At 43.3% G+C, this 66,888-nt stretch overlaps 1 protein-coding gene and 4 non-coding genes across 5 annotated transcripts; all 5 read right to left on the reverse strand.

Moving 5' to 3' along the window:
* Positions 1 to 41,474: 41,474 nt before the first annotated feature.
* Positions 41,475 to 44,656, reverse strand: LOC133900859 (acidic leucine-rich nuclear phosphoprotein 32-related protein-like). Its single transcript, XM_062342123.1, has 2 exons — positions 44,166 to 44,656; positions 41,475 to 42,062 (listed from the first exon to the last, which is right to left on the reverse strand). Exons 1-2 carry the CDS (start codon positions 44,556 to 44,558, stop codon positions 41,799 to 41,801), a joined length of 657 nt encoding a protein of 218 aa, XP_062198107.1. The 5' UTR covers positions 44,559 to 44,656; the 3' UTR covers positions 41,475 to 41,798.
* LOC133910367 (small nucleolar RNA Z122) lies at positions 42,186 to 42,269 on the reverse strand. Its single transcript, XR_009908535.1, has one exon. It is a non-coding gene; the product is annotated as a small nucleolar RNA Z122 (small nucleolar RNA).
* LOC133910366 (small nucleolar RNA Z122) lies at positions 42,527 to 42,620 on the reverse strand. The gene has a single exon (XR_009908534.1). It is a non-coding gene; the product is annotated as a small nucleolar RNA Z122 (small nucleolar RNA).
* Positions 42,762 to 42,859, reverse strand: LOC133910372 (small nucleolar RNA Z119). Its single transcript, XR_009908539.1, has one exon. It is a non-coding gene; the product is annotated as a small nucleolar RNA Z119 (small nucleolar RNA).
* On the reverse strand, positions 43,007 to 43,102 carry LOC133910373 (small nucleolar RNA Z119). Its single transcript, XR_009908540.1, has one exon. It is a non-coding gene; the product is annotated as a small nucleolar RNA Z119 (small nucleolar RNA).
* Positions 44,657 to 66,888: the final 22,232 nt, after the last annotated feature.

Raw genomic sequence — 66,888 nt, forward strand, 5'->3', positions numbered from 1 at the left:
AATGACTGGAACCCTACCACCACGTCTCCACTGTAAACATATGAAAGTATCCGTAACTTCTAAGAGAGATGAATTAGGACACTTAAAATTATTTCGGTTCTAAAAATAACATAAGATAAACCTATAACAATTTCTATCTAAATGTGCTCTAGATTTATCTAGTGTGTTTACTCTACCGATCAAAGCGCTTGCAATCTATCTAAGAAGGTAAATTGCAAGTAAGTAAACGCGAAAACGTAAATAAGATAGAGAGAGCAAACTCGGCATAAGATTTTTTTTTTCCCGTGGTATCGATGGCATGAATACCACCCCTAGTCCACGTTGGAGCTCCACAAAAGATATGCTCTCGATCGGCACCCGATCACGGCCTTTGGACAACCAAGTCACAAAGCCTCCACCCAGATAAGTCACCAAGCCACCAAGGCAAGGTCTCACCACTAGCCTCTCTTCCGGTTCCTCGCCACCGTGATCACTTCAGAGCTTGAGCCACAAAGGCAAGAGTCTCCGCGTCCCCACATAATCGCCTTGCCACCGCTCCACACCAAATCGGATGGTCAACAAGCTTGCAGGCGAGTCACCAAGACTCCAAGGTGCCTAAGAAGCCCCTTGTTGGTGGACCCCACAAGGGCTATACGGTGAGGTGTCAATCGGTGGAAGGCCCGATGCTGCATTTAAGAGGGAGTGCGGCCTGTCACTTCCAACCACTCCCCCCCCCCCCCGCCATGCCTGTCGTACTGAGTACGCCAGCCCCTGCCACGCTTGGCAAGGCGTGGGGACATTTAATGCGACGGGTCCCATCGCACGTCACCCTGCGGGGCCCATGAAGGGAACGGCTTGGAGATATCATCGCTAGGCTCAAGGCATATTGCCTGCCCCCCTGCTGTGTCAGACTAGCTCTGATCGAGCGGGCATGCAGGGTCGTTTGGCGGCTGCCCGATGGGCCCCCCACTACACCGGCTAAAAGTTAGCATAATGAGCGACAAGACCGGCCGAGGACGGATTTTCAACCCCCTGTAACATCAAGCTGCAACCCCATGATGGTTGCTTTCCATTTATAGCTTATGGGAACTCGTGCCCTCCTTTCTGGGCACGCTAAGCCTCCCCAGCAGTATAAGAGGGGGGTGCACCCCGGAGAAGACGACCGAAGCTAACAAGTCTTAGAAGTTGGAGACACCTGAACAAGACAAGCCCACGGCGCACAAGTCTAAAGCCCGACAAGTAGAAGCTCAGAGAGATCGGCACTTGAAGACCAAAGCTCTAGACTTAGACAGAAAATCTTGTAACACAAGAGATCCACAGAGCATTAATAGCATACACACAGGAGTAGAGTATTACGCTCCGTGCGGCCCGAACCTGTCTAAAACCCCTCGAGCATTTACTCCCACTAGCAGTCGATCATCCGTCCTGCCTACATCTCATATACTCGCATTAAATTCACGTGCGAGGTAGATTCAGAATAATCCCCCCGACCGAATCTCAAAGGGGGTCCCCCAGGATCCCCGCTCGAAGAGTTTGTCCTCCGACAATCGCCATCAGCAGTAACGAGAGAGTAACAAGGACGGCGAAGAGCAGATGCCAGCATAAGAATTGCAGACAGAGCCTCACTACTACAGGAGAGGACATTGGTGGCTCGCTCTGCTTTGCAAGTGAACAAGAGCGTAGAGCTCTGTGTGTTTCTAGTGTCCACCACCACTAAGCTCAGTCACGAGCATGGGAGGGGGAGATGTGGCTATTAGACCATAATTCTCATCTAATTGACATGATGCTAGCCCTAGGATCAAACACAAAACATTACAGTGGAAGCATGATTGATTATCGAATTCGGTGACACCATCTTGAGTTGATAGTGAGGAGATGATGTGTTGGCGTAGTTGATGCCATGCAGACCATCAGTGACGTTGGCGTCGACGTGATGCAGGGCTTGGTGAAGATGTGGTCGGAGTGGGTGCTTTAAGGGTGGCGGTCTTCACCCCGTTGACAACACCCTTAAGGATCGATTAGGATTTAGGGAGGCGGCTGGATCTCACGTTACTCAAAAAATCATCTCCAAAACCGAACTCCCTTTCTTCTTATATAGTGTCGCACAGCGTGGGACCACAACCAAGTTGATTGCACCCCCGATCAGGGTGCATGGGGAAGTGGGGCTCCCCTATTTTCTCGGTTCTGTTAGGGTGCACGTTAGGAGCCGAGATCAATTCCAACATTCCCCCCTTGATCATAAGGCTAACATCATAAGCTCACTCTCAATGAAACAGCACACCAAGGCAAAGCAATATAGTAGCTAATGAAATACCACTGAAACCTAAATACCTATAGTATACCAATTCATCTTGAAATTGAAATTCGTTATATTTAATGGGAGTTGATTTGGTTTATGGTCCTCTTATCTAGAATTATAGGCTTTCCAATAACCCTATGTCGGTAACATAATAAAAAAAAATGGGGTGGTAAGCCTTTAGTGAGCAATGCTACAAGCATTAATTCAGTATTAATATTCTTGACACTGATGGTTTAATTCTGAATTCCTTCTTTCACAACATAATACTTAATGTCGATGTGTTTGATAGTACCACGTGACTTAGAAAAATTGCATAAGTGGTTTTAAAATGCTATTTTCCACTCTTAATCTAGGTATAGAGTTCTTTAGCCATACAGGTTGTCGGTAGCCTCATAACATGCTACAAACTCAGTTTGCATTGGTGACGATGTCATAAGTGTCTGTTTGGAGTTTTTCCATGAGATAGCTCCTCTGGCGAGGGTGAAGATATAACATGTCATTATTTTCTTAGTATACACACACCTCACAAACAGATTCTTAAATATGAACGTGTATTACTTAGTGCCTTGCGAATAGCGAAGGACTTTCTAAATAGTTTTCTAGTGATCCAGTCCTAGATTTGACTGATGTCTGCCAAGTATCCTAGTTATAAAAACTAAATAAAGGTGTGTACATAATGATTCTAACAACTGAAGCATATGGAACCGACTTCATCTGATCAGCTTCATAATAGTTCCTCAGACATTGCATATTAAAATGTCTCAAACTTATTGCCCTTAACAACATAAGCATGCGAGGTAGAGCACTTATGCATATTGTATTTATTTATTACTCTATCAATGTATGCCTTTGGATCTATCTCGGTGAATATCATTACAAAGAACGTAAGAAACCTTCTTATGACTAAGATGATGGTTTTTTTCCTTCTAAAATTTACTTAAATGCAGTTGTCAATTTCCTTATGATTTGAACCAAAACAAAAAGAATCATTTGTTGAGCTTTATTATTGTCAATGCTTTCTCTTTGAGCATTGCTTTGGACCTCAACGGTGTTTTTCCTTAGTCACGCTTTATTTTGTAGACCCATTTACAACCTACTATTTTGGCTCTGTCGGGAGTTTCTACTAAGTCACATTCACCATTATTGCTCAAACTTTAGGCAAACGTTCTTTATACGATTTGGGATCTTCTAGGGCTGCTGAGGCTCATTGTTAGGTGCTTCATTAGAAATTTTAAAAACCTCAATAGCTCCCCCTCATTTATGCAATGGTCAAAGTCAGAGGAGTCTAAAGGGTGGAGAAACAATTCCTTAATGAGACGCTCTATTCTCCCCCTCGAAACGTGGCCAAAAAGACAACACCACGGTTTCGAATAAGTTCCGTTATTCATATCAAAAACATTCAGAGATATCAAGAACTCATTCAGAGGAGGCAAGACTAATAATTTCTTAATTTAAGCTTAATGATACAATTATTATCTCTGAAATTACATTAATAATCATAATCGTCCAATGGAAAAACTAAAGAAAGATTCCTCCTCATGGAAGGAACCTGAAAACATTATTAAGTTGAAGAATGAAGCCAATATCTAATACTAATGGAAGTGACCTACGTCAACTTCATCTTTCTTCTGATGGTAACTCTAAGACTTTGCTCTCCCTCTTTTATGGTTCTCACTGTATGGAATGCCTGTAATGAGTTGGCAACATGCACAATGGCACCTAAGTCAATGAAATAAGGGATAAATTAACATAAGGAGATTCATTAATGAATGTTATTATATTATTTCCTTTTCTTGCAAGTCACTTCAGGAAACCAGGACAGTCTTTCTGGTAATGTCTATTCTTGTTACAGAAGTGGCAGCCATCATCCTCGATTTCTTCAATGTCAGGGGCAAAAGGAACAGGTGCCTGGGGCGCCCTCTGTGCTGCCTGGTCGTGCTTAGCAATGAAAAACAACTTCTTCTTATATTTATAATCCGCTTGAAATTTCCTTTTGTTCATGTGGCTCCTTACTTGATTAATAGAATCTTTGTTTTTAGCCCTCAGCCTCTCTTCCTCTTGGACACACATCACAATCAAGTCGCTCATGGTCCATTTCTCCTTCTGAGTATTGTAGTTAATCTTGAAGGGAAAAAAACTCAGGAGGGAAAGAGATCATAATGAAGTGGACAAGAAAACCATCAAAAATTTCCATATCCATGTCCTTGAGTTTGACAGCCATGTCAGTCATCATCATAATATGCTCTCTTATGTTGCCAAACCCATTATACTTAGTGTTGAGGAGCTTCTAAATGAGTGTATTGGCATAAACCTTATATGTGCCTTTGAATTGCTCCTCCACGGATGCTAAGTACGTCTTAACTTTCTCTAAGTTAGGGATTGCTCCCCTTATAGCATCTGAGATCGAATTCCTCATTATCATAAGTGACATGCGATTGGACTGCTCCCACTTCTCAGAAAGTGCGTCATTTTTTTTAGTTCATTAGAATTCTCCACGCCAACGACGGGAATAGTGAAAGCATCAACCCTGAGTGCATAGTCAAGGTCCAAAACTCCAAGGACAATCGTCACTTTAACTTTCCAAGTGGGGAAGTTGTTCCCCGTAAGTTGATCTATGCTGTCAATTGTGGCGGCAACAGAGGAAGCATTGTCTTTAAGAGCTGAAGAAAAGATTAGGCCTAATTAGAACATTATCATGAAGAAATATTTGCATGAAGATAACCCTATGTTGGTCTGATTAAAATCATCATAAGTGGAACATAATTACAATCATCGTTGGTCAGAAAGTAAGTATAGACCTTCATAAAATTAATCATAAATTCAGCGCATGATCGCAAACAACATTGGTCAGTACGCAACCACTGCCAAAACAACATTGCTTCCAATTCATCCAGAGAAATATTCGTAAATTTTATACATTAAACATCAATTAATTGGGCTATGTTCATTAAAGATTCCAGTGCTTAAAAGAGAAACATCAGAAAATCAATAGAAATCCTAGAAATTATAATAGCCCAAAACATTAAAGCCGGCCCAGACCAAAGACCCAGCCAACTTCAACTCACGTGTGACCCACGTGCTTTCATGATGGCCCAAACGGCCGACATGGGCCTAGAAGACAGCTAGCACGAAAACTTAGCATGTGTAGCGTGCACAAGCGTGGGCCCGACCGAAGCGTAGCCCAATCACCTCCCTGCGCTGGCCTGATTCATCAGCCAGGCCAATCTACCATACGGGCCCGACCGACACGCGCGAAGTCTCGTAGCCATCCAAAGAAGATCGACGGTCTGTCGGCGATTTTGCTCGAACAAAACCCGTCGACACCGGCTAACCTAACCCTAACCCTCACTCTCTCCGCTCCTTGCAACGGCCCGAAAGAGAGAGACGATAGTGGTGGCGGTGGCGGAGCATGAGAGATCTCTGGTGACAGCAAGCCGCCAGCAACGGAGACAGAATGGGAGGAGAGAGAGAAGGAAGAAGAAGGGGCGGTGTTATGGGCCTACTCGTCGGAGTGCGTGCACGATCGAGGTCGCGTGTGCCTTCGTCGATTGGAGCTATGGTATCGCCCACATGGATGGCGCACGCGGAGAGAAGGAGTGCCAGGCGGCGGAGCTCCGATGTGCAGACACAAGACGAAGATGTTGGCGGCTTAGGAAGATCCGCGTGCACCTGAGGAGGAGAATCCGCCGGAGGAGGAGGTTCCGACAACGACATGAGCACACAAAACACGTAAGACCCCCTTCTCCTTCTTGTCTAGGACTTTGAATTGGGAATTAGGGATTTTCTTTAAAATTTGTATTAGGGTTCTTTGGATTCCCCAAATTCCCCTCATTCTAAGCTGTTGTCTGAGACCAAAGGGGCCCAGGCGAGACAAAAAGTCCAACCCCGAGCCCGACTTAACCCAATCTGAGTCCCAATTCGGCACATAAACACACAAACACGCATACATGTGTACAAACGAACTATAACATGATCAATTGGCTCTAACCCGAGGCTAATTAGGGCTAATAATCACTTAATCATGCATAATTAACATTAACCCAAGACATAAACAACCTAAATTCATGACCATGATCATTAATTCGAGCCTAATTCACATTAATTAAACCTAAACTTGATCATACATGACTAATTGATCATTAATATGCTTAAACCGATTAAAGTTAAGACTAATTGACCACTAATTGGTGTCAACCGATCATAATACAACATCATTAAACTTAATTTGGTTTGATTAAGGCTAGTTATGGCTCTAATGCTAAATGTTAGACCTTAATTCTCATCTAATTGACATGATGCTAGCCCTAGGATCAAACACGAAACATTAGAGCGGAAGCATGGTTAATTACCCGAATTCGATAATGCCATCTTGAGTTGACAGTGAGGAGGTGATGTGTTAGCATAGTTGATGTCGTGCAGACCGTCAGTGAAGTTGTCGCCGGCGTGATGCATGGCTTGGTGAAGATGTGGCCAGTGTGGGTGCTGCAAGGGCGGCAATCTTCACCCCATTGACAACGCCCTTAAAGATCGGTTAAGGTTTAGGGAGGTGATTGGATCTCACGTTACGTAAAAAATCATCTCCAGAGCTAGACTCTTTTTCTTCTTATATAGCGTCGCACGGCTTAGGACCGCAATCAAGCTAAGGTTGGTTAAACCCCCGATCAACGTACGTAGGGAAGTGGGGTTCCCCATTTTCTCGATTCTGCTAAGGTGCACTTTGGGAGCCAAGATCAATTCCAACCGTGGCTGCATGGTTTGAGCCATTTATAGCAAGCAAGCAAGGTGCACTTCACTTGTTTGCTTGTCATCTAGGTTGCTTTCCAAATATGCATGTGGGATAGATGGAAATCAGTGTTCAAATGGTGTTTTGACTGGTCAGATGTTCGCTTTAGTGCTAGTTGTGATTTTGTGAATTGTTAGCTACGCGTGTCGCTTGCTCATTTCACTTACTGCAGCCTCTCGAGCCTCCATGATAGTTCTTAGAACTTGAGAGTAAATGTCCCATAACATCAGGTGTTTGACAGAACATTAAAAAAAGAAACTTTAGCCTTTATCTAGAACAAAAAAAAAAGAAACTAACAGCGAGTTTGACACTAATAGCACAAAATGCAAGTGTGGGAATGAGCAATAAAAGGTTGTGACTCAGCTTCTGAAAACTGTCCAATGTTTACGGGTAATTTTTTTCATTGATCCTGCCAAAAGCGCCAAAATCGTGCCAAAGCTACCTTGGCGAAACATACTCCAATGTCTCATTGTATATATCTTAGAACGCACTAGAAAGGACCTTTGGTCGCTTTTTCCAGCTATGGCGCTTTTATGTGAATGCACATTGGCTCATGATAATTGGTCCATAAACTAAGCTAAAAATAATATTTTCTCACAATTTTCAGATACGATTTTTTCTTTTCTTTTATGCATTTCGAGCAATGCGTAGTCAATCTTGTGGGCGCCGTGGATGTGCTTTTTATAGCTGCACGGTTGCATGGTGAAGGATAATATAAAATCTGCTGAGCCAACTAACGGTTGGTACGGGAAATGGTTGCGCACGCAAGCAAATGGTTGCGGTCTGCAAATGTCATTTTTGTTGGTACAGGGAAAGAGCCACGCCGGTTGAGGCAATTTAGAGGTCCGACTGACGTGAACCTTTGCAGAATCGAGTGCAAAAAATCGAACAAATGTATGGCATTTAACTTTTGCGAAGTAATGTGCCACCGCATTATAAACTTTTTCCTCTCTTCTTCTCACTTGTTCTCCACCACGGCATCACCCTCCACTGAAGGACACACATTGGGACATAGGTGTACAAATGTAAACTCAATTTTTTTTAGAAAGTTGACTATGTAATATGTAATAGATGTTGATATAAATAGTTGTCAAAAATTAATAATTATGTAATGTGTTCTAACTCAACAAACTATTCATACTCTCATCGGCCTTTTTCTCGTTATCGCACTCCACTATTTCAAATTCCAATTAGATCCCGGTAGGTTGAAAACAAATCGGATTTGGACGCATAATGCTCTTACCGTATCCACATATATTTTTTGTCGGATTCAAAGCCGGGAGCGGATATTGCAGATACGAGTTAGAAAACAGATTATTTCAGAGTGAGTCGAACTAGAAATGATCTAAAATAATCAAATATTACTCGTGCACATGGATGTGCAAGCAACAAGTAGTGTGATAGCAATCATGTCTATTAGTATTAAGACTGTGTGAGTTTCGTCTCTATTTTGAAGCCATTTATCATCTTCACTGGGACAAACTTTCGTGAGTATGTAGATTCATACGCATAGCCAAAATCTCACTCAAAGTACTATCACCAGTCACCATTGCTTTTTCAGGAAGTGATGAAAGCCTAAAGAAGTCCAAACAGATCTAGCCTCTAAGCAAGTAGATATAAAACAAGATATGCATATCACAAGGTTGGTTATAATAAAAAGAAACTGAGAGTTATTTCTATTCCTTTCATGAAAGCAAGAGGCATGCATACTAGCACGTAGAAATACTAAATATTTCATCAAATGAGCATAATATAGCATGCAAGAGATAATAGCATAATTCAAAATATTATATTGCATAGATAGATAGAATTCATATTCTATTCTATATACAGTATTGGTCTGGGCCAGATGCAATGGACCTAGTAAAATATGGATAATCCGATCTATAAATCGGATAATCTGTATCCACCATATTTTACAATATCGTACGTTCGTACATATATCCATATTTATACAAAACTATCCATATCTACACTCATATCTGTATGGATTTCTAAAAAGGCTTACCGTACCCCCATTCGTATCTACACGGATCAAATCAGAAATTATTTGTTCTGCTTTCACCCCTAGCTCCCGGTGGCCCAAATGTGCAACACACCTTGATCATCAAACAATTATTTTTAGCTATGTACACCCATAATTAAAATGCTGGATCCGCCTCTCCCTTCTTGCCTTCTCCCTTCTCAGCCAGATGCCAGATGCAGCTCTTCCCTAGCCTCTCAGCTCCCACGGTAAAGACTAAGGGACCCTATCCATATGTTTGTAGCGAATATTTTTCTTAACCCTAATAGTGGCTTACACTGCGAACTGAACCTAGATCAATTGGTTAGGATCCTTATGGTGAAACTGCTTATTCAAGTTTGAGTCCTAAACTCGACATGGGTGCACATATTTTTATAAGCTTAAATCTCGAGAGAAATAGTACATGGACACATGGGTATATTCAGTGGTCGAAGTATGTGCCCACGCTATACAAGGTTATATATCTAATCTTGTTTAAATGTATGCTGAAAATACTCACTTAGGTGTGAGGGGGTAAGTGTAATGTGCATACATGCGTCTGACTTATACTCTCAAAAAATAGTGGCTTACACTCACTTGTCTATGTATGTGATTTTGGAGGCGGTGTGCCATCTTGGAGGCCCACTGCTATGCATGGTCATCGCCTCCTTCGCCGGCCGTTACTAAGATGGCTTTCCTCGAGTCGCCACTGGAACTGCCTAGCAAGCTCGATGGTTGGACTCTGGCACTTTAGACTCTGTTTCTCCTACATGTTGTGCTTAATCCCATGACTTTGTCCTTCTTCACCATTGAACATTGGTCTATCATCGGTCTGTTGTGGATGTGGCTCCCTACTGACCACAAAGCCTACAAGGCTTCAACCGGGCTACGGGATCCCGTGCCATTTGATGGAGACGTCGCTCTCTACGACAATTTCTCATGGTTTATAAGGCGGGCCAACACCAACTAGCGGCGGTTGTTGGCCCTGGAAAGCAAAGAGACACCTCCAATGGACTTCATTGTGGTACTTTCATTAACGGCTTTTATGTAATTTTGTACTGTTCAAACTTCAATAGAGTAGCTGATCCATACGGATTTGTTCGGTGCAGATTCGGACGTGGCTAACGCATGCACGTGCATACTAAATTCAATCTGTTCGCATAACTTTATTAGAAAATTACTTGATTAGGAGTTTTTCTAATCAGGTTACCCTATCCAATTAAGCAACCACTGTAAGAGAGCGCGTCCATGGCCGAGCGCGATCGGCAGGACCAGGTATTGACTAGAAAAATATAAGTGTGCGTAAAAAACTTGCCTCCCCTGTCCATCTCTACATGCATTCATCTTTGATCTACCTTTTGTTGTTCCATTTTTTACCAAAAAAAACAGAGTAGCATGTAATGTTAATAAACTTTACACCTAAACATAAATTTGCCCAAAAATAACTGCAGATTTGAAGTAGAAAATGGCTATACAAAAGGAACATGATATATCATTTCTACAATAATTTCTCTATTGTAGAAATGGCAAATTTTAGCAAGTTTTGACCCCTAGTGCTATTCATCACATATCAACATGGTAATCTGTTTTTCCTAGGAACAGAGTACATGAATTTGGCACAAAATTCGAAATAGTTGCACCACAGTTTTGCTACCAGATAGATTTAGGGCATATTTGTTTTAGCTTTGGATTCTGAAAAAATGCTTTTAAAAGCTGAAGCTACAACAAACAGTTAGATTATACAATCCGCTTTTCAAAATCTTGTCCCCTTTTCTATCACAATCTACAATCTGTGTCTAACCAGCTTTTTGCAGATTGTGATTTAAGAAAAAATAAAAATACCCACACAAGCATCATGTAATTACCCACCAATACCATTATGTTCCCCGAAATATTTTCTTTCGACCTTCTATTCCAATCTCCCGTCGGCTCCCATCTCTTTCCCGATCTCCCATCGCCCCGCCCTCCAGCCCTCCAGCTGGCACCGCACCTCCAGTCGGCGCCCGCCCTCCAGCCGCCCCGCACCTCCAGCCAGCGCTCACCCTCCAGCAGCTGCTCACCTCCAACCGACGCCCGCACCTCCAGCCGCCCTGCACCTCCAGCCGCCCTGCACCTCCAGCCGACGCCCGCCGTCCAGCCGCCACTCGTCCAGCTGGCTGCCCCTCCCAGTTAATCGATCTTTCTGTTATGCCAATTATCTTATGTGCCTGCCCAATTAGTATCTAAAACATTATACATCATGGAGTATTAGGAGTGGTGTAAAGTAGACAGATCAACATATGCCAAGTTCAGCTAAACGGCGATATTTTCGGCCCAACACCTTCGTAATGTAGTTTCTACTTTTGACTACTTGTAAGAAAGTGTTCCCCGAATGCCAAGTTCAGTGCTCTTATGTTTGGGTATGGCTTGTGGTCACCACGTTCTGCTTACTCGGACAAAATATATGTAATAAGCAATCAATAGTCAAATATGTGTTCTTTAGATCATGTCAATGTGTGAAAATGTTGCGATGATAAATCATTCATTCGGGTCACCTTCTTTTTTAGCACTTGACCATGCCTATTTCTACCTAATCTGTATAGACCATCAATTTCGCTCAGAATAGTTGTTATATCATGCTTGCGATATTTAACTGAACTATTTTGGCTATTGAATTTGCATAGAGCTTTATGTGATGTTTGATTCTAGCTTACCTACTGTTATGACAAATAGATGGAGGACTTTGTGCTGGATAAAGCCAATTGGGACGCTTTTCATAATAGAGTGTTTTGTGAAATTTGTGTGGAGGATCTTGGGAATAGGCCCCTTGGAAGTATAACGTCCAAGGGCTATAAGAATCTGCATGAGAAATTCTTCGCTAGGACAGGAAAAAAAACACACTAAATTGCAGCTGAAAAACCGATGGGATGCACTGAAGGGTTTGTACAGCTTTTAGTTAACCATTAATAAAGCTACTGGACTTGGATGGGACAATGCTAAAGAAACGGTTGTGGCAAGCGACAGTTGGTGGAAAGACAATACAAATGTAAACACTTTTTACCTCATATGTTACTTTTCATTTTATTATAGCCAAGCTTAACATAACATTACCTTTTTTTGATTTCTAGGGACATGCAGAATGGAAGAAACTTTGAAACGGTCCCCTGAAAATCTCTCAGAACTAGAAAGGATGTTTGATAACGGTCATGTCGATGATTCTTCCTCTTATGTTCCTGGTGAAGGAGTGGGAGCAAATGTCAATAATGAGGAACAATTGGGTGATGTAGGCGTTGAGGAAAACAACATCAATAGGAAGGGTGCCAATATGTTGAAGCGAAGTGCTTCTGTTAACAATGATAGCCCAAAGAAGTATCGAAAGAACCCTATGGTTAAGATAATGAAAGGCATAATGAAAAATATGTGGTCTTCTAGTGTTGTAACCAACAAGGTGTTGCAAGGTGAAATGAGGTCTGTAACACCCAGTTTTAAACAGACAAAACCGGGCACAACACATGTTTGTCAGGATCTAGTTTCATACATGTGCTTACATCATCAGTGTTATCATCACAGTGCCAAGATTACAACGACAATAAACTATTACAAAAGGACCCGAGGGTCTAGAAGAAAAACACAGCGGAACTAAGAAGAGGTCTTCAGCGCCAGCAGGGACTCCATCTTCCACAGGCGTCGACCGGGGGCACACCAGCCTAGAAAAGTAGCTCTGGGTCGAAGTCATCCTCGTCGAAGGTAGCAGCTTCAGTGCCGGCTTCTGAACAGTGGTAGAATGCAAGGGAGGGGAGCAACAAGTGTGAGTACAAAGATTGTACCCGCAAGTGGAGGGAAACATGATATGTGGTTTAAGTCAAGGAAAAGTTTAGACGCAGGCTAACTGCACTAAGCAACATGAACCTATGATACCAACAACAGGCATCCTATTTACTAAGTGAAGATATAACTATGACAATAGGATTGACTCATCGGATTTCATCTGACTACCAAGACTCACCAGGTAATCCCATTACCCGGATACCCAACCAACCTGACCAAACCCTGATTCCAACTAATCCTGAAGAAGTCCAAGTTTGCTCTTAACCGTGAGCACGGCTGATTAATCAGTTTATACTCTGCAGAGTTTGCACAGCTTTCCCCAGAAGTTGTGATTCTCGTGTTGTTTCACACTTCCGGGGTGTAGAGTCGGGGTTTCACTACAAGACCTTTACAAAGCTCCCACTAACCTGCAGGCACCCACTGAGGTTTCACCGCTAACAGACGATTCCATCGTTCACATAACCGTCCAACGGTGCCCACAGAACCAGAGGGGTGCCTAATTAATTGGCCAAGCCGTACCCATTTAGGCCTCGTGGTTGTGCGAATCTAACTTGATTACATGTTCAAGAGCCGGTCCTTGGGACCCCACACAGGAACAAACACAAGCCTGCCATAGGCGCCACCTCAAACCATCCATCCTGCTAGGATCCCTATACCATATTGCTATAAAAACTACCCTTTACCGATTCTTATTCCATGATTCATTAGTCAAGATTAACATTTTTCCCATCCCTAACTGCACTAGCATATCTACCCATTCTATATTATGAATAAACAACGGCGATAAGGAATATTCAAGAAAAACTAGTAAACCCTATCATGGAGTTTCATATTTAGACAAGCATGCATAATGAAGGATAAAACTACACCAGCAAATCCTAAAACAGGGTAAAGAAATGCTCAAGGGCACTTGCCTTCGACAGGGTGCTGCTCAAAATCTTCAAATACTTGGTCTTGGAGATTGCCGAACTGCTCAGCTCCTAACCGCCAAACTGGAAAGAGCACACACAAAGGAAAACCTAAGAGCAGTACACCAAACAGTACTAAAATTAGACAAAAACCCTAAAAAAGATTCTACACGTCGCTACGAACATTTGGACGCAAAAATCGCCCAAATTGGAGCTACGAGCAAAAAGTAATAAGCATTTGAAGTTATAGGGGCTATTCTGCAAATTTTACTTTATTTTCCAGAGAAAAAACTGAATTGTTTTTATACTGAAAAAGCCATGGAAATGGTCTACGGGTCTCGTGGACCACGGCCATTTGGCCGGTGCACGGGTCCATGGTGGACTGAACTTCATAATCCAAGGGGTATCTAATCTCGACCGTATACAAGGGATCAGAAGGCCGAGATTGAATGGGGCGGTGGCCAGCGGCAAGGGACAGGGTGGACGGTGGCCGGCGGTGGCAAAGACGGCGGCGAGTTCACCGGAGATGCGCAAAATGCGCATCCGACCACGGTTTTCGACGGCCCTTAGCGCAATAGAGAGAGGAGAGGACGGGAAGTCTCACAGCGGGTTCATCGACGGTGGAGGAGGTCCGGAGACGGCCGGCGATGGAGAGGAACGGGCGGTGGCCTTGGAGCTTGGCGGGGATGACGTTCGGCGGCAGGAAAGGCTCCAAGAAGCAGCCGGAGACGTTGACCGAGGCCCTGCGACACCGATTGAGCGAAGAATGAGATCAATTGAGGCTCGGCCATGGAGAAATAGGGTGGTGGCCGAGCTCCTTACCGGCGGCAATGGCGAAGGCGGCAGCCAGGGTCAATTCTGTGTGCAACCAAAGGGGAAAAATGGTGTTTCGGGTGGGGAACGGAGCAAGGAAGGAGAAGGTGAGCTTATATAGCTGAGAGAGGAAGGGGGGCGGTGAGATTCAACAAGATTGGTCGGTGGCCCCTAATGGCAATAAAGCGAATGTTTCCATGCAAAAGAGAGGGGAATCAAGGGGGAAATGGTCGGGGAGGAGGTAATGGAGGGAGGGATCGCGGTGGCGGGCTTTAGTTTGCAAATAAAGGCTCGGGGGTGCGGATTTGAAACGGCCGGTGATTTGAGGCACTCGGGTGCCGTTCGGCCGGAGGAAGAGGAAGGTGAGCCGTGGCTCGGGCGGCTCGGCTAGTGGCTTGGCCGGGCCCGCATGGTAGAGGAAGGTGGGGAGCGGCTCGGGCGGAACCTGGCTCGGCTGAGCGGCCCCACCTAGCAACGAGAAGATGCGGGGAGGGGGCCGGCTGGGCGGGCTGGAAGGTCGGCTGGCCCTGCGTGCCGGCTCGGGAGAAAAGGAGGCCCGTGCGGGAAAGGTGAGAAAGAAGGGAGTTGGGCTGAGAGAAGGGAGAAACGGCCCAAGGCTAATTTTCCAATTTAGAAATCCTTTTCTTTTTTTGATTTTGAACCATTTTTCAAAAAGGGTTTGAACTAGTGATTTCTAGCGAGTTTTGGCAAACTTTTTTCACACATAAAACCTTATTGCAACTACAATGGCATGAATGCAATAGACATTTAACCTAGGCCAATTAAATTTATAAATTAATTTTTCCTATTGAACAAAATTGCAACTACCTAATTAATTTCTAGCAAAATTTTAAATTATTGCAAAAATTGAAATTTAGGGTGTTACAAGGTCTGAGTCAATTAAGGAAGTGATGCGTTTGACTGTCGAGTCTGGAGCAATTGAAGGGAGTGACGAACATTTTATGGCTACAAAGCTTTTTGTCAAAGCTGAAAACCGTGATATGTTCCTCACTTTAACCACCAAAGAAGGAAGGCTCAATTGGCTGAAAAGATGGTGTGAGGAAAAGAAAAAGGAGTAGTTGTTTAATTTGGAACTAGTACTACTATCGTTATGTAGTATTGCTAGGAACAATGGTGCTATTATCGTTTTGTTATTTTGCATGGAACAATGGTGCTATTATCGTTTTGTTGTTTTGCATGGAACAATGGTGCTATTATCGTTGTGTAACCCATCTTTATATTTATTTGTAGATGAGTACAAGTGGTCTGATGATGTGGCAAGTGATGATGATGATGCAATATTTGAGCTTGCTCGTAGTCAACAAGAGTGCCTTGCACAATATGGAGCGTTAGCATGCGTTTTTGGTACGTACTATGGTGATACTTTCTTGAACAAATCTGAAAGGAGGGAATCTGGTGTTTCAGGTCATGTTTGGGTTATGGAAAACTTGAATGATCCAAGAGAATTCTACAATATGTTTAGGATGAGTAGGCCACTTTTTGATAGGCTACATGACTTGTTGGTGACAAATTATGGTTTGAAGTCAACTAGAGTTATGAGTTCTATTGAATGTTTAGGTATGTTTTTATAGATTATTGGGGCTCCACAATCATTCATCCAAGTTAAAAATATATTCAAGAGGTCAACCGAAACAATTAGTAGGAAGTTTGTGGAATCAATCTCCTTGCAGCAGAGATTATCAAACCAAGAGATTCAGAGTTCAGAACGGTGCATTCTAGACTTGAAGATTTGCCTTTTTCGCCTCATTTCAATAACTGCATAGGCACAATAGATGGCACACATGTACCTGTTGTTGTGCCTTCGTCTGAACTGGTTGCACATGTGGGACGTCATGGATATTCCACTCAAAATGTGTTGGCGGTATGTGACTTTGACATGAGGTTCACCTTTGTTGTTGCTGAGTGGCCAGGCTCAGTTCATGATATGAGGGTGTTCAATGATGCACTCCGCAAATATGGTAATAAATTTCCACATCCTCCACAAGGTATAGTTGCACATTAGCTCGTTGTCATCTCATTTACCACATTGTCACAACTGTCGCTAATATTACATATTTTTTCAGGAAAATACTATCTTGTTGACTCTGGCTATCCCAATTGAGTGGGTTTTCTTGCTCCATACAAAGGGGAGAAGTATCATTTACCGGAATTTCTACAAGGCCCACGTCCTAGTGGTAAAAGGGAAATATTTAACCATCTATATTCATCTCTGCGTAATGTGATCGAACGATCATTTGGTGTTTTGAAGATGAAATGGAGAATATTATTGGACTTGCCGAGTTATTCTATGGTTAAGCAAACAAAAATAATTATTGTATACATGGCTCTTCACAACTTCATTCGAGATAGTGCTTTGAGAGATGAACACTTTGACATGTGTGATCAAGATGAAAACTACATTCCAAATGTCGGCCAACAATCTTCTTCTCAAGGAGGTGGAAGCAATGCATTAGGAGATGAAGATGGAGACATGAATGCATTTCGTGATAATACTGCTAATGCTTTGTTTTCTATGAGAGGGTAGATTGACGATCCGTGTCGTAATAATTGCTACTTTAGATAGTTTTTATTACTTTTGTGTTTATTTAGAAGCTCAAAAGGACTCCGCCAACGATATGATCTCAACGTGCATGCATGGCCACTTTAATATACAATGAAAGAAAATATACTATGCTCAAAATATACAATGAAAAAAAATCTTAAATAGACATAACTGTACACTTACAAAAACTAAGGGTATTATGGATATTACGCAACCAAAGCAAACATTTAATCCATCCCAGAATCCAGATGCCAAACAACCCTTAGCTTTTGGACCCTCAGCTTTTAACAATCCACCTTTTTAAAATCTAGAATCTAAAATCTGCTTTTCAAAATCCAAAGCTAAAACAAACAAGCCCTTAGAATAAAAACACATATATTGTACACATAAGAATATAGGTGCACAGATCACATATACAAATAGGACATATTATAGCTAATGAAAATTCTGCACAAGCTTCATCCCACATGAGCAGACTGTATTCTCTTTGAACTGACCATTTAGAGTACCTAGAGTCAAAAACAGGAAAATTAAGTATTTGCAGTTAACTTTGCAATATGCTGATAATTTTGCATTCTTCTATGCAATTTTTTACTATTTTGTGCTTATCAGTCTACAAAGTATAGCTTCGCTGGAATAGTTAAATTGCCTGTGTGAATCACTAGATTTGCCTGACATATAGCAATAATGATTCATTTACATTGTGCAGTACATTCTGCAAATTTGTGCATATCAGAGCACAAAAAATTTGCTTCTTAGAACAAGTTAAGTAGCTTGATTGAATAACTAGATTTGCTCATTAGTGAGAAAATATGTGTTAACGAGCTCATAGAATTTTGATTCTCTATAATAGTCAAGTAGCATTATTGAACATTAGATTTGCTAACCAGTGACCAAAATTTTGCTTAGCAGTTCACAATATGTTGCTTCTATGAAATAGTGAAGTGTTCTGGCTAAATAAATAGATATGACTGACTGTAAACAAATTATTGCTTATTAGTTTACAAATATTTGCTTCTTTGAAATAACTAAGTATACATATAATATTGCACATTACCTCATAAAATTGAAATACAAAATGATATTAGAAAGATGAAATGAGCGCATGCTATCATTGTTGCCTTTTTAGGTGATACTCATGTTCATAATTGCTTTGTGCTCCACGTACGGCTCTTCATTACTCAAAAATGTGCAGGCTCATATGACTCACCTATGTAGTGAATCTTGTGACTCTCCATTCACAAAATCTTCACATATTTAGCATTCTACCGACCATTTCATGACATACAAAAAGAAATTAAATTAAGTTTTGCATTCTGCATATCCATTTAAAAAGCAAATAATTTAAAAGCATATAATCATCATTCGAAAAGCGAATAAAAATATTTTATGTGCAAGTTAGAACATATTTAAAAGCAAATCGTGCAAGTGAGAATATATTTAAAAGTAAATCAGTGATGTTCCTCATGAACAAAAAACAACAAGAATGCATACCAGTGTGAAATTTAGACCAAATGGATGTATCATTGCTTTAACTCAGCCATTATTTGTCACAATTTATCTCTCCATATACAAGATAATAAGCAAATCAGCATAGTACAAAACTGATTTAAATAATGTGGAGATCAAATTACAAATACTCAAAGGAAAAATCGGTGGTGTTCCTTATAAACAAATAAGGAATCTCAGAGTAGCTAGAACAGAATCGGTTTGATTATTGAGTCAAATGGATGCATAAAAAAACGGCTGCACCAAAAATATATCTAGGAAATACTCACTAATAGCAATTTATAGGCTTGGCTTTAGTGTATATACTCTCTTCCTTGATATTTTAGTATTTACACAACTTGATGTGGTGGATGCAATAAACATGAGTTTGAATGCTTGTACAAGTTAAAATTTTGATCATGCAGAGCCATCATTTGCATTGATAACATCACAAAAAATGACTACAAGCAAAAAAAAAATTGCTCTATAGGCAAATGAAATGCTTCTAAGAAGTCAAAGAATTGCTCATACCAAATAAATAAATAAATAAAATACTTCTGAGAAGTAAAAAAAAAAAGACAACTACTAGTGCAAATTGCTTGTAATAAGTAAATAAAATGTTTCTAAGATATACGTGAACTTCTAACCATACTCTAAAGCTTCCTATTGGCAGCAAATTGATTGTACATATATCACAAACAAAAAGCATCAACAAAGTGCAAATATGCATTTTCACATCACAAGTGCATTAATGCTAGCAGCAAGTTATCCTTAAAATTAATAAATGCCTTTCATCATCACAAGAGACATATATGCATTTTCACATCACATGATTGACATGGATGGAGCACCTAAATGAGAAGGTAAAAACATGATTGATAAATGACAAAAAATGACATGATTCCACAAGTAACTCCACAAAAGCATATTTACTGGAAAGGAAAAATATCAATTCATCATAAAAACAAACATAGAAAAGTTCACGGTCATCTACAACCACATCCATCATCAAAAGAAAAATAAAGCGATATCATAACTATTGCAAGTGAATTTGACTATGACGCAAACTTTGTACACTAATAAAGTAACCAAATATGATATAATGTTGCTTGGCATGCTTTTGTAGCTTTCCGTAGTAGTAAGACCATCTCAATATTTATTCATGAGCAAAAACTGAAGCAAAAGAAACCTGAAACACCACCACAATTATACTGGAAAAGCATCCTGAATCATACCATTGCAGATCTATAAAAAATATTTACATGTTTATGTACTAACATTGTGTGTTGCAACCAAAAATATGACAAAAAACATCATCATGCACTAACGATAAGCAATTTGCATACTATTACTTATAACAACCTCAGTATTTAACAACACCAAATAACATCATGATTAAGTGAAACTCTAATAAAAAATGCAACACACATAGATCTAGAAAAATCCTACAAATCATGATAAAAACTAAAGTAAACCGGATAAGAGGAACCATAGACATACAAAAATCATCAAGATATGGCATCTACGCTCACCATCCGCATCATTGTCCAAAATCCTTCTCAGATCTAAACTGGAATAGCACCCAACTAGATGAAGCATACGAACTGCTTAGCACAAGAACATATTCGAGCATGTGCACGTGGAATCGAAACCAAATATAAAGCTGATGAACGCACTTTCGTGAGCAAAGTTCTCCACTTTTGATTCCTTGCATGAAGCTCTCACCTTAATCCAATCACACTGGATGAAAACAACATCCAGAAAAACTCAAAAATCCAAATTGATTTGTGAAAAAGGAACATAATTGTTGGAGCAACGGTTCATCTTGCCCCAGCAAGTACGGTGAGAGTTTCTTCTAAGTAGGAGACTCAAGTTTGGAGACGAAGTTTAAGATGAAGGAACACCATGAATGTATTGATGGTAGGAAAAATGGATCGCTCTGGGAGCAGTATCACAGCGTGACTTGGTGTGTTTCCACCTTTGTGTCTTTTTGCTATCTAGCTCAGTCCTGAGCTCAGGCGACCATAGCCCCTATTTATAGGGTCGTGCATAGCTTGGCGTACAAGTTATCATAATGTGCAACTATCTGGGATTTGACCGATTTATTGAACCTTATCTCGGATAACTACTTTCTACCCTATCTGGGAGATAAATATCCACCGTAGTAATTATCGTGGTGCCTGACCCCTGAAGGGGGTGAGCCGGTAGCCAACTGCGACTCGGTACCGCATTGTTAGGGGTGTCAGGATAGCCTCCATTATGCCGGGGTGTCAGAGCGGTGTCCACTAGCCTAGGCATTTAATGCCAGTCACCTCCTTGCAGGCAAAGTACGACCGGTGCTCCTCTTCTGGTAGATCTTTCCTGAGGCCTAATGAGTCACCCAGTAGCCTCCGGGAAGCCGGCTCGAGCAGCTGGACACGGGGGCCTCGGGAGGCATGGCACCAGGGGGTGAAGTCCTCAGGAGGCCGGACTCTGGAAGATCGGGGCTTCGGGAGGCCGAGGCTTTAGAAGATAGAGGCTTCGAGAGACTGAGCCTTTGGAAGGCTGAGCCTTCGGGAGGCAGGACTCCGGAAGGCCGGGGCTTCGGGAGACCGAGCCTTTAGGAGGCTGAGCCTTCGGGAGACAGGACTTCGGATGGCCGGAGCTTCGGGAGGCCGAGGCTTTGGGAGGCTGGGCTGGTTAAGCCAAGGGGCCATCAGGGGGTACTTAACAATGACTCCCAATGTGTGGTTTTGGTAATTAATGACAATACCTATGGACTAACAATGGTGTTAAGTTTGTTAGTAGGTTGTTCCATAGGTGATGCATGGATGAGAGATATGCATGAGCTCTAGGTAAATGGGGAGATTGAAAATGCATCAAGATGAATGAGCTCTAGGTGATGCTCGGGTAAGTGATGACAATGCCTATGGACTAACAATCATATTGAGAATTGCTATTAGGTTATTCCATAGGAGATGCATAAATGATGAAGCATGGATTCTTTGAGAAATACCATGAGTTCAAAGAATTGCATCAAAAGTCATTGAGATTTTAGTGATGCTCATAAGAAGAAGAAGAAGCTCAATAAGATTAGCAATAAGCTTGAAGGCTAAGTTACTTGTGGAGATCAAGTAACTAAAAGGTATGCTTGTCAATAGAGTTTTATGGACTAACCCGTGTGCTATGTGTTTAAGAATGAGTGGGGTTAGGTTCTATATGAAGATTGACAATATGCATGAAGGCTAATAAGTTACTTGTGGAGATCAAGTAACTTAAGGTATAAGTGTTGTCATTTAGGTTTTATGGACTAACCCATGTGCTTTGTGCTTGAGAGTGAGTTGGGGTTAGGATCCATAAGAAGGCATAAGTTGAATTGAAATCATATATGCCAAGAGTGAAGAACAAGAGTGGACTCCATATTTGATAAAATGAATTCCTTGAAGATGTCAAATACAAAGTGGTTTTCTATGGCAAGACGGTGAAGAGCAAGCAAGACTCGGCTGCGATGGACCATCCATGGTAAAGGGCAAGCAAATGGCTTGGCGCCGAAGGACCAAGGCGGTGGTGAAGATCGAGTAAAGACTTTGCGCCGATGGACCGTACGAGGCCATGGGAAGCTATGGATGATTCACATCAATCATATGAAGAATCAAATGAAGAATATATGGAAGTTGGCAACCCTCAAGGTTTGAAAGAAAGAAGCGGTACTTGAAAGTTTTTAAATGCTCAAAGTGGTTCAAACGAGTTTTATCTTTGAATTTGAGTATAGGTATGCCGCACTATTAAGAGGGATGCAACGTGAGCTAATTGTCTTGTCTCAGTGCTCGAGAGTTCCCAACCAAACCCAAAGTGAGAGTTTGTTGTTAAGAGTCCGGAGCGGAAAGTGTGGAAGTGTCCAAAATGGGTTTTGAAGTGTTCCTAATTTGATCCTATGTGTTTTAGGTCATGAATTTAGTTGGGATGTGTAGCCCTCTGAATAAGCTTTCTATAGAGTCCAAAATCGTCGAAATTGGACTCCGGGATCAAAAGTTATCGCCGTTTTTCGGAGGTCAGCTGTGTTGTACTCGGAGACTCCAGTGAAGACCGGATTCTCCGGTACCTGGAGTAGCCGGAGACTGCGGTGTAGGCCAGAAACTCCGGTAAAGTCCAGAAAAGGGCCTAACGGCTAGTTTTTTTAAGTGGGCTATTTATACCCCACTCACCCCCATCCTTTGGGGCTGCTGCAAGGGCACGTAAAAAACACTTTTTAGAGGCAAAAGAACTCCATCTCACTCCATTCTAGTGTGTGATTTGAGAAGAAAAGTGAGTTGGGTTGAGAGATTGGAAGATTGAGTGCAAGTGAGCTAAAATTCAATCTTGAGCACTTGAGTTCTTGACAAGAAGTTCTCGAAGCGTTTGTTACTCTTGGAGGTGAAGCCTCCTAGCCGGCTAGGTGTCACCGGTGAGCTCCCGTGCTTGTGGTGAGCCGCGGGAAAGTTTGTGAAGGGCTCAATTTCACCTCCGCAAGGGAAGAAATCAAGAGTGGATCGAGGAAAGCGGTTGAAAGATATCCGGCTCGTTGGAGCTTCCTCAACGGAGACGTAGGATTCACGGTGGTGAATCCGAATTTCGGGAAACAAATCTTGTGTCTCCTCTCTTGTTTCTTTACTTTTGAGTTCTTGTTTAAATTTTTATGCATATTGCTTGATCTACTTGTTTGTGTGTATTTGAGTGTAGGTTCTCCGTGGATCTACTTGGAATCATCTCCGGGAACACACGACATCACTTGGTTTGAGCTAGAACTCTCTACCCATCCTTTATATTCAGTTTCGGGCTCAATTCTGTACAGAATCCGGAGAATCCGGACTTTACCGGAGATTCCGGACCTGCACAACCCGGAGACTCCGGTCTTCACCAGAGTGAACAGTAATTTCAGGCATATGAACAGTGTTTTCAGCCTTTTTCAATTTAAGTTTTATTGCATATCTCTTGCTAGAATTGAATAATTTTAGTCACTTAGGATTGTAATTTTCACACTTATTTAGGGTGATTGTGCACTAGTTGAGCCTAGCATATTTAGGTTTTTCACTTGTGAAAAATCCGTTAATTTATATTCCGCTGCATGTTTAGACCAACGGTAAAAAGGGATGAATTTTTGTAAAACACCTATTCACCCCCCCCCCCCTCTAGGCGACATCATTGTCCTTTCAATTGGTATCAGAGCCAAGTCTCTCTTTTCAGACTTTACTGTCTAGAGAGTAAAGATGTCGACTAGTGGATTAGTGCACGTAGAGCCACTCCTTTTAGATGGTTCTAATTATTGTGATTGGAGTACTCGCATGCTTAATATCTTTAGGGCCATGGGTCCTCAAATAGAGCGAGTTGTAGATGTGAGCATTTCTCCTCCTAATGATAAACTCATATCACCCGAAGAGGAAGAGAAATGCATATATCTCAATGCTCAAGCCACTAATATTTTATTTAATGCTATGAGCATAGATGTTGTTGAATCGATCTTGCCACTTGAAGACGCTCATCTCATTTAGACTACTCTTAAAGAAAGATATGACAAGCCCAAATGTGATTAAGAAAAAATTCTTCCGAAGACGTCATTTGTGGAATGCTCTACTTCATCATCACACCATGAAGAGCAGCACATGACTTTCTCTTTTGTCCAAAAGGATGTCACTCCGTCATCCACTTCACCAACATTTAACAACGAGCAAGGTAATGAAATGGTGAGTGTGATAAGTGAGTGTTCAATCCCTCTTTTGGATTTTAACAACACTTGCAATGAGATTTCCATATCTAGTAATGTTGTTAAGCCTTGCATATCATCTAGTGCAAAAATGCCTACTTATTATGATGATATGACTCTTTGCTCTCATGGTGATGCATCTATTTCTACTATTATTTGTGAGACTAACATTTTTAAAGAAATAGAACTCTTTGAGAGACAAAGCGTAGGTGGAGAAGCATCCACCTCTCCAAGATGCTCATCCTCTCACATTGATTCTCCATTATGCCTTATGGCAAAAAGTAAAAGGAAATCGGTAAGTGAGATAAATAATGCTAATGCTAGTTCTAGTGCTAGTGCTAGTAATGAGCTTGGATTTGATCTTTTGAGCAAAAAGAATATGTCTAAAATGATCAAGCTCTTGCGTATAATACAAGGTCATGAGGAAAGCCTAGAGAGGCAAGAGGAATTCCTCATTGAGAAAATTGAGGAACTTAAAGCTTTAAATGTGAAATATGAAGAACTTCAAGAATCCCATAGTTCTTTATTCAATCTTTATGGGGATCTTAAAGTTAAGCATATCTCTTTGCTTGATAAATTAGATGCTATGCCTCTAGTGAATTTAGAAATGTCATGTCCTAATTGTAATGTTTTATCTAAGGACAAATCCACTATTTCTTCTATTGATGATGCTTGTGCTACTAACTCTAATTCTTATGTAGCATCTTTGGAGAAAGAAAATATTGAGCTAAAGGCTCAAGTTGAAAAGCTTACTAGCAAGCATGTGGCTTTGCAAGAAAGTCATGATGAGCTTGTGTGCTCTCATAAAAATCTTGTGGACTCACACGCCATGCTAGAAATAGCTCATGAGGTAATTATCACAACGGTAAAATCCTATAAACCTCATGTGAATATTAGCACACATTCTTTGCATAATGTAAATTTAACATGTGCTAGTTCTAGCAATTCATTTAATGTCAATTCTATATTTAATGATGAATTGCCTACTAATCTTTGTTGCTCTAAAGCTAATATTTTCCCTAGTGTTGCTTCTAATATTGATAGCAAAGGGAAAAGTGAGAAGCACAAAGATTATGGACTTGATGCAAAATCTAACAAGAAGAACAAGTCCAATAATGTCAAGATCAAGGGGCAAAATCAAAAGAAGATTAAGGCTTTCATCACTTGCTTCAAGTGCAAGAAAGAGGGCCACCATATGAGATATTGCCCTTTGAAGAAAGTAGAAAAGAAGATGAGCCAAGTTAAGATGATGGCTCATGTCAAGTGCTCAAGCATGGGACACTATACCTCTATGTGTTCCAACAAGGTTGATGACAAGACCACACTTCCAAAGAAGAAACAAGAAGAAGCAAGAGGAAGTGTTATGGATGCAATGAGAAGAAACATGAAATCGCATCATGCCCCTATATGAAGAATGAAGGTCTTATGTCATCAAGGAAGAGGCTCACCGGCAAGGAAGCAAGCAAGAAGCAAGATGAGAAGACATCTTGCAAGGACAAGCACCGTATTTGCTACACTTGCCGGGCTAAGGGACATATTGGTAAGAATTATCCTATTGGTAACATTTCTAAGCCTAACTCTTCAATTGATAATGATTTATCGCTTAGGAAGGCTAAAAATGGAACTTATGCTACTAAGGTGATTAGTTCATCATTTGCTAGTACAAAGACCATTTGGGTACCTAAGTCTCTTGTGACTAACCTTAAAGGACCCAACATAGTTTGGGTACCACAAAGTTCTTAATTTACTAAATAGGTACTTGGAGATGCAATTGAAGACTTGGCTTACTTGAGAAGAACTATATTGAATATCTCATCTCAAGACTCTTTCAAATTGGGTTTTCTCATGATATTCGGAAAGAAGTGCCAAGAGTGTGGATTATTGTCTTATTTCAATCTTCAATGACATCTCAGTAACAAGTATCTAACTAGCCACTTAGCTTAGCATAGGTGCAAATGTTCACAATTTTTCATGGTCGTGAGCACTTGAATGTGGCTAGGTAAAATTTGAGCAAAAATTATACTTTGTGTAATATGATGCTTTTAACGGCTCTCTAGTAGAGCAAGATCTTGTTAATAATGTAGGTAATGGATATTTTGTGATGGCTATGGAAGATGAACTTAATTTACGTGATCTCATGGTTGTAAGTTCATTCTTAGCACAAGTATTTCCATTGTAAATTCCTTTTGTGCCTTAACTCAAAATATAAGGTAAACTCCTCTAGGTTCTTGAATGAACTAAGTGCATATTACAAGTAATTCAAGTACTTGGATGCACATATATATAGGGAGCTCATCATATATTTTGTGCTTTGAGACTAATAATTCTTCAAGTAAAATTTGTGTTTAGTCTCTTGGTAAAATGGAGGGCATCGGAGACTTGGCTAATTATTTGAAGATTTATCTAATTGATTAAAAAGTCAAGTTTTGTGGAATTATATTTATTATTACCCAATATCACTCTGTGAAGGTAACTCTCTATCACAATGCTTTAAATTCATAATCTTGTTCATTGTGTTAGATTTATTGCTCTACATTTTTTTTTTGGAAGTTTCTAGTTCTTTGCATGTGTAGGTTATGTATCTATGCTTGTTTGGAGCTTATGCTTATGCTAGCATGTGTAGAATTTATTGCAATCTTGTCATGCTCACTCTTTTCATATTCATACATATCTTGATTGCTTGCTATGTGTGCTATGAATTTGTTTCTAGTGCATCTAGCTTTTCCTGCCAACTAGTAAGTGTAAGTAATATAACTAGTATGTATAGGATGCATTGCACATTCATGTGTTGATTGTGGTTTTGGAGCCTTATTTGATCTTATTCGTCTTATTGAATTCTATTTGGCTCTCTTTTGGAGATATTAATGGATTATCACATTATGGGGGAGTATTATGCTTTATGCATCTTAAATACCCATAATTTGTGAACATTTGAGCAATACCATTTAGAATTGATATTATTGTTTATCTAGCATCTATGTGGTATGTCAAGCTCATATAAAGCTCTCATTTTTGCAAGAATCCATTAATTGATCCACTTTTGGTTGAAATTGAAACTTGAGAGTCGTGGTGCTTATCTAGTGATCTTTTCAATCTCAAGATTTTTAATTTGAATCATTTCTCATTCGGATCAAATCAACAATTGTTTTCATTGTCCGGAGTCTCCGGTGTTCACCGGATACTCCGGTGGTTGGTGTTTTTGGCCGGAGTCTCTGAGAGAGTCTCCGGCAGAGAGCATCGGTTAATATTTATTCTTTTAATTTAAATGACCGGAGTCTCTGGTGTTCACCGGATACTCTGGTACCTGGAGAACCCGAAGAGTCCGTCAAGTTTCTGAGCCTTTTCTGTGTGGCGACTGAGTGCTACCCGGAGACTCCGGTGTTCACCGGATACTCCGAGTCAGTTCAACAGAACTGTTTCAACTAGTGTTTTTATTTGTGTTTTCTTGTAATAGTTGACTTTGTGAGGAATGTGTTTGAAGCATGTGTTTAATTTCCAAAATCCTTCTTTCATGCTTCTTGAAACAAAGTTGATCCATGACCTGTTGCAATTACTGACTTGTGATATCTCCATATACCATTGTCTTCTTACAATTGGTAATAATACAAGTGGTAATCCTTGTTGATCATCTTTGTTTCAATTCTTGCTTTCAAGTGACTTCCTTCTATGTGAAAGATTTCATTTAACTCCTATGTTAGAAATATTGGTTTCTTCAAGGAAACTTTCCTTTTTGGAGTCTTTGGAAGCTTGCTATCTCAATGCTTGTATCATTTTCTATATGCTTGCTTGAGATAAATTTTTGGGCATGTTTGGAACTTATTCATGTCTCCATATGCTCAAGTCTTGCTTAGCTCATTTGTTGATCTTTTTATCTTAGATGTAATTTGGACAACCTTTTGATATTTGTTTTTCATTTGGTATTTTCAAGTCTAATATGCTATTTTTGTCCAAATTATATCTTCATCGGATCTTGAGAGTGACGAGCATGCTTGCTTGACTTCAATGTTAATATCTATAACATGTTTGCTTTCTTTGATTCTACATTTAGAGTAAGCCTCTCTCAAGTGTTTTTATTGTATAAAAGGTGCATAGAGCTTTCATTTGATTTCAATTAGTATATACCTTCATTCGGTATATATTTTCAATTGGTATCTATCTATCGGTATAAACTTCAATGGTTATCATTTACATACAAATATGCACATATCTATGAGAGAGCGTGCTCTTTGTGATGAGTTCACTAACCTCTTCGGACCCAATGAGTTTGGGGATCAAATTGTACTTGAATGAGTTTTAGGTACAATGAAGATGCATTGGATGCTTGAATTAATCATAATGAAGGTACTTTCAAGTAGAAGCTCATTTCAATTGAAATTCATAAAGATGATTTTGTCCTTTCAATTGGATTTTTCATGTAGAAGGTCTTTATCTTTCAATTGGTATCTACAAAGAAGACCATCTCCTTCAATTTCAATTGGAATCAACAGAATGATCATATCAAAGTGAGCAATTCAATATCATTCCAAGTAATTTGTTCTTGATTTATGCATTTAATTTCAAAGATTCAATCTTGTGTAGATTGCATCATATCATGAAAATATCTTGCAAAAATGTGTTTTTCTTGCAAGTGCTTAAAACCTCTTTATTGCAAATATGAGCAATTTGAAGTAGTATATTTTTGTGTGAACTCTATAATCATGTTTATGATTCATCCAATCCCAAATATGCAAAAGATTTCATATCAAATGCTTGAGTTGCTCCTATATGCAATATTGATGAAAATTGCAAAATCTTTTGTTTGAGGTTTGTAGTCCGCTTTAAATTGCTCTTTTGGACATATATGCTCATGTGATGTTGACACTTTGTGATAAACGAGAAATTCATTATATTGTCAACAATTTTGCTACGTTCAAGTTAGAGCCTAATCCATTGCACTTGTGCTTTGGATATTTATTTCAGACTCATTCTTGATTTGCCTTCAATTGAATTTGTTTCAATTGGCATCTATTTCAATTGGATTTTGGTATCTCTTTCAAATGGAATGCTTTGGATTTTCAATTGGTATCTCTTGTAGGTATACAATTGATATCCTTTGATTATTTTTATTTTATTTTTTGCTATGGCATTTGATATCATTTTTCAATTGGTATCTTTAAGATCTCGTTTGGCATCTCTTTGAACCCCTTTTGACCTATTGTATAGCTTGTTCTCCTCACATAACTTATATTTGTATAAGTGTATTTGGTTTACCTCAATTTATGAAAAATACACATATCATGAGGAGTTTACACTATACATGGTCTTGCACTAGCTTTCGATGATTCCTTTTGTGGGATAGAGCTAATGTGCTTCGAATGATTTTTGGAAAAATTCTCTTTTAGCAAGTCCTCCATAATTCTTACCAATTTGACGTCAATTGGGGGAGAATTCGTTTTGATGATTCCATTTTGGCATTGATGTCAATTGGGGGAGAATTTGGACTAGATATTATATTTTGTTAGAGGGCTTTGCATATGGAGGATAATTTGCTTACATGGGAAAGATGTCAATTAGGAGAGAATTTGAATGAATGCCTTTGAAAGGTTTGCTTTGCATGATCATATTCATCTTCATACATACTTTGTCATGCTTGCTTGATATGTATAAAGAAAACTCCATCCAAAATTTGAGATAGATAATATATGCAATGATATTCAAAATTCATTCACACATGCATAGATTGTGGGGGAGTTTATTATATACATCAGTTGGTTTTTACTAACATCAAAACCTTTGTGGTGTTTGATGCTAGTAAAACTAGTTTTGGCAATCTCAAATATCTTTGTGATATTTGGTATTTCCAAAACTTGTTCTTCGTATACATTCATCTTTGGATTATATGTATACTTAAAACTTTAAATTTTGTCAAATATCATCATCTAGTGATATTGTCATCAATTACCAAAATGGGGGAGATTGAAAGTGCATCTAGCCCCTATGTGTGGTTTTGGTAATTAATGACAATACCTATGTACTAACAATGGTGTTGAGTTTGTTAGTAGGTTGTTCCATAGGTGATGCATGGATGAGAGATATGCATGAGCTCTAGGTAAATGGGGAGATTGAAAATGCATCAAGATGAATGAGCTCTAGGTGATGCTCGGGTAAGTGATGACAACGCCTATGGACTAACAATCATATTGAGAATTGCTATTAGGTTATTCCATAGGAGATGCATAAATGATGAAGCATGGATTCTTTGAGAAATACCATGAGTTCAAAGAATTGCATCAAAAGTCATTGAGATTTTAGTGATGCTCATAAGAAGAAGAAGAAGCTCAATAAGATTAGCAATAAGCTTGAAGGCTAAGTTACTTGTGGAGATCAAGTAACTAAAAGGTATGCTTGTCAATAGAGTTTTATGGACTAACCCGTGTGCTATGTGTTTAAGATGAGTGGGGTTAGGTTCTATATGAAGATTGACAATATGCATGAAGGCTAATAAGTTACTTGTGGAGATCAAGTAACTTAAGGTATAAGTGTTGTCATTTAGGTTTTATGGACTAACCCATGTGCTTTGTGCTTGAGAGTGAGTTGGGGTTAGGATCCATAAGAAGGCATAAGTTGAATTGAAATCATATATGCCAAGAGTGAAGAACAAGAGTGGACTCCATATTTGATAAAATGAATTCCTTGAAGATGTCAAATACAAAGTGGTTTTCTATGGCAAGACGGTAAAGGGCAAGCAAGACTCGGCTGCGATGGACCATCCATGGTAAAGGGCAAGCAAATGGCTTGGCGCCGAAGGACCAAGGCGGTGGTGAAGATCGAGTAAAGACTTTGCGCCGATGGACCGTACGAGGCCATGGGAAGCTATGGATGATTCACATCAATCATATGAAGAATCAAATAAAGAATATATGGAAGTTGGCAACCCTCAAGGTTTGAAAGAAAGAAGCGGTACTTGAAAGTTTTTAAATGCTCAAAGTGGTTCAAACGAGTTTTATCTTTGAATTTGAGTATAGGTATGCCGCACTATTAAGAGGGATGCAACGTGAGCTAATTGTCGTGTCTCAGTGCTCGAGAGTTCCCAACCAAACCCAAAGTGAGAGTTTGTTGTTAAGAGTCCGGAGCGGAAAGTGTGGAAGTGTCCAAAATGGGTTTTGAAGTGTTCCTAATTTGATCCTATGTGTTTTAGGTCATGAATTCAGTTGGGATGTGTAGCCCTCTGAATAAGCTTTCTATAGAGTCCAAAATCGTCAAAATCGGACTCCGGGATCAAAAGTTATCACCGTTTTTCGGAGGTCAGCTGTGTTGTACTCGGAGACTCCAGTGAAGACCGGATTCTCCGGTACCTGGAGTAGCCGGAGACTGCGGTGTAGGCCAGAAACTCCGGTAAAGTCCAGAAAAGGGCCTAACGGCTAGTTTTTTTAAGTGGGCTATTTATACCCCACTCACCCCCATCCTTTGGGGCTGCTGCAAGGGCACGTAAAAAACACTTTTTAGAGGCAAAAGAACTCCATCTCACTCCATTCTAGTGTGTGATTTGAGAAGAAAAGTGAGTTGGGTTGAGAGATTGGAAGATTGAGTGCAAGTGAGCTAAAATTCAATCTTGAGCACTTGAGTTCTTGACAAGAAGTTCTCGAAGCGTTTGTTACTCTTGGAGGTGAAGCCTCCTAGCCGGCTAGGTGTCACCGGTGAGCTCCCGTGCTTGTGGTGAGCCGCGGGAAAGTTTGTGAAGGGCTCGATTTCACCTCCGCAAGGGAAGAAATCAAGAGTGGATCGAGGAAAGCGGTTGAAAGATATCCGGCTCGTTGGAGCTTCCTCAACGGAGACGTAGGATTCACGGTGGTGAATCCGAATTTCGGGAAACAAATCTTGTGTCTCCTCTCTTGTTTCTTTACTTTTGAGTTCTTGTTTAAATCTTTGTGCATATTGCTCGATCTACTTGTTTGTGTGTATTTGAGTGTAGGTTCTCCGTGAATCTACTTGGAATCATCTCCGGGAACACACGATATCACTTGGTTTGAGTTAGAACTCTCTACCCATCCTTTATATTCAGTTTTGGGCTCAGTTCTGTACAGAATCCGGAGAATCCGGAGATTCCGGACCTGTACAACCCGGAGACTCCGGTCTATCCGGTGAACAGTAATTTCAGGCATATAAACAGTATTTTCAGCCTTTTTCAATTTAAGATATCTCTTGCTAGAATTGAATAATTTTAGTCACCTTAGGATTGTAATTTCCACACTTATTTAGGGTGATTGTGCACTAGTTGAGCCTAGCATATTTAGGTTTTTCACTTGTGAAAAATCCGTTAATTTATATTCCGCTGCAAGTTTAGGCCAACGGTAAAAAGGGACAATTTTTTGTAAAACGCCTATTCACCCCCCCCCCCCCCTCTAGCCGACATCATTGTCCTTTCACTATGTTGTTTCTGGAATATTTGTGCCTTTGAGTTTAACTGGAGTCCAATCTGCGTGTATAGGTATGGCGGCCTGAGGCCGGAGGAGGCCTTGTCCGTATCTTGGATAGTGCCTCTGAGGAGGGATCGAGTGTGTCTGGAGCGTTGGGGGCTACTCTGTCCGTTCGACGGCGGAGTCATTTTGTTATGCCCTGCGATTCCGAGGGGTGTATTGATCCGCAGGTGGCCGCCGATGTCTTGGTCAAGGTCGAGCCGGAGGATCCCCTTGTGTCTACTCCAGATGTATATTTTGTTGCAAGGGATGACTGGTGTGCAGCGCGAACAGCCCGGGAGGTTGCTGGCTCACACTTCCTACAATGCTTTGTCCTTCCCCTGGGTTCTGATGGAAGAGTGCCTTCGGAAATTCTTGAGTCTATTCTCGACGAGGTGAAGGTGGAGGAGGTACTGGCCGCGGAGGCCTCGCCGGAGGGGCAGGAGGAGGATGAGCTAGACTTCTCGGCCTTCTACTCGTATCCTTTCCCGGCGGATCCTTCATCTTCCTGAGGCCGAGTCTCCGTTTTGGGCAGTAGCTCTTTTCGTGGAGGGGGCTCGCGTCGGCCTCCTGTGCGCAGTTGTCGGGGACGACTCTCCTAGTCCCACGGTGTTCCCAGGAGGCATGGCGGTCGGGCACCCTCGTCTTCCCGTAGTGCTACAGGGAGGTGTAGCAGGCTAGCAAGTTTGTTGGGCATAGATTCGATGTACAGTGGCTAGCTATATGCAAAGACTCTTGGTATGTTATGTATGTACAACTTGCGTTATGTTAGCTTGTTGTTTTGTTTCTTTCTCTCTCTCTTTTTATGATTTATCGCATCCACGTTTCGCATGTGCCCCTTATCCCAACCCCTTCGCATCCTACGGCTGCTTAGTGGCCACGGGGTGCGAGATTCGAGGGGCATTGCGTTGCAGTAGGTGGGAGTGGGGAGCTCGGAGTTTTAGGTTTTGAAGATATCGGAAGGGTCGGGTGATTGTGGCATGGAGACTTTTAGTCGTGCCGGTGCCGGGGGGTTATCCCTCCGCCATGTTAGGTCAGCCAGGCCTTAGAAATGACGGAGGGTGTTATGCCTGTCCAGTATGAAGGCACTACCTTCAAGATGCCAGAGCGGTCTTTGTCTATCTGCCATTTTAGGTTTGCTAGGCCCAAAGGATGACGAACAGAATGCATTTCTAGCACGGAGACTTAGGTCTTCAAGATGCTGGAACGGTCTTTGCCTATCAGCCACGTAGGTTAGCTAGACCTTAAAGACAGTGGACGGAATGCCTGTCCAGCACAGAGGGTTATGCCTTCAAGATGCTGGAGCAGTCTTTGCCTATCCGCCATGTAGGTTAGCGAGATGTTAAAGATGGCGGACGGAATGCCTGTCCAGCACGGAGGCTTATGCCTTCAAGATGCTGGAGCGGTCTTTGCCTATCCGCCACGTAGGTTAGCGAGACCTTAAAGATGGCGGACGGAATGCCTGTCCAGCACGAAGGCTTATGCCTTCAAGATGCTGGAGCGGTCTTTGCCTATCCACCATGTAGGTTAGCGAGGCCTTAAAGATAGCGGACGGAATGCCTGTCCAGCACGGAGGCTTATTCCTTCAAGATGCTGGAGGGTCTTTGTTTTTTTTTTTTTTGGTACCTTCGGAGAGACTGAGCCTAGGGCCCCCTATACATAGTACTTACGGAGGGTCTCCGCATTCTAACTGTGTTCGAGGGGGGTTCCTTCTGTAACGGCCAGGCGGTAGGAGCCGGGCCTATTAGACTTGAGGACCAGGTATGGGCCTTCCCATTTGTTGCGCAGCTTTCCCAGAGCTAGGGCACGTCGAAGTACTAGTTCGTTGGGTTTGAAGTTTCGTGTCACAACCCTTGGATCATACCAAGAATTAGTTTTCTTGATGTAGTGATCGAGATTCTGCATGGCATGGAGTCGCATGCCTTCGGTAAGGTCGAGGGAGAGCTTCCTTTCTCCGTCAGTTTGTGTAAGTTGTACCCTGAGTGAGCAGCCCTTGACCTCGGTGGGGGTCATGGCCTCGTCTCCATACAGGAGGTGGAAGGGTGTGAACCCGGTGGCCCGCGTGACAGTGGTGCGGAGGGACCACAAAACCTTGGGAAGTTCTTCGACCCATAGGCCTCGAGCTAAGCCAACGAGGCAGCGATTCAAACCAGAGAGGATGTTGTCGTTGGCCCTTTCGATGGCCCCATTGGACTGAGGGTGTCAAACTGCTGCAAATCATAATTTGATGTCGAGGTCGTCATAGAATTTTTTGAAAGGCCCGGAGTCGAATTGTGTGTCGTTGTCCACTGTGAGCTGATGTGGGAGGCCGAAGTGGCAGATTATGTTCTTCTAGAATAATTTCTGGATATTTTTTGACGTGATTGCAGTGAGGGGTTCGGCCTCGACCCATTTGGAGAAGTACTCCAATGCCACCACTGCGTACTGAAGGTTACCTTTGGCACGGGGAAATGGACCGATGAGGTCCATACCCCCAACGAGCCAAGGGCCAAACAGGGGCGATTGGTTGCAAGGGAGTTGGAGGTCGGTGGCTTCGGCATCCCATCCATTGGCATCCTTGGCAGGTGCGGATGAGGTCTTCTGCATCGAACATGATCGTAGGCCAATGGAGCCCCTAGCGAAGTGCCTTACCGGCTAGGGCACGAGGAGCCAGATGATTACCGCAAAGGCCTTCGTGTATCTCCCAGAGGATGTTGGATCCTTCTTGTTTAGTAATGCAGCGAAGGAGGGGAGCGCAGATACCTGTCTTGTAAAGGGTGCCATTTATGAGACGGTAACCCCTAGCGCGATGCTGAATCTGGTGAAGTGCAATCGGGTAGTCCGGTTCTTCTGTTCCTCTCAGGAAGGATAAAAGGGGAGCCCTCCAGTCCATGACTTCGATGGGGAGGATGGCGGCAGCCATTTCGTCAAGAGCTCTGGAGGTCGGCTTGTGTAGGGTCTCAAGGAAGGTGCCTATCGGTGGGTCTTTACCCATGGCTGCGTCCTTTGCCAGGTTGTTTGCCTGACTGTTGTCCTCCCACGGTATGCTTCGTATTGATATGCCGCGAAAGTGTGCCTCGGTCTTGCAAATGGCCTCGAGGTATGTTGTAATGTCCAGATGCCAAACTTGGAAGTTCTTGTTGACGTGACCGGCGACGATCTAAGAGTCAGTACGGATGATGACTCTGGCTACCCCCAAGGCTCGGGCCTTTCGGAGGCCTAAGAGGACGGCCTTGTATTCGGCTATATTGTTGGTCGTCTTGAAATCCAGGCGCGCAGCGTATTAGACCTGTTGGCTTGTGGGAGAGATGAGAACCGCGCCGCCTCCGGTGCCCATGGAGCAGTATGCTCCATCAGTGTAGATACTCCAGATGTCTTGGAAGGGTGTAGTGGTGGGTTCGGTGGGTGTCGGAGTCCATTCGGCGATGAAGGCTGCCAAGATTTGGGATTTGATGGCGGTGCGGGCCACAAACCTTACCACGAAGGGGGATAACTCTACCGCCCACTTGCCGTGTGTCCCTTCACCTCCCGGTTGTGAAACATGTCGCCAAGTGGGTACGAGGTTGGGACAGTGATGTCGTAGGCAAGAAAGTAGTTCTGAAGCTTGCGTGAGGCCATCAGCAGGGCGTAGGCTATTTTTTCGAGCTCGGTGTAGCGTCTCTTAGCCCCGGCTAAGGCCTTCGAGACGTAGTATATAGCCCTTTGAGTGCAGCAACCATTACTCTTTTCCTCCCGTACCAGGGCGGTGCTGACAGCAGACGCAGAGACGGATAAGTATAGGAGTAGTCCTTCACCGGGGAGGGGCATCGCCAGTGTTTCGAGGTGGGAAAGGTATGCCTTTAGAGCCTCGAATGCCGCTTGGCATTCTGGCATCCAGCTAAATGGTTTAGAGCCCCTCAGCATTTTGAAGAAGGGGAGGCTAAGGCTATGCTCAGCAGATTTTGTGAGGAAGCGGCTGAGGGCCGCGAGGAGGTCGGCCAGGCGTTGTACTTCTTTCGGATTGGTGGGAGGTGACATTTCTGCGATGGCATGAATCTTGCCTGGATTGGCCTCAATGTCTCTTCGAGAGACGAGATATCCTAGCATCTTTCCACCCCTAGCGCCAAATACGCATTTCTCTAGGTTCAGTCACACGCTAGCAGCCTGGAGGCTGTTGAACGTTTCTTGCAGGTCGGCAAAATGGTTGGCTTCTAGTTGGATTTTTACCACGATATCGTCTATGTAGGCCTCGATGTTGTGGCCCAACTGCTGCTGCAGCACCTTGTGCACTAGATGAGAGAAGGTGGCCCCAGCATTCCGAAGACCGAAGGGCATCGAGACGTAGCAGTACACTTCGAAGGGGGTAATGAAGCTGGTCTTGCTCTCATCCTCCGTTGCCACCCGGAGTAGGCATCAAGGAAGCTCAGCAGTTCGCAGCCGGCAATGGAATCCACTAGCTGGTCGATGCGAGGAAGGGGGTACGGATCCCGGGGGCATACTTTGTTTAATGATATGAAATCGATGCACATACGCCATTTTTCGCTGTGTTTCTTGACCAGGATGGTGTTGGAGAGCCAATCGGAGTGGATGACCTCTCGGATAACACCGGTTTTTAGTAGCATCTGGACTTCTTCCTTTGCGACTTCTACCCGCTCCGAAGAGAGCTTGTGAAGCCCCTGGCGTATGGGCCTTGCCTTCGGGTCGACCTGAAGTGAATGCTCGATAATGCTGTGGTCGACTCCTGGGAGGTCCTACAGGGACCATGCGAATGTTTCGAGATTACCTTGCAAGACGGCCAGAAGTTGGGCTTCTTGCCCGCAGGTGAGGTCCACCCCTATTCAGAAGGTCCGGCCAGGTTGGTCTTGGTGTATCGGGACCAGCTTGATGCCCCCCTCCGATTATGGCCTCGGAGAGCAGCGGTGCCCGGGATGCACCGACGGAGGGTCCTCTGAGTCCTCCTGTGTCATAGCGTGGATGTGGCGATTAGGGAAGCGGAGCAGGGTGCCCATACTCGATGCGTCTAGCCAGGTCTTGGTCGCCGTGGACGGTTATTAGCCCCTGGGGTCCGGGCATTTTCAGGCAGAGGTAATTGTGATGGGGTACAGCTCCGAATCTGTTCAGAGTTCCCCATCCCAGGATGGCATTGTAGGAGTATGGTACATCCACGACGTCGAAGGTGATGACCTCGAATCGTGATGTGGAGCCCTCGCCGAAGATGATCGGGAGTTCCATCTGGCCTAGGGTGTTGAGGGGGGGCATTGAATCCCTGGAGGGGTCTGCTACTTGGTGAGAGCTGGCTTCATGGAATTCAGAGCTGGTCGAAGGCATGCACGAATAGGAGGTCCGCCGAGCTGCCTCCGTCGACTAGTATTCTTAGGGGCTCGACTTCAGCGATGTTGGCTGAGATGACTAGGGCATCGGAGTGGGAAAATTTTACCCCCTCAGAGTCGTCGATAGTGAATGTTACGGGGACGTCGGCCCAATCAGGGGTCTGTCGATGGATGCTAGTCGCTCTGATGTGGTGTACCCCTCGTGCGTAATCTCGCCGCTGTCGTTTTGAAGTGCAACCGGAGCTCCCTCCGCCTGTTATAGTGAGGACGATCTGTTTGCCCTGTGCCCTGTTGTCATTGTACCACTCTAGGAATGACTGGGATGGCGAAGGTAGGGCCAGCTATGGAGGATTCTATAGGGCCAGATGGTCGACCCGTCGGTTGCCCAATGGCCTGCAATCTTTGGACCGCCCCTTGGGGGGCCCATCAGTTGAGGCGAAGGCTGCCTACCTCCCGAGGTACTCCTCTCAGAAGGTGGTGAGGGTTCGGCAGTTGTCGGTATTATGTCCTCATCCTGCGTCGTGTAGAGTGCACCAGGAGTCTTCCTCGGAATGTTGGTTTGAAGCATGGCTTCGCTCCGGGAGGCCTCCGGAGCATCCCCGACCGCATCCCCTGGGGTGGATTTGGTTCGGAGCCCCGCGGCCTGGGCTGATATTGCCGATATTTTGGCGTTGTCGCTGCCGCCCCCTTTGGGACCCGACGGTAAGAGCCTCCTCGAAGCTCCTCTTTTCTGGAGGAGCGGGGGCATGTGACAATCCGGCCTGCGAGTGTAGCCTCTCGGAATTGGCACAGGAAGCCTCTCTAGCCTGTGAGCGCCTCCGACGGAGTTTTTCCTCCTCCGCCCATGCATACTCCTCAAATTTGCTCATGAGGACTTCTACCGTGCGTATTGGATGTCGGTTCAGCCGATCGTATAGGGTGCCTTCGGCCAAGCCCTGGGTCGCGGCATCGATGACCGAAGAGTCCGATATGCTCCTAATCTGAGTCTTGGTCTAAGAGAACCTTCGGAAGTAGTCCCGGAGGGTTTCGTCTGGCTCCTGCCTGATAGTGAATAGGCTGCCAGAGGTTACTAGTTAGATGAAGGTGCCCTGGAAGTTGCTGCGGAAGAGGTCTCAGAGTTGGGACCAGGTGTGAATGGTGCCAGGGTCCAGCGCCCAGAACCAGCATATGGCCACCCCTTCTAAAAAGAGGGGGGAGCATTTAGCCATGGTGGTCAGTCCGCCCCCGCTGGCCTCTATGGCCAGGGCGTAGGATCAGACGAACTCGTTAGGGTCCGAATCACCTTTAAACTTGGGCAACTTCGGGGTTCGAAAACCCTCTGTGAAGGGCGTGGCCTACAGGTCGGCCCGTAGGGGAGAGTCGTGGTCTTGCAGGGGGTCCTCACGACACTGCCTCCGAGGCTCCGGGGACCGAACAGGCCGGGTCCTTGCGCCGAGGGGTTCGTCTGTACATGGAGCTTGGGTCGGAACCGCGTCGGCCATCCCGGGAGTGGCGGCGAAGGTGTGGCCAGCTTGCTGTTCGACCCGTAGGTTTGTCCGTAGTTCCTTCATCTGGGCCAGGAGTGCCACCAGGCATGAATGCCGCTCGGGCGGAACGGTGTTTTCAGCGGTAGCAGGGGCCTCGCCTTGCTGCTGCTGGGTCTCCGGGGTAGAGAACCCTTCGGTGCCGCCCGCAGCTGTGGTTATGGTTGGGTCGGCGGTGGCTGTAAGGTTCCCGTTCCCCCGGACTGGGGGGCCGTCATCGGGGCCGCCTACGTATAGCCGGCTGGACTGCTACGCAGGCATGACTGGGGGGTCAGCCGCCGTTGACGCGGCCTTGGTGGTCTTCTTCTTGGGTGGCATCCTACCTCTCTTAGCACTGCTGTGTTCGAGTCCCCACGGACGATACGCTGTTGGAGCAAGAGTTCGTCTTGCCCTAGCAAGTACGGCGAGAGTTTCTTCTAAGGAGGAAACTCAAGCTTGGAGAAGAAGTTTAAAAGGAAAGAACACCACAAATGTATTGATGGTAGAAAAAATGGATCGCTTTGGGAGGGGTATCATAGCGTGACTTGGTGTATTTTCACCTTTGTATCTTTTTGCTGTCTAGCTCGGTCCTGAGCCCAGGTGACCATGGCCCCTATTTATAGGGTCATGCGTAGCTTGACGTACAAGTTATCATACTGTACAAATATCTGGGACATGACCGATTTACTGAGCCTTATCCCGGATAACTACTTTCTACCCTATCTAGAAGATAAATATCCAATGTAGTAATTATCATGGTGCCTGCCCCCTGAAGGGGGGGCGAGCCGGTCACCAACTGCGGCCCGACGCCGCATTGTCAGGGGTGTCAGGATAGCCTCCATTATACTTGGGTGTCATAGCGGTGTCCACTAGCCTAGGCATTTAATGCCAGTCACCTCCTTGCAGGCAAAGTACGACCGGTGCTCCTCTTCTGGCAGATCTTTCCTGGGGCCTAATGAGTGACCCAGTAGCCTCCGGGAAGCCAGCTCGAGCAGTTAGAGACGGGGGCCTCAGGAGGCATGGCTCCGAGGGGTGAAGTCCTCGAGAGGCCGGACTCTAGAAAGCCGGGGCTTCGAGAGACCGAGGCTTCAGGAGACCGAGCCTTTGGGAGGTTGAGCCTTCGAGAGGCCGAGACTTCGGAAGACCGAGCCTTCGGGAGGCTGAGCCTTCGAGAGGCATGACTCTGAAAGGCCGAGGCTTTAGAAGACCGAGCTGGTTAAACCAAAGGGCCGTCGAGGGTGCTTAACAACAACCCCAACAATAACCAATTATAGAAATAGAACCAGGGAACTCACTTCTCATGCATCACCTCCCAATGCCCACTAGATCAAACACAAAATCCCCATATCAAAACCCTAATCAAATCAGTTTAGAGAACAAGGAATCAAATTGCAAGCGAGAAGAGATAGAAACCTAGAGAGAAGAAGAGGCAACAAATGTGCTCCTAAGATTAGATAAGGCCATCTAAAAACGGTTAACGTTTCACAACTTATTGGTTTCTATAGGAAAACTGCTAGTAACACTATACCTAAGCACTGGAAAGAAGAATAGATATGACTGCAGTGGGTGCAAAAAAATATTTAGCCACCCACATATAGGCTCAGCCGTAAAATGAGATGTTTGTGTCGTTACCAAGATCGAGATCCTCAGACTTCACTCATATTCAGATCCGATAGATTAAGATCCTCTAACTTCACTCATATTCAGATCTGATGAACAGTACCTATGCTACAGTAACCAACTGCAAAATACTCAATATGCATTGAAACTTCATCTACCGCACGTGGATCGACGGATGCAAGGCAGACGGCCGAGCAAGCAAGCGCATCCACACTCGAAAGAAGTCTTTACCTAACAAAAAAGAAGGTACTCATGACAAGATTTCTAATGGTACAAGAAAAAAATTTATCACGACAAGATTCAGGACAAATCATCCACATTGTTTCCACAGACCTGAACTAGAAGCTACACAAGCATAAAAACAAGCCCCATGATCTCTTTCCCTCACACATGAAGTTCCGAGAGGCTGTTAATCAGACATCAGCAGTATGCACTAACAACTACAACGGTGGACTCTCACAAAGCTTCAGCAGCTACACCTACCCACAGATGTCCTAAAGCTACAAGCATTTACCAACAATCTTCTGCCAGAGGATTATTTCGCCCTTCTTAGCACCCTGCAGAAGATCACAGATCCGCAGCCACGGCTTGACTATCGCTTTGAGGGTCTGCCATCGTCGTCATCATTGCCGCCATCATCATCATCGTCACCATCGTCATCATCATCACCAGACCTCTTCCTCTTCGCTGAGGCCTGTGCCTTCGTTGAATCCTCACCATCATCAGGATCATCTTCGTCATCAATCTCATCCTCAGCGCCGCCATCACCATTCTCATCAGGCTCAAAGTCACTGGAATGCTCTTCGTCTTCAGCTGGAACAAGGGGCTGGACCAGATACTCAGTTCCCAGCTCCTCCTGCACATTTCAACGAGTAATGTAAGTGGCATGATCACATACCTCAACAAGTAAAAACAGTCCGTCTATTAAAATTATAAAAAGTAAAAACAGTCCAATCAAATCCTTAAGCTGAAATAAGTTTCTGGGATCAGACACGTGCAATTTTTCATCATTTACATAAATCCATAAAGGGCATCTGAGATGAATTGTTTATCACATACCAAACAAGAACAAAATGATGTGCTAACAAAGAAACAGGCTCCCATGCAATTTCTCAAGGAAAGAACAACCACAAAAGATAAGAAAATCAAAAAGGTTCAGCGAAAGATATGCACATATGGGCAGAAGGATGTCTTTGTATTTGTGGAATCAGGCCTGAGATTTTTTATGTTTCCCAAAGGGTCCATAAGAGATCTTAACAAAAAGAGGGGGGAAACACCGTACAAAACAGGTTTCTCATTCTTAGTCTCAGATCCACAGAGTATGGGATCAGACTGACGTGCAAGGTGTAACCAGAGGTAGATTACATCTACCCTCAGAAACCATCTCTGGAATAAGTTCTCATCATCTCCCCACAAGACCGAGGATAAGATGCCCTCTCCCTCTGAGCACATGTTCTAAAGCATCAGATAGCAACAATTTTTTCCATTTGACCAGGAATTAGGCCACTTGGAACAGACCTTTATGTTTCAAAAGAATAAAAAATTGATAACAAGTGCTTTGATTAGAACGGCAAATCAGTTCTTTTGCAGCACTAGGAGAGCTCTTGACTCATCCTCAGAAACAGCCTCTGATAGGAATCGTCATCTCTAAAAGTGCAGCAGAAGCCAAGAGAAAATCCAAAAGCTAATTTCCAATTTTGTAGATTTTTTTTAAAAAAAAAACTGTGTATAGATATAAGGGACTCTTGGATATATGTGCAACAGCCCATATCAGCCCAAGATAGAAGTTTCTGGCAAGTGCTTTTGACCAGAACGGCAAATCAGTTTTTTTGCAGCAATGGTCTGCTCTTGGCTCACCTCAGAAACAACCTCTGATAAGAATCATCATCTCCAAAAGCATAAGGACAAAGCCCAAAGAATCCTAACAGCTAATTCCACTTTTGCAAATTCTTAACAGATCTATGGGCTACTTTGATAACAGTGCAAACAAGCTAGATTTCCTGCAGCCCAGGTCCCTTTAGCCCAAGGCAGCCCATGGTAAGTCCATAATTTCCAAACAGCAAGCTGAAAACCTGAACAAATTACATAAAAGCATCCCCATGTTCAAGAGTCAGATCTCTAAACCAAATTTTGTGCAAGCCATTAACAGGGCAGATAGATCCTCAAATCGAAGGACTGTAGCTCATGATGGCCAGCCACCCATATGAACCAGAAACTTTATTGCAAAATAAAAAGAAAAAGAAAGAAAAAATAATTCCAAGGGAGATATACTGTTGTGCCCATGTACTATTCTGGGAAAACAAATGGGTTACACACCACAGACCACACAACAAGGCAAGACAAGTGGATAAGCCAAGTAAAAACCTGGCATCTTTTCATAGTAACTACTCCTACCAAGGCCAGTGAAAGGACAGGCAAACTGTGCGGCAGGGTACAATCCCCAGATCTAAACGAACAACACAAAGAAGGATAAAGAACTTGCAGTTTGGGCAAAAAAAAAAAAAGAAGTCGTTTTTTTAACAGATCTAGTTGCCTAAGCCTTACTGCCCCTTGCAACAACCTGATTCCTTGACAGATCTGGAGCCATGTTAATTTCTGTTAGGACAAATAAGCACCATATCTGAGCTAAAATAGAGGGATGATTTTTAACCTTTCGGTGCACTTTTGACAAGAAATGGGCCCAAAAATATACAAAACTAACAGGAGAACGAAGAACTGAACAGACGCATCTTGCTTCAGAAAAAAAAACGCTGCAAAAATCATGTTTTTTAAGAACAGAGCAAGATGGATCTGAGACAAATTTGTACGGAATTAATCGCAGTACAGAATTAATAGCAAAAACAGATGCATACATAAGCACCAGCGCACAGATCTATGAGCACAGAACGAGACAAACAAACTAACAAGAGCTGAAGAAAGTAAAGATGATAATTTTACGAAATTAAGAAAAGAATTATACCTCCTGCTGCTCCTCACCATCTACCTCATCATCCTCGTCGTCGTCGTCGTCGTCGTCATCGTCGTCGTCGTCGTCGTCACCGCCCTCCGCCTCCTCGCCGTCCTCCTCATCCTCCTCGTCGGAGATCCCCACCACCCCGCCGGCCTCCTTCTCCTCCCCCTCAACCTCCTCGTCGTCGTCATCTTCCTCACCCTCCCCCTCGTCATCGTCACCGTCCTCCTCCCCATCGACCGCCTCCTCCTCGTCTTCGCCCTCCACCTCCACGTCATCGTCCTCTTCCACGTCCACCACCTCCTCCTCGGCAACCTCAGCCGCCTTCTTGGCCGCCGCGGCCTTCTTGCGAGCCATCTCCGCCGCCCGCTCGTCGGCCTCCACCTCTACCGGCGGCTTCATCTCTACGCACACGAATTCTTGCGGCGAAATCGTATTTGTTTGGGTTGGTGTTGTGGTGGTGGAAAATTTTGGGGGAAATTTTGGGCGAATTTGTAAGCGAGCGGGGACGATCAGGGGGCGGGGAGGCGCTGGTTGGGTTTGGGCGCATTGGCTCGGGAAGATCCTAGCCGTCCGGCACAAGAACAGGCACGCGGATCCGTGACGTGGCGGACGATCGGACGGCTGCGGGGGGGACTGGTTCGTGAGCAGAGAGGACACGGGAGGGGTAGGAAGAACGGCTAGGGCTGACGGCAGCATCCGAGAGATTCTTTTCTCAAAATAAAAAATATATTGCCAGTTTATTGCAACACGGTCTTAATGTGCTCCGTATGTGGATCTGGAAATATACAGTTCGTATAGAACTTTGTCTTCTCGGTAAAAACTTTTACAAGTGTCCCTGGAAAAAATTTGACCATCATGTTCTATGTAATATATTTATAAAATCTAATACAATATTTTAAACTGTTTATGGAGAAAATTGCTAATTTATTTAAAACCGAAAAGAAATTGCATCTCTACATTCTCAAACAATGTTGAGTGCTATAGCTAACTTGGACTACTAGTACTGTTTAAAGCACAATTCGCAAAAAAGAATGAAATAAACCCAGATATAACAAAATACAAGTATATATAAATCATAGTAGGGTCCAAGCATCACTACTTTATCAACTATCCTCCTCTCTTTCTGCTAGTTCGAAGGAGTAATGGATAATTCATTCATTTTTTTACTCTTAGGGCATATTACAATCTGTAAGCTGAAATAAATATGTTGGATTGTAAAAGCTGGATGGTACAATTTAGTTTTCAAATTATAACAATTTAGCAATCTGTTTTCTACCAGTTTCTGCAGATTGTATAATCCATATTTTTACAATCAATATTATATAAACTGATTTTCATAATCCACGCTTGAAACAAATAAACCCTTACTCACGACATAATAATCCTGAGTAAATGCACAATCTTGTGCAGAGGGGTTCCTATGCGCCTACTGATTGACTCATAATCAGGTTCTATGAGAAACTATTCAGATTATATTCTAATTAATCATTAGGATAATCATTTACACAATCACAACCACAATGATGAACTAGAATCCAATTTCGATAGTCCCACTATGTGTTTTATATCTAAGATTGAAACACACATCTTTCCAACATGCTTCATCACATCAAGGCATAATAAAGAGCGAGTAAAAAAAATATTACAAGTTCTTAAGCGAAAATAGTTTTTGGCAATTTACGAAACCACATACACTAGGAAGACAAAAGAACATCTTCATCTCCTAGTCGGTTAGAGTTACTATGCAACGAAAAATAAAGTCTATAAACAATAAAAGATAGGTAACGTCATTTGCCCTGAAATACCACCCTAAAACAACACTGTCACCAACATCGATAGGTATGAAGTAATCGTATACTACTTCCTCACCTACAAAACTCATCAAAGCAACGTGAGTATAAAAGTACTCGCAAGACTTAATCTATAATGGACAATCTAACTCCAAGGATTATGCATTTAAGGATGCGTAACAAGGAATCGGCCAAAAAGATTAAATGGGTTTATATGCAAAAGTATTTTCGACTCATATGTGTGAGCATCTACCACTAACCACTTGTACCTCTACATAAGATCATGACCATAAAACATAACCATCACCTGATCACACTTTTGTCCAACATAACCAACATTAGCAACTTTCTAACATACCAACTACAACCACATTCAGAACTCTACGACTGATACGAACGGACGTAAGCGTGATTATGATCGAGAGCATAACAATTCGAATTAATCTTACACCCTGCAGGAGTACTTCTTTACCCACATGACACGAGACCATGCGGCTCATCCAACTAATCAAGTTGCAAGAGGGGATACCCATGATAACCTTTCCCAATTAAGTCCTGACCGTTTGGATCATGCGTCTCTCGGTGCGGATGCCACTTAGGTCTACTCCAGAAGCAACCTCAAGTGTCTCTACAAGCCCTCCCGCTCACACCATAGACATTCGAGTCCAAATGATCACAGCTACAAGAGGTATTCAGCTTATTTTTACCATAATTGAATATGTAGAAAGTACGAACAATTGCTTAAACCAACAACACCAACGATCGGTGCTTAAATGATACAAGCGGTCTATAGCATCTGGGTTCCTTTCTCCACCTACCCCTAGTATCGCCCATATATCATCTCCTTCTCACCAACTTTTCATCCCATCATCATTACCATCGTGAAAAGTAACTAAGTCTATAGCTCTCGAGCGACGGAACTTCCACCATTCGATTTCTACCGAAGACCTATGCATGCCTAAACATCTCGGATAACTTTTAAGTTAGACAGCAACATTGGTATACTCAAGTTACATGGATAAAATTCATCAATAATTCAGGGTAGAAAATAATGCATCAACGTAGGTTCTACCTACGTAACACGACATTGACCTACTAACATACATAAAGCGATAATTTATCAAATTAGATTTCACATGATCTAAAGTATAAGGTGAAATATGCTTAGATGTTTGCTTTGTTACTTCGATGTTTCATTCACATACAAGCTTTGTTACTGCTTGAACTATCAACGCGTCACTCTCTAGACAAAATAAGAATGCATCAAATGAACAAAAGAATGACAAAAATGTATGCTTATGATGCATGATCGTAAACAACATTAGAGGCATCATGTTTTTGAAAGCATTTGCAAAAGAACGCTAAACGATTGGACAAGAAAAGGTTAAACATTGTTTAAGACAACCTAAGTTCACAGGGTACTGAGTAGCTGATGGTCAGACCGTGGGAGGTGGGTGTTAGACCGTAAGAATTGGACAGAGAGGAAAATAGTACTGAGTAAACTTGGCAGTCAGATTGGCCCTAGTCGTGGTCTGACTCTTGATTATGGAGTCTAACTTGAGGTTTGAACCGCCAAGCCTCAACTGGTGGTCAGACCAGTCATATTGACGGTCAGACTGCTGGCCCCTGCTGACGCCACCTCGGCAAGGTCACCGGCGAAGGCTCCGACGATGCCTTCGATCATGAAGGGTATCAAAATGCTCTACAAAACTAGAGGAGTATTTCCTGGATTGTTTGGATGACATGCATGGGACCAAACTCGAAAAACCACATGGATGAGGTCCATAACTAAGGTTGAGCTCGGGTCAAAACGAAATGGGGACAATTAGAGCTCACAAATGACGTGAAAAAGGTAGAAGAAAGCTCACCTCGACGTGAGAAAGTTTTCTAATGGATTAGCCAACTCCAGGGAAGCTCTAATTCGTAGATCGGGCTCTGGGGTGGTTATTAGCCTCGAGGTGGAATATCTCGTGTGGAAACGTCTCCGGCAAGGAAGATGATGGGGAGGAGCTTGGGGAAGCCTTCAGTGAGCTCAGGGAAGTCCTCTCCGTCGATCTCTGGCCGTCGAGGCTATTCTCTCCCTCTCTCCTTCGGTTTGGGGTTAAGAGGAGTGAATGAGGAGAGAAGTGAACGAGAGAGACGAATGAACGTCGGTTGGTGGCTTTAAGTGAAAAGCCTCTGCGCTTTGGCAGTCAGACTGCGGGGATTCCCGTCATACCACGGGAAATACCTTTTTCGTGTCTCTTCCGTTTCTTTTTCTTCTCCTTCTTGAAAGATTTTGGAGTCTTACTAATTATCTCTAAACTATTTTCACTCATAAATATAAAATATATGTATGGTAAAAACACGCATCGATTCATAACGTATAATTTTGAAACATGTTTTAAATACTCAAATTAACACCAACGACATGAACATAATGCTAAGATGATTATACATGCTTAATGACTAGATTAGAGTTTTTTGACAGACTCGTAAGCAGCCTTCACTCTTTTTTCTTTCTTTTTCTCTATTACATGTATAATTTAATCTTTGTTATTTAGATTGTTTTTAATACACATTCAACAATTTTTGAAACCATGTTCAAGAATTTGCTATAAAATATTTAATATTTGTATATAATTGGCTGAAATAGTATGTTCGTATTGAATCTTGTTTTGTTGTATTAATTGTGAACAACGCTACGGTACAGGGCAACACGTTTGAGAGAAAAATGTGCCCAAAATTTTAAAATACCTCTAATTCCATCTAATCACCGTGCCCATCCCTTCTGCTATCCAACCATGTCGTGACACCTTGCTGATTGATTCCCGTTCGTGCCTAGCTCTTTCTAGGCTCTGTGTTGGTGTAATGTTAATTTCTTTTTTTGAACTCAAGGGTGTAATGTTAATTTCAACATACTTTTAGTTATATAGTTCATTTAAAGTTAATATATATCACTAAAATAAATTTTAATGATAATCTTATCCTAATGATTTTTCTGCAAGGGGATTTTATCCCAGAGACGATATAATAAATCTTTCCTCTTATGGTTCTGCCATTCTCCGGGCTCAGCCATATGGAACTAGGACGATATAATATGAGTTTCTGAAGACTTACACTATATCTCCTGTGGTTAATCATACTTTAGTTTAGCTTTCCCCGCAAAAATAATAAAAAACACTTTAGTTTTTCTCTCTAAACCACCGTGATTAATCGTAATGAATCCTCGTGGGGCCGGTGACCATGCATCAGCAAGCACAAGAACCGGCGGCGCAGGATCTAGAAGGCGGCGTTCTTATCATCTCAGCTGGGATCTTCTGCGGCCCTATTCGCGCTCGGTGTCCTTCTGTTCAGGCCCAATTTTGCCGGTCACGGGTAGGCCACAGAGATCTTGTGCCTCGGAGGATCAGCATCTCAGCCCAATCTCCTCCCAGCGAGATGCCCCCGTACGCACTAGGGTTTCGAGCATTCAATTTGAGGTGAATATGCATTTACACCCTCCATGAATGTATCGGTTTTACCCCGGGTCCCTCGGCAGGAAAAGAGAGGACGGGGCCACAGGTGCACGGCATATTCCGCGGTGCTCACGTGTCGTCCCTTCCAGAAAATAAACAAATTATTCCTTGTGAAGCCAAAGGAGTAACTGATTCGATTCGGCAGAGATCTTCGCCTCTGTTTGGTCGGTTAGATTTAATTAGAAGCCGGTAGTGTCTGGACGTCTGATAGATTAGTTGTTTTAATGATTTATTATAACATTAAAAAATATTATTTGTAATATTTGAAATCAACGTTCTAAACATCAAAAATTGTACCAAAATAGCTCATTATATGCATCCGATCCCGAGAGAAAAATTCCCATTGCAACATACCATCACGTTGTATGCAACATTTTCAGGTAAAATTCTATGTCATCACTCGACCTTTAGCTCGCGTTAGAGATCTTAAGTGAGCTCGACTCCTTGCACAATTGAACTAAAAATGGCATAAAAAAAGGTCTCAGATACTATAAATTGATTTTCTTACCCCTAAATATATCAAATGCCTTAAACAATTGCAACATTAAAATATTGCTACTGCAACATCTCAAAATAAATATTACAACATTCCAACTCACCTGATAAAGAAGCTAATATAACCAAATCACATATAGTAACATATCAAAATATGTGCTTCAACATCCTTAATCACCAGTTACAACATCCAAAAGTCACCAATTGCAACATTTCAAACACTTCATATTGCAAAAGTTGTTTTGATTGTTGCACAGATTAAATCAAAAGTTGCAACGTAAATTTTATACTGCAACATTCTAATCGATCTTGACCTAAATCATGCAAATAACAACTAAGAACAAATAAAAGTAACTTCAACATTTCGGATTTACGTTGCAACAGTTTGATTCAATATTGGCACATGAAAGTTGACATCATTGCAAAAAGCAACTTCATAGATTGATTCGGGTGCATAGTTTATTGCCACTGCTACAACAAGGCTAATCATCTTGCGAATATGATGGAGTATGAAACTCTGGCCAACAACTTCACACATGACAAAATCAATCCCATCCAAGCTCACAACCCGATCAGCACCAAAGAAAATGAGAAACCTATTGGCTGCCAGACTCTCTGCCTTAATTTTTTGGGGTAAAATTTTGTAAATTGTGGGTTCTAACGTAATATTTGAGAATCTTGTTGAATCTCTCCTTCACTGCATCAGTGTAAGAAAATATGCTCTTCTTTAAGGGCAACTCCTCCTCATATGCAACTGAAGCATCAGTTAAGCATGAGAGTACAGTATCATGTTTCTCATTACTGTTTAATCTAATCTCATCATGATAATTTGCATTAAACCACTTGGGATTGTACATTTGGTATCCCCAATTAACCCAGATTCGTCAAGACCCGCCACCGTTTCCTCCGAGGAGATAGCAACACCATTCTCTCTAGGAAGATGGTGCGACGGATATTTTTCTCACAAAACGTGTCGTCTACACATCATTTGCGTCCCGTCCGATATTTTCCTAACGTTAAACGACCTAACAAAAACATTACTGTTTAATTAACTAGCATAACTCATGCATATCTGGACCTCTATTCTATTCTTGTTGTAAAACCAAGATTACTAAAACCAGTTTAGGCTCACTTTTATAGAAAAACCATCTGAGTTATATTAATAATAATGTAAGAGGGTACATGAGTAGCTAATTTCTATTGAGGCTGAGCTTTTTTAAATACAAGTCGGATACACACCACACGTACATGAACAAACCTATGCAAGTATGTTCTAGTATATATAAACTAGATTAAATTAGACGTCTATCTTACTATCACCGACACGCTTTGACCACTAAAATGCTAGCAACGTGGGCTTGGGCTGTATCCTTTCCGACTACTCAACGGAGAAGCTATTTTGAGGGCACTCTCTGGGCTTTGAACTTGCGGCTAGGCTTCCAAGCGCAACGCGTAGCCTTCCTAAACATGTGGCTGCATCATACTCTCTCTCTCTCTCTCATTGAGCCACGTCCATCACAACACGTGCAGAAGCCACGCCCACTCCCTCTTCTTCCTCGTCTCTTCGTCTTCTCAACGCATTGCATTGGCTTTAGTAGCTCGGGACTGCCTCACCGCTCCGCTTTAGCAACCAGTCTTCACTCTTCGTGAGCCCAGGCGAGCTCGGTGTCGCGCCACCCTGTGAGCTCGTGATTTCCCTTCTTCTTCCTTGTCCCATTCCCTTCTTCCTCCCTCAACAACCATTGTGCCATGTTTCCCATGTGGAAAGTGTTTTTATTGTTGGCTAAGTGGCATTGCAAGATGATCAATTGTTAATCACCTTGGACGTTGGGTGAATTGAACAAGGGAGAAACTTCCATGTATATGCACTCCATCGATCAACCAACATGAATTACTAACAAGTGCGCACATGAGCAAAGGATGTTGATTTATACAAGTTGGGAACGATAGGGTTGGTGCTTGTGCGCCTCCTTCACCCCTCCTGTCTACCACCGCTTTTTCCTGTCGTGCCATTGATACCCTTGGCATGGCATGACACAGGGGTGTTTAACCCTAAATGGATCCGAAGATTTCAAATAATAGCAAACCACAAAATATAAATTGTGATATCTAATTCTGACTGTTTTATGAGTAAGTTTGTCTCTGTTACTTCGTAGGCTTGACGTTATAAGGATCGGTGACGTCTTAAGAAGGGTTGAATTAGGGCACAAGAACTTTTTTCCGTGGTATCGATGGCATGAATACCACTCCTAGTCCATGTTGGAGCTCCACAAATGATACACTCCCGGTCGGCACCCGGTTACAGCTCTAGAGCTACCGAGTCACAAAGACAAGGCCTCCACCCGGATGAGCCACCAAGCCACCAAGGTAAGGTCTCAGCACTAGCCTCTCTTCTGATTCCTTGCCGCCGTGATCACTTCAGAGCTTGAGCCACCAAGGCAAAGGTCTCCACGTCCTCGTACACGCTTTTCGTCACTGCTCCACACCAAGTCAGAGGGTCAACAAGTTTGAGAAACTCCGGCTCAAGTTGCCGGTGAGACACCAAGACTCCAAGGCAATGTACTACTTGGTACAAGTTTGGATCACTCCTTGATCCACTCTCTAAGCAGCAATCACCTAGCAACACTCTTTCTAAGCCTATAAGCACTAATTACTCTCTAATCTTATGCTTAATTGCCTTAGATGATCACTTTAAGTATTTTGGTGTCTTGGATATCTTCTAAGGTGTATATGAACTTCTCTAAACTCCAGCTACCCGCAATACCTTCAAATGACTGAGTGGAGGGGTATTTATTGCCTCAAACCCGTGCACTAACCGTTAACTCAACGGCTCTGAAAAGTTGTTAACACCGGATGATCCAGTGAGAATAGTAGTACTAACACTAGATCATCCGGTGAGTACACTCTCACAAACTAGCCGTTGGAACCCCATTCAAGCCACTGTGAACACCGGACACTCCGGTGTATACTGTAACATCATCAACGGATATTCCAATGAGTATACTTTAGCCATTCGAGCCAACATATTCTCTGTGTAAATTGCTCTGGTGCCCTCTCCGGTGCTTACCAATTCATCACTAGACTATCTGATGAGCAGTCCTTAGCTAGCCGAGCCAAATGCAACCCTCTTTGAAAAATATGCTCCGGTGCACAAATGACTTCATCACCGGACCATCCGATGGCTTGAGCTTCACCTGCCTCTTTGTACTATTCCTTGTCCGGTGTATTTGTCCGTTGTACTCTTGCTTCATCACCGGACTATCTGGTAGGGTCTTCTGCTTTTTCTTCCTCTTTGCACTATTCATTCTCTTGTGTGTGCACTTCCATGGCACTAGACCATCCGGCGTACTACTTGTGTTCATTTTGCACACGTGTCACTAAGAAATCTCCGATGATTAGCAAACACTTGCCATCAGACCTTCCGGTGAGGTCAAATGCCTCTGGACACAATGCTTCGATGTGTTCATATGTGAACACCGGACCATCTGGTGAGTTCATTTCTCCTGAGACTTTTTCAATGTAATCAAACTTTGTCCCGACTTCGGTAGCTTCTTCATGTATTGTATTCATGAGACCTACTAATATATATTTTTGGCAAACATGTTACATTGATTATGTTATCATTAATCACCAAAATCACAAACATGGTCTAATAGGGCCATTTTCCCTACAGGTGTCGACAACAGCGTCCCGTTGCGTCACATGCACAGCTTCACGTTGCGTGGGGATGGCCGGACGGGGTGACATCCTGTCGCGTCAGGGAGGTTCGGGAGGGTGGAGGTTGAAGGGCGTCGAGGGCTTGAAGTTGTGGATTTGGGAGGTGGGATCTGGCTGTCGGTGGACACGCGGAGGGAGGTGCTCCAACGGTAGTGGATGTTTGTCCATCTAGGGTTGGATTATCCGATTGCATAGGGTCGATCGTCAGCTTACCATTAGCAACTAGGCGAATAACAATGAGAGGCTAGGCTATGAGGGTGCGAGCCTAGGAGGCCTATTGCCAGTTGAGTCATGGGCTGTGCCCAAAGTTGAGATAGACAACGGGAAGAAGAAATTGGAATTCTCGGTGGTAATTTCAAGTCAAAAACAAAACAATCGGAAATAGTCTAAATCATTTCCGCTATCATTTTTGAAGAGTTTTCTCATTTCTGTTTTTGGTTTTTCGATATATCATTTCTGGCTGCTACGGTCGAAGAAGTTCAAAAACGATCTTCAGAAATGCCAAGAATTACTGTTTTCATTTTCATCCCTAAGCTGGAGTGATAGACGTGCAGTGTTAAAATCTGCAGGTGACGTTTGCTGCAGAAAGGAGACGACTTACGGACATTCCTTTGGGTACTGTTTTGGGCACATGTGTATTCAAACGGACGAACATCTCACACATGATTGGATAGCCTAATCAAAATTTGACTAGCTAAATTTTCGGCCATGGTTTTGGTTGGTCGCCAATATTTCTCGGCCGTGATTGTTAAGAGAATGAAGACGCTAAGAGGATAGTATATCTTTCTTGGAGGTGATTATTTTCCTGACAGACGTCAAACTGTCCGAAAGGAAATCACTAAAGGTCTTTAGCCTATTCCTGACGTGGTGTTTTACTGACAGGAAGATCAGGAATCTGGTGGTGAGAAGGACTAGCTGCTGCTGCCATGTGCCATGGTTCCTGACGTGGTGTTTTACTGATCACCGACCTATAGAGTTTCCAACCGCGTAGACAAGTCCAAGCCAACAGAAGTCCCGGAACACGTGAGGCATCAAAGCAAGGAGCAAACAAAACAGATAAACTCTCACACCTCTCCTTGGCTTGGTCCATGCTCTAATCCAACGTTTATTCTGGGAGATCTTAAGTCTTAACTGCATAACTAATAGACCATAATTATTATTCCTGACGATGTTTAACTGAATAATAGCATCCAACAGTATTTTTCAGTCAATAATAGTTTTTCCCTTCTTTTTGATTTATTTTCAGTGAGTTGTTTCGTGCACTCTTTGGCTCGATCAGCTTAGAATACGAATGGATAGCAATAGCTAGGTGGCGCCAATGTAATGCTTATTGTGTCGTGAACTAGTACCTAATTATGCTTTTGTGAAGAAAGTTAAAGTTGTTATTTTCTATGATATTTTGAGTCCCGTGTAATCCCATGTTTTTATTTCGATATCGGTGGAGGTGACCAGAGATTTTTTTAATAATATTATTTATTAGAAAATTATAAAAATAATAGCTAAATTCATAAAATTACAAGAATAGATACCTGTCGGCATGTGAAGTACTGACAAATAACCTGTCGATACTCCACGTACTAACAGCCTCCATGGCAGTGGGTCCAGGGGCTTGTCGGTAAGCATGTGTGGTCGAACAGGCATGTCGTCACTCCAAGTGTCGACAGGCCCCTGGGTAGAAACTAATAGGGCGGTTGGGCCGGGTGATAGCCAACAGGCCTATCAGCTCCTAGAATGTCGGCAACCGGAGTACCAAAAGGTGGCATTTCTTTTAAATATTCATTTTTAGTGGTTTTTTAATTTGGGAAGAATCATGTATTTAATGAGGCATATCCAGAGCAAAATTTAGTGTACTAAATAATACCACTTATAAAATTGAAATGTTAAAGTATGTGAAGTACCACAGGCCATACACCGATTCTAACAACGATAGTGGCATGTTCGGTACATTTTCATTCGATTATAGGCATGTACTGATGACAAACCTAATATATTATAGGGAATATAAAGAACCCACATACAGAAAGTAACGACGATATTATTGGTATATACGGTACAATTTTGAAAGCAACCTAGACTTGTATCGATTCTAAACCTAACATGCCTTTAGGAATTGAAACTAGCCGATTACTACTAACACTCTACTGAGTGCTGCGTGAGGACTTTCCCTTTCTTGTCGCCTCAAGTCCAGCTTCACGTGCCCGACGTGCCCTCTTGCGCTTCCGCTCCCTATCTACCTCATGTGCCTCCGCGTTGAGGTGGTTCTACTCATCTCTCCTCTTTTGTTGTTCCTCCTGTAGGTGTTTCCAGGTCACCTCACTCCTCTTGTTGGCTTCTATTTCATGGAATTGTCTCTATGCCGCCCGATGTTGGCTATGCAAGATGAGCACATTTACTTGACTCTGCTCAGTATTGATCCACTGTATGAAGTCGCATAGTGGTGGCAGAGACTAGCAAAGAAGGAAAAATTCAAAAGTAGTAAATCAGAAATAGTTCTGTTTTAGTTTTGCAATATGTGAGTACCTAACTGCGGTAGCCACCACGGATGTTTCCCTCTGGTGGGTCATACTCGTAGTTGGAGCACATTAAGATTCCTGTCGTAGGTGTCCAAGAAGTGATTGGACTTCCTAAAACTACACATGTCTCCACTCCAGCACATCAGAACATCAACCACAGCAGGCAGAAGATCCGACATTGACTTCTTCGGTCAAGGATCAGAGGCCATTTTGGTAAGAGGAGAAGGCTTTGATTTGTTTGCACAAGTTGCCTCCTGGGCTAGTATTTATAAAGAAAATTAGTGCTGGTTCATAGACTGAATCCATGTAGATTTCGCTTGAAAACATAAGTCTGAAAAGGCTACTTCTAAAAAGACTATTTCTAAAAAGACTATATCTAAAAAGGCTACGTCTGAAATGACTACTTCTGAAAAGGCTAGTTCTGAAAAGCCTTGTGGTTCTGAAAAGCCTATCTAAAAAAAGGCTATATCTGTAATTGTTGGATCATGATTAAACGTTATGATAAGCGTCATACGTAAGGCTTAATGGTAATGTTATCATAATTAATTCACGGTAGTGCATGTATAAAAAGGGTTTACATAGTTCGAACAGTATGCACAATGAAACAATGACTGCTAGAGGTGGGAGAGGGAGAAGTAGAGGGTCAACTGGTGCGGGGAGGGCACCAGTGATATGGTTGGGTTCTTTTGGTCCTAGTGCATATGAGGAGGCATTTGAGAACTTCCCTTTGCAGGGGAAGAGTGAGTTTTAACCACTCCATCATCTAAGGACTTACGACCACCCAAAAGAGGAGTGGCCAAAGTGCTCCTATAGATACGACTGCGTTGTGCAGTTTTATGATGGTAGCATTAACGAAGGCCGTCGATTCTTCCGATGTCCTCTTAGAAGGGTGAGAGTGCCAACAAGTTCAGTATCGTATTTTAGGACATTTTAGTATTTAATTTCTATGTATTTGCAGGAATCAGACGACAATGAGAGCTACCACTACACGAGATAGGTCGATTCCCCCGTTGAACAAAACATCCAGGAGTACATCCATCACTTGCAAGACAGTATCTTTGACCTGCAGCATGAGGTAAATGCTATTTCAATCCCTCCAGAGGAGGTCGAGCTAGTCATCCACATCGATGATCCTACCTTATGTCTGGATCCCTGGTGCCCTTGCCCATGTCACAAAAGGTTTCCTTCTCCCCATGCTCCACCACCATCAACGCACTATGGTGATGGGGGGTGCTGGGAATCCGAAGAGTCTTCGTAGTTCATTCTAAGTCAGTATGACTAGAAGTAATTTATCCAGATGTGTTGCCTTAGCATTATGTTGTATTATCTTGTACCGTGTTGTTTGTAATTCAATAAATTGTACTCCATCATGTAACGTTGTATTCTTATTGCACGTGTAATAGTACTAGGGTTTGTAATGTGAAAGGTTTTTATTTAGAAAGTTGCAAGTGAACAATTTATTGTCTGACAAGACGGCATGCTGATACGGTTTGAAAGCAGATATGATTGCATGATGCTATGCTTTGGGATGGAACAATAACACAGGTAATAAAAACATGGCATATAACATAGTTGTGACATGAACATCCTACATGATAGACTACCACATGAAAGAAATAACATAAATATGTCGAAGTACTATCTAATGCCGAAGTCAAGGGGCGTCGCCATGTCCACAGATGTGCTTGTTGGGCATGCCCGTTGACTTACACCGGACAGCTGCTCTATGGCGCACATGGTCGGTGGAGTACATCAGGGGCTCGTGAGGAGGGTGGCGAGGCCGTGCAACGTCTGCAGGGGTGCTAGGGCTGGGCTGCGATGACTGTGTCGATAGAGGTGCCCCTATTGTCTGCGACGGGCCCTCCTCATTGGGCGGAACCATGAACCAGTCATCTGGTAGGGAGTGTGTTGAGCCATAACATCCTGAGTTTAAACGTGTTAATTAATTGCAAATTTTGCTCCAAATTTAAACCTTTTATGATTAATTAGGCTAGCTAAGATAAGAAAATAAGTATATGAATGTATGTATACCAGTATGTATACATTCATATATATTAAGTATACTAAATTGAATAGGTGTTCCAAAGTGCACGAGAATCAATTTCAAAATGATCCATGCATTGAGTTGGTTCGTATGCTTTGGTTTGAGATCTTTATGGTTCTTTGTGTGGATATTTGAATTGAAAGTCTCTCAAATTCAAATCTACTCTTAGATTCTATTTGGCTCAAATCCAATTCAAATTCAAATTCCTTGATTCAAATCATCTTAGGAAGCTCAAGATTCAAGTTCAAATCATAATTCAAATATATTTATTTGAAATGATCCAAATCCAAAGTCAAATTCAAATTCAAATCTCTCATTTGAATTTAATGCCAAAAAAAAAACAAATTCTTTTTCCTTTTTCATTTCTTCCCGGGCCAGATTCTTCTTCTACTCTCTCTTCTCCCCGGTGCGGCCCAGCTCACACCGCGCCGGCCGCCCCTACCCGCACTTCCGTGCTGCGCGTCTCTCGGTCGTCCACGTGTCGCGCATCCAGCCACTTCCCCACCGCGCTCTCTCCTTCCTCCTCCAGCACGACGTCGCGCCTCGCTGTCTTTCACCACCGTGACGGCCGGCGAGCCACTTGCTCTCTCTCTCTCTCTCTCTCTCTCTCTCTCTCTCTCTCTCTCTCTCTCTCTTTCCCCCCCATACCGCCGCTCTCTCCCGCTCTTCTCTCCCTCTTCGCTCTCTCTCTCCTGCAGCCTGAGGGCCTGACACCGCGTGACTTTCACACCCCGCCCACGCATGGACGGCTCAACGCACCCACGCCGCGGAAATATGGTGGGCGCCACTCGACCACCTCACCACCATGTTGCCGTCGATGACTGCACGACGTCATGTGCTGCACCACCTTGCCGTGCGCCCTCTCCCCCTATAAATAAGAGCGGCTCAGTCTCTCTCTCCCTGTTTCCCACTTCGCCACCACCACCAAACCACCACCATCGCCATTCTCGCCGTTGTAACTCCTCCATCGCTGATTCTTCTCTGCGAGCTGCCAAGGAGAACCACAAGCTCGCCGCCGTCCCTATGCCACTCTCCATCCACTGGGAGCTTGACGGGAGCACACTCGCGTTGGAAGCAGAGCCACTCAACCGCCGCCGCATCGACATACCACCGCCCGCCGTCCAGCTCCTCGCCAGTTCCGAGCTCGGTGAGCATCCCCATCCCCACGCGCACCCTCCTAGGTAACATGTCGTCGTCCCCATGCTCTCTATTTGTGTAGCAGTGTGCAATCTGTGCTTTTTGTTCCACCATCGTGCCATTTCTCGCCATCGGCATGCTTATGCCCGTGTGTGTGGTCCGACCTTCATGTCGAGTAGCCCAGGGAACTTTAGGCCCTTTTTCTGTGTAGGTTGGCCACATGTGGTTGGGGGGGGGGTGCTGTCCGATTCTTCACCGTCGCCTCGACCCTATCCGACCGTCGTCCTGCCCCTCGCTAGCCCTGGGTCATCGTTGATAAGCCCTTAGCCTAGTTCCCCGTAGCGCATAGGCAGCCCCCATGTTGGCATCTAGTCAAGAAACCCCCGCGAGAAATCATTTTCGGCAAGCTCGTCGGTGCGGCTCCGCTGCAATTGCTCACCGCCGTTTCTTCCCCTTTGTTGCCTAGTTCAACCAGCGCGCTCACACGCCTATGCACGCGTGGCTGGGCTCGCTCGCATGCCGCGCAGCCCAGCTGAGCAGGCTGGCACATATCCTGCGCACCGCCGACCTGCCAAGCCAGGCCCAACCAGCTTTGGTGTGCCCAGTGGGCCGGCCCAGCTCTGTAGCCCGTTAAACTACCGGCCTAATCCTGAGCGAGCTGGCACTGTGCAGCCCAGTACTGTGCAGCCGAAAGCCCATCCTGGCCCATCCTGGCCCGGACTCGGCCCATCTTAGCCCGGTTCGGGCCAATCCAGCACTATTAATGTGGGTCCCACTGATTCACTGTTCATGCAGGTCTAGATTACTATTCAGTGACCCCACCCATGGGTCCCACCTATGAATAGTGTCTTTTCATAATTTCTCGATTTAAATTTAGATTTAATCTTTCAGGAGTCATAACTTCTCCGTTCTGGCTCCGATTTTGGTGATTCTTTCATCGAAATTAATCTAAATTCAAGATCTATCTATCCATCCCAGTGTGGTGTGCGTTAGGGCTAATTATGGCTTTCCATTTTGTGTTATTGGCTCTTCCTAGTATAGCCCATTATTGATCATAGTCACCATTACAGAATTGCCAGAATTCTGCGACTGCTGCGCGGGAAGCGTCAGGAGCGAGGAAGATCCTGATTACAACCAAGACTTCGAAGAATACCCTGGAGAAGGCAAGTCCTATCTCCTTGATCATATTGAACCTATGTTTTCAAATAAACTACATCATCAACTTAAAACTGGACTTATTATCGCATGTGCTATGTATTGTGCTATTTCTAAACAGCTTGTAGTAGATAATCCTATCAACACTTGCCATGCCATAAAAGCTATCATCCAAAACACATATCACCCTAGGATTACCTGTTGTTATCTATAATAATGACAGAAGATGTCTTAATATCTAGCATGCTTAGGATTGAATACGTCTCCTCGGAGACGTCGCTTTCACTTCTCCTCGGATATAAGGCTTGATATTATCAATGATAACTCATATACCATGAATCTTTGATGGTTGTGAATTTCATGATGGCTGTGAAATTCTTAATGTCGTGCGGGATATGGTGGGAGATGTGTAAAGATGGATGAAAACTGTTTTGGCACAGGCAGATAGAGTGGTCCTCCGGGGAGGATGCTCTTGGGAGTTTGAGTTACCTGGTGCTATTCATTGCAAATGAAGATGCCTGGCCTGGCCACTTAAGGACCAAGTCATTTCGCCGCCATGCCTACGTAAACCTCATGCAACCATACGTCCTGAATGGGCAAAACTTGACTTTTCCTTCACCATACTGGGTTGTGCATCATACTAGGAAGCTAGGGAGTAGCGAGAGGCCAAGTGTCCATCTGCCCCTCTGTCTGAATATTTCGAGGGATGGCATAGCCAATCTGGTATTCAGTCCAAGGACTCTGGGACTTGGGCTGTCTCATAGAAAAGCCCGGCAGGAATGGTGATTGAAGTGTCTCGGTATGATTCGCTCATCCACTTGCAACGGTTGGAGGCTGAGCATATCACGTGGGTAAAGCTGTACAACCTCTGTAGAATGGAAACTATTCGAATAGCCGTATCCACGGTCATGGACATGTGACGACATAACCTTTTTGACTAGACTCTGGGCACGTGTGTCTTGATGAGTGAGTGTGTGGACTAGATATCCGGGTAATGAGATTGCTGGCTAAATCTGCCAGGATCTGTGCTGTACTAGAGGTACACCAAATGCGATGAAAGGTACTGCAGAGTGAGGTGTAGCCCCTCCCAGGACCGAGAAACCCCCAGATATAGCTTGTTACCTGGTTTTGAACTATTTAAACTATTTTAAAGTCAATCATAGATGGTACAATTGGATACCCGCATAAACTACTTTACACTTAAAACTAAACCATAAAGCCTTATCCTTGAATCACCCCTTTATGCATCTATTAAACCCTTGAAGTAGTATAGGGCTTGTTTAGTACCTTCCGTACTCATTCTTGCTGTCATTCAAATGAGGAAGCCAATGCTGACTTCACCGGAGGTGAAGGAAAGGATGAAGACTAGTCTTAGAAGTCGCGCCCACACCCTAAGCCGCTTGCGGCTTGGGCTTTTGCTTTCCACTGTGTTTTGTTGGCCTCTCGGCCAGGTTTGTAATATACAGTATGGTTTGTAAACCTTTTGTACTCTGAACCATAATACTTATGTACGAGGTTTGACTGTGATACTACTACTGTTATATTGTGCGTATCAGCTACTTGATCCAGGGACTGATACAGGAGGCACATGAGATCTCGGGTTTGGGGTCTTACACAGACGTAGTGTCAAAGGAGGCTAGAACTATTGCATGGTACCACCATGTCAAATGTTGTGCATCACATAATGATTAAATTGTAAGGTGCGATCCCGAGTGATCAAATAGAGTGACAGACTTGGTGATCTAGCACCCCTGAAGAAACTTGGAGTCAACATGTAGCGCACCGATGGTGGGTGAGATGATGATGATGGTTCCTTGTCAAAGAGTGGTGATGTAGCCTGAGAGCATGTCGGAGACCTCCTATGTGTGCTAGGCTTGACAGCATCCGATAACCTCTGGAATGATGCGTGTTGAAACCCGTCGAGGCAACGATGTGTGAGGCGACGTAGACCGACTATCAGCTTACCCAGGTTTACCCAAGGTGGGATCGACTCCCACTGGTCCACGAAGTCTAGTAGCTCTGTGCTGACATCCCTACACGTGTCTAACTACAATGCAAGAGAGAACGGAATTAATATAAGAATACAAGTCAGTACAATATAACAAGTCTCACATACCATGGTGTGGTACATTGCCGCGGGCTCTATAGCGAAAGTGTCGGTGATCTCTGGCTCGTACTGTGGTGGCTCTGGAGACACTAGGATGCAGCTAACCCACATCACCGTATGGAACCAATGCAAGTACATGTCCTCCATCGATGGGTCATAAGGGCCACTAGAGACGTGGAGTTCTGCAGCTACGTCTGCCCACTGCTCCACCCATGGCTGCATCTTTGCCATCCAGGTTGCATCGTACGTGATGCCCTGACCCTTCCTCGTCATCCTGCAAGACAAAGTTATGATTACGGAATTAATAACATGATTATTAAAGCACATGTAACAAGAAATACTCACATGTGAGTGACACTATGTGAAAAAATTCATTAGTGACGGGTGATGACCGGGACTAGTGACAGGTCCTGTACCCGTCAATCTTATCGCGTCACTAATGATAGGTTATTAGTGACAGGTTGTAACCGTGACCCTTCACTATTGACTGAATATTAGTGACGGGTTGTAATCTTGACTCGTCACTAATGACACAAAAAGAGTCAAAAAAATATTTTTTTCACCCAAGCTATCCTGACACAGGCCTATCCCATATGCCTCACAAGCTATGCTTTTGTCACATTGTTTTCAAGTTTGCGTTCCATGGGAATTGAACCTGCAACTTCCTCCTCGCCCGTGTAACCACCTTACCACCTCTGCTATCACATAGTTGTGATAGAAACCAAATATTTTAACCTTTTAACCTTCTTTGCCAAAGGTCATTAGTAACGCGTCATAACCATGGCCTGTCACTAATGACTAATTTTGCCAAAATTTTGTCGAGGGTTATAATTTGATAGGTGACCCGAAGTGCATTCAGTAAAATAGGCATAACTTTTGCATATGGACTCTGATTTTGACATTTTTTGACTCCACAGATATCTATAGAAAAGTTACATCCATTCCTCCCCCACTCTGTTGGGTTCAGAGAAATATTCGAGGCCAAAATTGGCTTGGAAGATTGAGTTCTCGTCTCTGGAAGTTTCTGCACTATTTTTGGAACGCGCATTTGTGTCCATAGCCGCCACACCTTACATCAAACTTGACCAAAAATGTACAATAGTTCCTATTCTAGTGCTGCTGAAGTGAGAAAAAATAAGAGAAAAATAAAAATAAAATAAAAATATTTGTGAATATCGTCATTAGTGTCTAGAGTCGATCATTAGTGACAGATTACAAGTTGACCTGTCACTAATGACTAGCATAGGACGACCCATCACTGATGAGTAGATCAATAGTGATGTGTGACGGGTCACAACTTGACCCGTCACTAATGATTGGTCTAGGACAACCCGTTACTGATGATCTTATCATTAGTGATGGGTCGTCACTAATGATTGGCCTAGGATGGCATGTCACTAATGACCAAATTGACCCGTCACTATTATCATCAGTGACGGGTCATATTACGATCCATCACTAATGATCACTCATTAATGACAAGTCTATATCTGGTCCCGATCAGAAGGCATATTAGTGATGCATCTTTATTGGACCCGTCACTAATAGGACATTAGTGACGCGTGTTGAACAGTCGTTACTAATGTTGTGTCTCCTTTGCTGGTTTCTTATGTAGTGTGATGTCCATTGGACGACGCTGTAGGGGAAGTGCTAGTAATACCCGAACTATCTGTAGACTCTGTCCGGGTAATAGGGCTCGATTGTGACATCGAAGACCAGCCGCCGCCTAGTAAGCTAGAGAGCTTGATCCCTGTGGCACAAGTCCGAGAGGCCAAGAGGCGCGTGGGTTGTGACCACCTCATGGTCGTACAGTGTCCACCGCACCCTCCATCTGTAGCTGGTTGAATGCGGCAACGAATTGACGGTACGAGGCTCATATCATCGTTGTCGCCCAAATTGGCAGCATCAAAAGGTAAAATTTTAGGCATATAAGCGTAATGAAAGAATGATACTTAAAGAAATGTGTTAACTTGTATTACTTACGTCGCACATAGCGAATCCATCACAGGGTCGTCCACTATGTCGTGCAGGCCGAACTCATCGGAGAAGTAGATAGAACTGTCGTACTCATCGTATGACCTCAGGTGTGGGCGGCATATGTTGAAGCGCTCGTATGACCATAGGTTCAGGAGCAACGAACAACCTGTGATAGACACAGAGACACTGGTCCTACAGCAGGCCTCATATACCGCCTGGTACATCTACACTAAGACTGCAGAGCCACAACTATATTGAGGGACCTGGTCTAGGGGGGCATCCGTAATCTGATACACGAAGAAGGTGAATCGCTTACCGACGGTGTCCTGGTGCACGCTGGTGAGGAAGACCCCTTGAACAGCCACAACAGGTACGCCTCCAGGTGCCGTCGCACTCTCCAATCCTCCCACTCTGCTATGAGCAGGTCACCTAGAACTGCTCGACCTAGGCCCTTATTAGGCCATGCTTCGATGTGAAACCCACTTACGCTGGCTGCTGATCCTCAGGGATGACTCCGTCGAACCTAGCGAGGAGCTCGTCCCTCCACCTGGCGTGCAAGTTAGGGTCGTACACTGGAGGCCCTGCTAAGGGAAAACCAAGTGGCATGAAGACATCCTGTAGTGTGACAGTCATCCCACCTACAAGCAGTTAAAAAGAGTGTATCTCTAGCCTCCAAAGGTCGACAAGGGTAGTCAGCAATGCCTGGTCAAGGGGAATCCGGGTCGCCCAGCCCCTAGTCATGTCGAGGAGATGTGCCACTGGAAGGAGAACCAAGGCCCTCAACCTACAAAAAATAAAGATTGAGAGTAAAGGATCAGGGGATTTACAACAACAAACATACAATGAACAAACTTATTACCTTAGTATCCAACACTAGTCAAGCCTCCAAAAGTGGTCAGGAGTACGTAGACGCAAGGTGGGGTACAGCTCGGTGCCCTCCAAGTGTGTTCGATGCATCGCATCGATCACCAGGTCGATGAGCTCCATACCTAGAAATACAAAAGATTCTACTGCATAACATAATGAATATGACAAACACAAAGTAATTAAACGCAAAACATGCAAAATAAAATTTTAACTTGAAGTAAATAAAACATAAAGAAAAATGCACAAATCAAACACATTATTGCAAGAAACGTAGCAACTTGTTCCAACACATCGTATAGTACAAAAAGTCTGAATAATTATAACACTTTGTAATGTTACAACACATAGTCAGATAGTCCGAATATTACATAATACAACGTGGTCCAAATATTATTACAACATGACCCAAATATTAGAACACATACTCAGGTTGTCCGTTACTCTGAATAATACATAATACAACATGATCCAAATACCACAACATGATCCAAATATTACAACACATACTCAGGTTGTCCGAATATTACATAATACAACAATGTACCAATATTACAAGAGTTCAACACATAGTCTGATTAATATTAGAAACTTAGGGCACAATTTAATTAGTAATACAACATGTAAATAGTCTCGACGTGCTTCAAATCTGAGTCTTGTTTGAACGGTTTTTCTTCTTCTTCGGCTTGCGGACCGGGACACACCAGACCTGCTCACCTAATGCTAGAGTATCCACTGGATACTGATTGCACTACCCCCTCTAATGCGGACCTCCGCATATCATGCACTCCTTGCGGGCTCGTGCTCCCTCAACAGCATCCATATCATTCCTGATACGCCGAGTCTTATGCCGCCCCTTTGTGTCAACCTTGCTTTTTGGATCTGGAATCCAAGACGGATCATTTTCAGGTGGCTCATGAAGTCCATTACCTCCCGCATCCCAAGTAACTAGCCGCGCCATGTACTTTCTACAGCTTCCTTGTGGTACTATGGCGACGCGAAAAACTTCGACTCTATGTTGCCCTTCGCGCAACAAGCAAGCACATGAGAGCAAGACAAATGCACCAGTGATAGCTTGTTGCAACTCACTCACACTTGTAGTCCGATAGCCACAACCTGCATTCCATTATAGTTTCTTGCCTTCCGATGCCAAGTTCATCCTTGTCACACAACATTACCTTGAACACATGCTGACAGTTACCAACAACATGATTCGGCATTCCACGAATGACTTCCTCCACAATTTTGCCACCAATAGTAGTGACCTATTCCCCTTCATTACCTAATTGTAAACCTCGGCAAGGTTAATTGTTATAATTCCATAACGTGAACCATCAGTGTTTGTAATGAGTGTCCATTTCTCCAATGGTTCGTGTCTGATCCAGTTAGAGAAACACTTAACCCTTCTTCCACCCTTCCTCCTTCGCGTCACA

The sequence above is a fragment of the Phragmites australis genome, chromosome 2 (genome assembly GCF_958298935.1).
Source record: "Phragmites australis chromosome 2, lpPhrAust1.1, whole genome shotgun sequence".
Classification (NCBI taxonomy): domain Eukaryota; kingdom Viridiplantae; phylum Streptophyta; class Magnoliopsida; order Poales; family Poaceae; genus Phragmites; species Phragmites australis.

Excerpts from the sequence above, each read along its gene's own strand:
- LOC133900859 (XM_062342123.1), bottom strand. The coding sequence starts at position 44,558 with ATGAAGCCGCCGGTAGAGGTGGAGGCCGACGAGCGGGCGGCGGAGATG. Across the intron at positions 42,063-44,165 it reads ATGGTGAGGAGCAGCAGGAG|GAGGAGCTGGGAACTGAGTA; the intron begins GTATAATTCTTT and ends TGAAATGTGCAG.